We start from the raw sequence: 72,089 nt of genomic DNA on the forward strand, positions 1-72,089 counted from the left end.
TTATTTTTGTGCCAATCTCAAGGTTTTAGGGGCCTGAACTCTGAAATCGTGAAACCTCAGGGACAGCAGAAATATTGACTATAATTAGACAGCATAATCTTTGGGACAAGGGCTGCCTGCTTATATGTTCAGACAGAACTCAGCACCGGGGGCTGATAACCAGATACAGCTTTCTGGTCCTAGCACAGTGCAAACAAATATTTAATATTAATACAACACAGTCATCCCTCTCCTAGGTGCACATCTGCTCCATGCCCACAATCCCTGCCCATATCCCCTGTTCAGACTGAAGCACATACTCCCACAGTTTGGCTCCACCTTGACAGAAGCCCTTACCTTGGCTTTTTATGACTCTGTGTCATGCTGAACTCTTCGGGCCACAGACTGTCTGTGCTTTAGTGAGCCTGAGCAATGTACAGATGCCTTGACAGGTGTCTTTACACACACAGCCTGCTGTGGGCTTACATAGGAAGCTACAAGATAAAATGAATCATGTTAATTCTTCTGCAAGGGAAAGGGCAAAAAATCCAAATCTTGCCACCTGCCTGAATTTATCTTTTGTTATTTGCTATAGATGAATATTACCCTTGTGAAGATAGTTCAGGTAAAACCCTGCACATGCTGAAATCACAGTTAACCAGTTGATATGTGGCTTTAGAAGTGTCTTCAATGTCCCTTCCAAACCAAACCCATTCTATGATGTCACAGCCCTTGTCCCATGTTTCTGTAGTAATGAATTATTATACTGCTTCAGTGTAAGGAGCTGGATCCTTTTTCCCAGGATTCTATAAAAGCACCAGAAGATACAGAGTTTGATGGATATCACTTTTATGACAGATCTTGTGGAGCAGTGTTTCCTACTACAATCCTGTTAGATGCCCCGTATCAAACACTTCCTCCAAGAAATGCATATGGGCATTCCTAGGAGCCATGTACTTTGTTTCAGGACTACTTATTTAGAGAACAAAGTACACAACCACCCTTATGATCCTGGAGAAGAACCTAATGGGTTGCTGAGCTGAGGTAACTTTCCTCTAAGTGCTCTTCACTTACATGTGAGAGTGTCCGGGAAGTAAGTACCAAAACTGTACTCAAAAACTACTCCCTCCCTAAACAGAGATATTTCACAGCATTTGCCAAATGGAGGAAGTAATATTTTTAAGTGACTTCAGCCTGTGTGTAGTGGACAGATTGAGCAAAATTTTATCCCTTTTCGTGAGTCAGTAAAAACAAAAGTTAAAGGCAAAACATTTATTACAGTTCTCTATCAACATACAATCTTGTTGCAATTTGATCTAATAACAGTCTTTCAACCTCTTATTTTTATGATATACTCTTTACAAACATTAAAAGGTGCAAAGCTATCAATTCAGGTGGTTTAGTATTACAGTACTGCAGAACTGATCCCAATAATTCAAATCCATGTATTTTGTGCCAGACTGAGTGGGCATAAAGAACATTATGAACTGAATTGAAGCTTTGATGAACTCAGCACCTTTATCTCTTCTAGAACTCCCATGTTTTTCACTTATACTGAGAACCAACACAGCAGTCCCTCAGTAAAGTTTTGGAAAAGGAGTAAAACCTGGTCCATTAGAGAGCAAATGCAGGCAAGGCCATAGGTAGAAGTTTTTCACACCATTGCATTGTCAGTAATAGTGCATATTTTTGCCAAGCAACATCTAAGAAAAATCTTATGTGTTGCACTTTATAATTGCTCTCTTTATAGTGACCAGGGGAGGTTGAGTATTGGGTTTTGCTGTGAATGATTTCTTCAGCAGTAATAAAAGGTGGTACTAAAATGTCAGTGCAGTCATTTAAATAGTTGTTTTCTAGTAAATGGATGATTTGTGGAGTTCACAGTCCTCAGCTGTTAATAATAACTTAGCTTCTTCTGTTGATGAACAAGTTAAAATGGCATTTTGACAATAATTCTCCATTATCAACCAACATTTGCCTTCTGTTCAGTTTGTGTAATTATCACAATCTCTTAATCTAGTCTGGGACCTCTGCAAAGTTTACAGCAAAAGACCAAGCTTCTCAAAGACTAAGAAATACTGTTTCTTTTCCTCTTCAGGAGGAAATGCTCTTGCAGTCCAGCTGCTCTGGCAGTGCACTTTCCTTGGGAATCATTTAACACTCGCATCCCAGATGGCTGATCCCCAGTACCAGGGGCCACATCCTGCGCTATCAGGTGCACAGGTCCAGCAATGGAGAGTCTGTATGAACCTCAGTCTGAGCTGGGCAGCCTCTGGGCCACAATGGTTGATGAACCTGGTGATGCACCCACTGTTTAGACAGGTGGAGAGTGTGTGTGTGCATGTGTAGCACAAGCCATACTATGGTAACTACAGGTATCTCACCCTAATGCCAGGAAAGTAGGATGTGCTCCCACTTCCGTGAGATGCCAACCAGCTTAAAGGAAGGGAAGCTGAACGAGAGAGTCTGACCCATGATGTGGACACTTTGGAATAGGTTCAAAGAAGAATCAGGGAGGTGCGGAAAGACTGGAAAACCCAGAAAACCTGATGGGCTGTGAGATAAGTCCTGACTCCTCATAGACATGTTTATGTGAGCAGAAGAAGCAGTGAGAAGCACTTGGTGATGCTTACCCTGACCCACTGAAGACCTGGAGAGATCAGTCTCCAGCTGCTGCGTGGTGACATGGCATATCTGGGGAGCTTGGGCTTTAGTGACTACCAACACCTCCAAAGTACTCTGATAGCTCTGCTTATGACTAGATGATCAACATCATGTTCTTAATGCCAGCACATGCCCTGAGGCAACAGACCAAGTGCTGGGGTTTGTGTGCCAAAATGAGGAAAGTTAATTCAACACCCTTGATAACAACAATAGTACTTTGTGCTTTTGATCTTCAAAGCACTTTACAAACATTAGCTAATTAATTAATCCTTACAATGCTCCTCTGCTATTATCCCCATTTAGCAGATGGGGAAATTGAGTCAGAGGAGTTAAATGACTTGCCCAGGGCTATGTAGAAGTTGGCATCCAGGCTGTGATGGGGAATTCCTGGCTCCTCCTTTCAAATCTCCAAAACAGCTGTGGCTGCTGCTGCAGACCTGAGACTGCCTTAACTACAGACGCTGGAGCGAGCAGCTGGGCAGGGGCACTGGCTCTGGGGTGCACTTTGCCCATCAGGTATGGACAGGTCGAAGTGCCACATACAGACTGGTACTGTGGTGCCAGCCTCGAAGAATGTTGGGATTTGTGCATAATTTATTGTGCTCCCCCTGTCTACAGAGCTTCTGGAAAGGAGCTGACTGACGTCTGGCCAGCCTGGCCCTGAGCTTGCATCTGTCTGTGCAAATACCCACACTCACCCCTCACAGGAGGGTCTCCCAAAGATACTCCATGCTAGACAGGGAAATGTTAATCCTGCTTCATAGTCAGAAAACAGGGAGACGGAGACAGAGGTGAGGAGAGCTGAATATAAACTTTAAATCTTTATTTTATGAAGTCCCCATACAAGAAATGAACTGAAAGGTGTCAAATCATCAAGGGTGTGGACAGTGTGCTGAGGGAAAGCTCTTAATTTTTCCTCACCCAGGTATTTCTGTATCTGATAGAGTAAGATTGTAATTTTTTTTCTACTGCTTAAGGATAGGGTTGCTCAAGATCTATTACAAAACCAGGATAATTACTTAATATCAAAGGAACCATCATGCTATTTTGGCTCCAGGTAATCTAGAAAACTAGTCAATACTACTAGATAACAGTTAAGCATTAGTCAAATAAGCACATTTTCCAATGGATACAGCTGCACACAAATATGTTGTAGAATAAAATAAAGTGAGAAAATGAATAAAGAGAATCTTTCACTTCTAGATTGTGAGAAATGTTTGCAAGCAGAGGTATGCCAAAGATACTGTGTTAGAAAGGTGCTAACTCTCCAAAGCATAGAAAGGATATCTAAGCTAAAAAACTGGAGTAAAACCAAAGTATTCTCCAAACTCTGAGGCAAATTACCACAGAATCAGAATGGATGAATTTGAAAGGCATCTCTGGAGCTTATCTAGTTCAACTCCCTACTCAGTGCAGGGTTATCTAGTGCAGGTTCTTCAGGGCTGTATCCAGCCAGGTTTTGAGTATCTCTAGGTGTAGAGAGTCCACAATCTCTCTGGGCAGCCCATTCTACTGTTTGACCACATCCACAGTAGAAAAAGATTATTATTTCAATGAAATTTCTGGTTCGTACCCATTGCCTCTTGTCCTGTGCCTTGTCACGCCTATGAAAAGCCTGGCTCCACCTTTACTCCCCTTCAGCTGTTTATACACATTGATAAGATCCCTCTGGGACTTCCCCTCCCCAAGCTGAACAACCAGAGCTCTCACGGTCTCCTGCTGCTGACACATACTCCAAAACTTTCATCATCTTTGTGTTCTTGCACTGAGCACACTCCAGCAAGTCCATGTCTCTGTTGTACTGGGGAAGTCCTGCGCTGGATCCAACACTCCAGGTGCACCTCACCAGTATTGTGTGAAGGGAAAGGATGACCTCCCTCAGCTGGCTGGTGATGCTTTTCCGAGTATAGCCCAGGACGCTCTTAGTCTTCTTTGCTGCAAAAGTATATTGCTGGCTCATCCTCAACTTGTTCACCAGAAACCTCAGGCCCTTTTCTGCAATTCTGCTTTTGAGTGATTACCACTGGCCTGCGCTGGGATATGGGTTTGTTTCTCTCCAGGGGTTGGACTTGGCACTTGCCTTTGTTGATTGTCATGTTCATCCTGTCAGGATATTTCTCCAGCCCCCCCAAGTCCCTCTGAATGGCAGCACAATTGTCTGGTGCATGGGCCACTGCTCCCACTTTTGTATAATCTGAAAACTTGATGAGTGTGTACTCTGGCCCATTGTCCACGTCATTAATGGAGATGTGAAACCATACTGGTGCCAGAACCAGCTCTTGGGGTACACAGTCAGCAGCTGGTTTCCAGCTGAACTCCATGCCACTCATCATAACCCTTCAAGTCCAGCAGTTCAGTCAGTCGGTTTTCAACCCACTGAACCAGTCTTTTCAGCATAGAGGGATATCAGGTTGTTTTAGTGTGATTTCCCATTCAAAAATCCATGCTCACTACTCCCTGCTTTATGGTTTCCAGAATTATGATTTCCAGAAGCACTTCTTTTATTGAGTTGGATGTTCTATTGCCCACAAGCCATGAGTTCAAAATGTGCCAGCTCTGGAAAAAAAGGAGAAAAGTGGATTACTTAAATGAAAGTAAGTAGATACATTTCTTGAGATCAAGCTCTTTGCTGCCATATTTAAATTGAAAACTGTATAGTCTGCACAATCCTTGATCTATAACTTGACCTGAATGCTGAGAATGTGTTTCCCATGGAGAGGAGGGAGATTTCCCAAATAATGTAGAATCAGTGTCCCAAGAACCTATGCTTGCACAGCACATGAGATGCTTTGAGCAGGCTGTATCTTAACTAGGCTCTTTGCTTTCTCATGGGAGCCATCATCAGTTGGCACAGGATGGAAATGCCTGCAGGATAACATCACTTTTGTGAAAGACACTGTAAAGCCAGACCATAGCCCAGGTGACATTACCATCTCCTCACTTGCAGGGCTGATCAGTGATTATCAACCATGCATGAGAACATCCAGAGATGTGAATAACTCCAGGCATTTCCATGTGGCTAGAAGGACACATTTCCCATAATCCAAAAAGGAGAGAGTGAGGTTCCTCTTGAGGGTGCACAGCAAGGAGACAGGAGGCAATGACCACAGATTGCAATAGGGAAAATTCTGGCCAGATAGTAGGTGGAAAATATGCACAGTAAGGGCAGTGAGTATTCAATTCAAATGCCAGAAGAGGGTTCAGGGAAGTTGTGGGATCTCCAGCTTTGGAGGTTTTCACAACTCAACTGGACATGGTCCCGAGCAGCCTGATCCAACTGGACTCGTAGGAGGAGGTTGGATTAGATAACTCACAAAGATTCTTTCAAACCTCAGCAGTTCTGTGAGTCTATGAAATCCAAGTTTGCATTAGAACTCCACCCAACACTGGGATAGGAATGCAGCACAAACAGGAATGTAGGACACAGTGCTCATCTGATAATATTTCCCAGACCAAAGGGAAAGGGATTTATACACCATCACTACACAAAAGATGGTCAGGCCAAATCCAGAATAAACTTGGGGCTATTCCTTATATTACCATAACAACAATTTATCTGGTTCAGTAATAAAATTACTTCCACCAAATAGTCACTTCTGGCATCACAGAAATGGAAGACTTGCTTGATATTAAATAATTACAACAAATCTAAATATAGTAGGAGGCAAATAAAGTACAAGAGAAGTTAAGAGCTTTGCAAGAGAGATGAAGTATGCCCATTATGAGAGGCTTTCTGAATAGGATCTGTAATGGTATATTCATGTTAAAAGGAGTTCAGTATGTTTTTAGTGGGAAAAAATAGCTCTTGGTGCAGATAAAAATAGATTGTCCTGGGATTTTCCTTTGTTAGAAATTAAAGTATCTCACAAAATTATTAATAGCTGTGTGTCTTCATGGTGCTAGTGAATTTTTCTAGGGAGAAATAATGTGGCAGAAGGTTCTGATATTTCTCCTTCAGTATTCTGACAGGAAAACAATGGCTTCTTCACTATTTATAGTTTTAGAAAGAAAGAGTAATGCTCAGTTGCTTCACCTCAGAGGTGTCTGATGGCACTTTCCACAATCAGCACTGACAGTTCAAGGCTGAAAGGTATGGTGTACATTCTAGTTACTCAAGGGTTAAAGAAGGTCCCATAAATAAATTATGGATGCATTTTTAGAGCACTTTGCTAAGAACAAGAATGGCAGAAAATATCACAAGGCTGTCAAATCAGATTAAAGCCCATGTGCTCCGAGTAATCTGTGGGGAAAACTAACAAACTGTATGTTTGTCATGTATTAAAGATATTTTCTTAAAAAGCTGATTGGCTGAATGAACATAGAAATCCACCCTTGCTTTTTCCTGTCTTTCATGGTTTGTTTCTTATGCTTAGTTTTAAGTATAACTTACAAAATAGTTGCAGCCAGCAATATATTCCAGGTGAGCAAAAACTCCATGAAGAATAAGGCTGTGGAATTGAGCATACATGCTAATGTCTGTTTGTGGACAAAAATTCATACTATGTATATAAATTTTCTCAGCAAGGTTTTCTAAATCCAGTGACTTGGGTGCCTTGAAAACTTAAACTTACAACTTCTGCTGTTTTATAGCACATAGGCAGAAGGTTTATTCTTGTTCTTCTCATACAAGATTTAGAGGAATTTGCATAAATCCCTCAGAAGGACAAGAACTACTGCTACAGAAGTTTGCAAGCTGTTAATCCATTATCCTAAAGATCTAGAATTCAAATCATGTGACAGAACAGAATCTTATCAAGTGCCAAGAGGGGTGCAAAGGTCCTGGTAGAAAGGGTAAGCACAAGCTCTGAATTTCCAGAACTGTCCCAACTGGCTTTTATCCTGGATGCATGTTCTGCGTGTCACTAGCCTGCCTGTTGGATTAATACCCTGGGACATCCCCTCGCATCCTCAATGTCTTATTTTCCATGGGAAGAAAGCCAGTGGACCAAAAGGATCAATGGTGCCACTCGGCCAGGCTTTTGTTTGGGAAATGGGGTTCTTAGGAGTATCACAGACTGCCTAAGCCCAGCTGTGTCCACACAAACTGTAGGCATAGCAACTTGTTTATCAGTTCAAACACCCAGAGAACAATTAATTTTTTCCTGTATCAGTTTTAAGGATTGGGCCATAAAATCATCTTTCAGTCCGATGCTATTGGACTCAGCTGGATTCAGAGGCAAGTCAAAGTAAACAAAAGACTTCAATTTAATAGAAGAAAAAATCAGCAGAAAAAGGACGAAAGGAATAACTGAAACTCTCTCATTGAACAACACCTTATGATATGGCCCTTGTAAGATGTGTAATATGTTAAACACCCGAGGCAGAACCTAAGGGGGTAATTAATTAGAGCAAGATGACTATGATGCTGTTAGATCAAGAGTAAGAAAAGGATGTTCAAGTCAGCCTTGAATTATCTCTGTCTTGGACCACATTGGAGACATATGTGATATTTGGACCAGATCTCGAAGATTTTTCATGCCCTTATCTTCCTAGGCATGTCTGGATCAGCTTGTGTCTCCAGCTGACTGATGGAAGTCCAGGATACTGCTTATTATGAGGGAAAGTCCAAGCTGAAGTGTACCAGTAAGTACAGTAAACCCAGGAAATTTTGTAATCGAGCTGGTATGATTCTGAGTTTTTATCTGGAAGAGGAGATTTGAATCCCAGTGTTGTCTCACAGGATGGTTTCTTTTTGTGTGTGGTTTTTTTAATTTTTTTTAAAAATTTTTATTTTCTTTATTATACATATCATTAATACAAACTGAGCATTCAGTATTGCCTTTCATTGTTCACTGTGGGGTGGCCCAGGTCCGTAACCCAGTATCTCCTAGTGTGAGTGTAGTTTGCATATCAGAAACTATACAGTTTATAAAACTTAAGGCATTCCCTACAGCTGTACCTTTGCTGTAAATTTTTTTTGTGTGTGTGTTCTATACATCCTATAAATTCTGTGCTGTGACTTTGTGCAAAGAAACTCTATTTTATAAAACACTGTCAAGGTAGGGACTTCTGAAAAGCCAAGACTAGTCTATCAGAGATACACACATAGATAGCACTGGGTTTTTTAAAGCCCCCACAAAAGATGAATTAACATTTCTATCTGAATTCCATTCACTTCAATGGGATAAGGAATTCTCCCAGTAGTGTTTATGCATATAAACATTTGTAGGTTTGGGCCTTGTTTATGACCCAAAGAACTCTGAACACATTGGACTTGGAGTCACCCACCGTGGAAAATACCACTCATTACCCATGGGATTCTTGTTTCACTGCAATTGAATTCAAAGCTCAGTAAAACCCATGGGGCAAAATTATTTTAGAAAATCTTATCTACAAAAGTTTCTACCACATTTATAATCAGATGCCTAAAATGTCAAAAGTAAGAGAACTAATGCAGACAGGGGAAAGAGTTGAAAGATTTTAAATAAATAAAATAGTCATCAGCAAATGACAACCTGAAAATAGTCAGCACTATCAAACACAAACATTAATTAACTCTTTTTATAACAGAAGGGAAGAAACAGAGTAAGTAACAGATTTGATCACTTTGGTTGACAGTTCCCAGGTTATTTAAGACAAATTCATATGACTGAAATGAATTCTTGAAGTAATTTCAAGGACAAGCATTTTAGAAATAAGTAATCATTCTCAATCTCATAATAATTACTTGACTCCAGGAAAAAAGGAAAACTACATTGACATAGTCAGCAATATATTACTTTTAATTAACATGGATGGGATAAATTCATTATGCCCTCTATGTTGAATGCTTTGTTGAAAGGAATACTGTGAATATTGTAAGGGCAAAAGTTGCAAGTGTAAAAGAGCTGTCACTTTATCAAACACAGCGTATGTTTTCAGAAAAGGAAATTGCCTAGAAGAGGAATGCAGGTGCTAGTGCTGATGGAAAGGGCATGAATCCCAAGGATATTCAGTTTAAAGCCGCAAGGTTCAGATCTGCCTTACCATTCATGTTTAAGATGGAAAACTCCCCAAACCAGGCTTCCCTGTGAGGTAAGTGCAGCATTGCTTCAACTCCCATCCTGCATGGGGATGCATGGATAACATATTTTGCTTAAAGTGCTTCCAGGAGGGCATGTTGTGCACAAGAAGTAGCATCTGCATGTTTCAGGAGAAATGGCATGGCAGGAGATCTCTGCATTCCCTGTTTGGTTGCATAACTCTGCTGGTATCACTGTGCCACCCTAACTAGGCCACTGAAACTCTGAGGGTATGTTTGCGCACCGTATTATGCAATTTCATGCAGTGACACCCAAACTCAGACTAAATGATTCTATCTATTCAAGGCAATCAGGCTGTGTGAGCACATTGTTCTGCCTCATGTGTTTTAATCTTTTACAAGCTTATTGAAAGCCAACTGGGCATTTCTACATGGTACTACACTGAGCAATACTGTCATTAACCTGGCGTTCTCCAGGCATGTTTTGCTACCTAGTGCTGTTTCTAGAAATCATTGTGATAAACAATACAGAAAAATGCTTATATACTTGCTTCTCATAGTGGCAGTTGTTAATAGCATCACTTCTGGGAGAAATGTATCAGTTTTGCTGCATGAAGTGAATTGCTGGATTTCTTTTCCCAAAGTTCAGACTTGTTCAGATCTTGAATCTTTGGCACATCAGACTGAGGAGTTGCAGGTTTCTATGGAAATGTCACTCTTCATTCCTGTTCTCAATTGTGTCTAAATATTTTATCAATTAAAACTGTTGAAACTTTTTTCAGTAGAAAATATTCTTCATATAAAATGTCACTTCCACCCCCAAAAAATATTCTCAAGGAAAAATGAATTAATGAAAACCTTACTACTGCTGAAAAGGAAAGATTTTCCCTGGAAAAAAAATCAAAAAATTATCACAAGAAACTATGTTTTTCAAAGAGTTAAAGCTAAGCTCTTTGCTGTTAAAAAATTATACAGAGGGTTATATATAAGCAGAGAACTTCTAAGAGTAAGGAAAGATGTAACATCTGCCCTTAAGAGTTTATAATTTAATTTCTGATGGTAATGACAGAGAGTTAGGGTGCCTGGGGAACAGAAAAAGAGGAATACACAGATAAACCTGCATGCTGAATCCAGGCCATGATGTGGTTTGTCTGTTGGCTTTGCGGGCACAGATATGATCACTTCTTAACCACCTAAAGCCAGTTAAAAGGTTATCCGTGCCACAAAGATTGATGCTGTTAAGATGGGTCAGAAAAAAATTAGCTCAGGACTTAAATCAGCCTGGTGGTTTGGATGGCTGCAGCCTACACTGGGGAGGACACCACCAAAACCCCTGAGAGTCCTTGTCAGCTCTCCCTAGGGAGCAGAGAAATTCCCTCCCCACCCCAAATCTGGTGATTGGTTCAAGAGAAGCACAGGAGCAAGGGGAACTGGTGTGATCCTGAGGTGCAATTCAGTATACTTTCTGTTCTCCTGGAAGGAAGGCAATGTATTGGATAGCTTAAACCTATATGAGGGAGTTTTATTTTTAACTCAGGGATGATCACAGTGTCTCCTAGAAATTCCTCCCTCAAAAAATGTAGAAGATGGAAGATGACTGGTGGCATAGTACTGCAAAGACAGCACAGACACTAAACAACATATTTTCATAGGTGGCAAATACACAGTGTCAACAGAGTTAGCAAAGGTTACTTTCATACTAATCAATTAAGTGTGCCTCACATAAACCTGTAGCTTGGAGCTCCTCTGCCATGAAGGAGCCCATTTCACACTGTTAATTTCCCTTAGTCTCCAGAGCGGGGTGATCACGTGCAAAACCCTTATTGGGACCAGTTTCTGGTCCATAAGTCATACCCAGAAACCATTTGGAAAACGTGCATTAGCTTAAGACAAAACCATACCTGTGAACTGAGCAGAGGTTGGGCAAGGTGACCAAAGGAGTTCCTTTCAGCCTTAATTTTTCTGTGATTTGATGACTATTGTCAGTATGGATCATCAGGTTTCAGTGCTTGAAGTATTCCTTGGTGCAGCCACGTAGTTGTGTCCGCAGAGTCCCTCATGGGGAAAGTCAGAGGCTGTGCTGCCTTGGCCCATCACGGCCTGGAATCACGGTACCATGGAGGCAGGCACAGCCATGGACTTCTGTTCATTTTCTGTCTCAGTGGTCTGGAAAAATGAAAGGCCAGTAACCTGGGAGAACTCCTGACAATGCAAAATCAAAGAACAAGAGAACACAAAATGACCTGGAGTGACTGAAAGAATAAGGCCAGGCAGATGCAATTGTGGAGACTGAGAGAAAAAGATGGGGAGATGAAGTTATGGAGATGAAGGCAGAGGTGTGGAGAAGGAAGACTCGATTAAGGATCTTTTAACACTGTGAGTGTAACTTGGTGAGCACTGGTTGCAGATACAACTCCAAGCACTTCTTGTGCTTCTTGGGAACTCAGAATTAAGCTTTGCCCTAAACAGTTTTTTAGTTGCTTTCCAGTACAGAAGATAATCTTTTCTCAAATTTTCAATGCAAAATTAAAAAGGACTCATGCAAACAGAAATATATCTGATAATTCTTTCTAAGCATTTAGACAATACTTATTTTCCTGAATTCTAGCCATAAGTAATACATATTCTACCTGACATAACTTTTTAAACCGCTGTTTTCAAAGGTTAATCTTCTAAAAACATACATGTATATAACCTGCCTCATACCTGCCCTCTCTGAGTTCTGCTGTCTGTATAAGTGAATGCCTTAATGGAGCAGGGAGATAATTGCAAAGTACCACAGACACTTAGTTTCCATCTGCTAAATACTGGAGCATTTTTAAAGAAGGTGGTAGTGAACCAAACATGCTTTATACTGGCTTGATGCCCAGTGGCTCAAATTTAAAAGAAATGTCCTGAGAGAAAGATTTTAATATTTGAAGTGATTTTTTTTTACTCTTCTATCTTCCCCACCCAGATCTCACTGTCAGGTACTTGGCACTCAGAGTTATTTTAGAAGAAGGCTCAAACTGTAGCCGGGCGACTGTTTTGACCATAGCCCAAATACATTATTCTCTTGAAGACATTGAAAGAGTCATACATGCCATTTCAGGAATCTTGGCTTTCATCACTTACTGACTTTTGGATCCATTGTAAGTTTTTTCTTTTTAAGATGCTGTCACATTCAGCTGTTTCCACTGAACTAATTTTGTCAAAAACATAGGACTGTAGAAAAAGGGCAGAGTCAAGTCCCTTTTTCCTATTGAGACGCTGATAGAAGTTTAAGCACTGTGAATGACTGCTAAAATGTGAGGTGACAAAGATCTACAGAAAAGACCGTTTCTTTCAATTTTTTCAATACCGTTTTTTTCCCCAAGAAAGGAAACCTAAACAAATGTGAATAAAGCCAAACACCCTTTAGCGGCATTTACAAGAAATAAAAATAAATCTTGAACTATGGCTTGATCTGAGCAATATCCAGTTGTGTGCCCAAGCTGGGGCAATGTAGATAAATTTTACACCACTACCCACCCAGTCCTCTCTCTATATTCAACATCCAGAGGCACGGGTTTTTTTATGTCTCTGCTACAGAGACATCAAAGGTCAAACAACTTCACTGATTCATTGAAACTCAAAAATTAATTTCCACTTGTCCCCTCTGAAATTCACCCCATTACGTATGGATAGAAATGGTTTATTATTCTGCAATATAAATGACGAGGATGGGCAGAGTGGTGCCTCATATTTGGAATAAACAACAGGAAGAAGTAATAAATAGTACATTAAAACAAGTCACCTTCCAATGGAAAGCCTACAGTTGACTCCAGGCCTTAGGCTAACAGCTCTTTATATTACAGTGAAGACCATACACTAAACTTGTCCAAGACCCCTGTGAAAATGGAATAGATTCCTAATTTTTTGTCCTGAGAATTTGCATCCCCATATTTTATCTTAACAGCGAAGCATCTTTGCTGTTCTAGAGTGTTCTTGTAAGAGGCACAAAAAGGTTCTTAAAGGAAATAATTTCTTTTACTCAAATTACAGTAGGCATTCACCCAACGTTTATATGTTCATGTGGAACAATTTTGGAAGGGAATAGTAACTGGGACTTGGTTTTGGAAAAAGAAAAATTAAAAATTCAGACACCTACATATTTATACAGATTTCTGCATCTGTGTGTTATCATGTAGAAGTTTTCACAGGCTTCAGAACTGTCAAGTATTAATGATGTAACATCAAGGTAAATTTTAAAATTTTTTGAAACACTGCAGAGTTTATATAATTGTTGGTGTTCCCATCTGAGCAAACACAACTTTCTGTATTTCTCTGGTTGCATAAACAGTAGATGCAATATTAGCTGCAGTGCAAGATCTCTTCCCACGTAAGACCTGGAAAGTTAAAGGGGGACCAGGTGGGGTGAAAATGTAATTCTTGCCATATCTACAGAGGTGAAAATCATGTGTTCCAATCAATCCGATGTCTAAAAAGTGTACTGTGGACAAATAGTCTCTATGAAATTGATTAAACCAACTGATTCTACATAGATTAATTAATCACCATCACAAAGCTGCCATTTTGAATTAATTACAGAACTGTTAGTTGGAGGTGACAGACTCTGTAAGCTTAGTCTTCTACAATGACTGAAAATTCCAGTTTATTACACATTTTCTGAGTTTATTTTTCTTGTGTCTTAGTGAATTATCAACATAAAGTAAATATCAGACATAATAAATGTGATTAAGCATTTCCTCATGCTTAATGGCTGCCTGCATTTGCTTCAAGGTGTAAAGTGTAATAAAATCCTAAGCATGTCACATTACCAACAAATAATCTGAATAAGAAGTGACCTGAATTATAGTAAAAAATGCTGACTGAATACCAAGGTTGCAATCCAATGACAATGACTTGCAAGGAAGACTGGTAGAGTTGTGATGTCCAAATACTAGACCAGGCACATTTACCTATTGCATTCATTCAGAGATAATCCAATTAGGAAAAGTACTAAACCTTCAGAATTCTTTTAGTAGTTATAGTGGGGAAATTAAAAAAGATCATGAGATACAATTCAACCTGGTAAAAAAAAAATCCTCTGCAGAGATCTTAAAAGTTTGGGTTCTGTCTAAAGCATCTCTTATGATTTTTTAACTCTCCTTCCCTCCCATAAAATTGGAGTTGATGGAAATGATGGAATTTATTCTCTTTTGTGCTATAGCAGTTCTTGTGTGCATTGGAGACTGTGGACTATCAAAACTGTGGTTGTAACCCTGAGATTATTAAATGCCCAACTCTCTGTTGAAGTACAGCACTGGAACAGCTTTGATTGGTGCCACCACTTTGTATCTCTCACTGGCCTACTGCCTAGGAAGCCAGGAACAGCTGGACCTTCATCTTCTGTGTCCTCATCCATTCTCCTCTTTGCTTGTATTGCCTACTTTTCCCTTAGGTGTAATACACTTTCTGTTCCTTAAGAAAGGAAAGTCTCCGAAGGGCAATTCTAAGCTCATTACATAGTGAAAGGGAGAAGCACTTCCAAAAGACAATTCACCTACGCTGGAAACATTTCTGAGAGTGGAATATGCTATCTATCTTTGCTGACTAGAGGACATGAATATTTTAGACCTGGCCCTGACTGGTGGGCAGGTAAACATGAGATTACTCAGACTTGTACGTGTATCCTTAGCGCATTGCGAGACCAATGTTTTGGTCTTCAAAAACTGTCTTTTCCTTGCACCTTTTTCTGGGATAAACAAATTTTCCGTTCGCACATCCTCTCTCTCTTTCAAAGGTGATTATTTTTTTTCCTACAATGTGATCAAGAGCAGTAGATCAGCCTCACACAAGTTACTGAAAATAATGAAGGACTTTTCTATAACCTCAGCACACTGATATCCTCGTGTTTTACCATCTTATACTACCAAAATATTTTGGGGTTGATTCCATAGTTTATGAATTCATTTGTGCAGGGACCATATTCATACTGAGCTTTATACAATGCCGATCATAAAGTCAGCACATAATAAGTTAATAATAACAATAGAATGACATATTGAGAGTCTAAAGGTTTATACTTTCAAGTTTTATTTTCTTTTTCAGGAACTGTGAAAAACACCTTCCATACTATATTTTTGTCTGAAGTCTTAATCCATAATTATGGAGAACCAAGGTACCAATGCCAGAGTAACAAGATTAATGCCTTTTTGACAGAATTTAATAATATGGTTTTATAATATTTAATTTTGTTCACAAAATATCTCTCAGTAGGAAACTTCTTTTTACTTACCTAAACATTATTGCTTTAAAACAATTTAATTCATATTTCGTGGCACAAAGAGTTTATTATGAAGACTTGTTGGGAACAGGTTTTTATAGGCTCATGTAGGGATTAGCTTCAACTTAATTTGGATATTCAACCAATTTTGACAAGTATAGTCCACTGTGGGCTAATAATACAGTCTTTAATTCATTTATCCTCTCTTAAATGCTCCAAGGCCTTTAAAACCATGTTACATATGTAGCCTGGATAACAAAACTCATGTTGGTTTTGGTTTTGATGTCTAGAGAAACTATTCAACGACCAGTGCAGCTGATAATGTTTTTGCCTAAGTGAAATGAGGGTGAGGGCTGTTATGTAAGCAGAAAATATTGTCCTCAGCAGCAAAAATTCAATCTGCAGTACCAAGCTTTCTAGACAACACATGGGGTAGCAGAAAGCCCTGCCTCTCTGCTGTGAACCAACAGCAAATGCCTCCTGTTGCAAAACCAATTTCCAAGCAGCAAATCTCTCTATTCATGCCAAGCTGTTCCTCAAACAACAAGATGTAGATAGTTTACCACTGCCATGCAGAGACAAGCCTATTACACAACTGCAGCCTGGATTCTACCCAGATCCCAAGTTCTGGAGGCACCAGCACAGGCTGTGGTGCCTGTGGGAGGTGAGTGGGGCCCATTTTTGTGATCCTCCAGAGAGGAAGATCCTGGGGAAAAAGTCCAAAGTGCCTGGCTGTTAGGAAGATGTGTAGAGAGCATTGAGTAACTGAGATCTACACCTCTATTCAATCTAAATATTTATGTGTAGTTGACAAGTGACATCTTAAACAGTGACCTGAGGGCTGTGGGCTTGGAGGACCAAGGGATTTCTAGCCCCACTGTTAGTTATCTATATACATCAGTGACAGATGCAAATAATAAAATGCAAACTAAACCCTCAAATGTAAATGGAAACCTTCTCCAAACATCCGAGGTTTAATCCCAGGGTTTTTTTCCTTTACCTCTAAATAGATACTACAATGTTCCTTGGTGCAGGAAGAAATAGTGAAGGTAGGCAATAACCTGAAAGAGACACCATCATTTCCACCAGATTGGAAAGAACAAAAACATTAAACTTGCAAACCTCAACACTGCTTATCTGGAAAAATGCCATAGGTTTTTCAGAGCTACAACTTTTTCCTCCTTGCAGCTGAGTGCCTCCATGGTATCCATGGTATCATGACATGGTATTACTGCATGGCAATGTTCCACCTGTACAGGAGTTTGTGTGGGGAAAAGGATGGCTCTGGTCATGAGGAAACAGCATCAGGCAACACCTGAGAAGACTTCACAGGTCAGGGAAAGTTTTGGCTGTACATCCAATACGTGCCCCTAAGACTGATTGTGTCTTTGTGAGAGAATAAAAACATGGATCCAGTCCTGTTCACATCAATTTAAAATCCATCCACCTGCAGAATACAAGACCATCTCCACTGTGAGATTCAATTGCAAAACTGAGATCCAAGGATGTGAAATGAACACATCACAGTAAAAATATGTGATTCTTTTTTTCAGTTTAGGGGTGTATGTAGCTGTGTGAATATATACATACAGTCATAAAAAGAAAGGTGGAATATGCGTAAAAGCGAGTCAGGACTTTTTCCTTCAGTATTACAAGTGATGTGGAAAATATTCCTTGCAGCTACTGTGGGATAAATTGCAGCATGATCAGAGATATGGATCAGATGAGCACAGAAAGCTGGTGAGAGTTTAAGTAAACTCTGGCCACCTTTTCCTCTGACTTTATCTCCACAGATTTGTTACCTTCTTCTAAATCATAACAGTGTAATTGAAGGAAAAGAATTGTTCTTGTTGGAATGTGTATAAACACATTTGTCCAGAAAACTCATGCCAGTAAACTTGAGCAGGATCTTTTCTACCTACACTGAGAAGAAGAAAAAAAAGTCTCATAGGATCATAGAACCATTTAGGTTGGATAAGACCTTTAAGAACATCGATTCCAATTGTAAAGTCTATACAACTTCTTAAATTTTACATGGGAAAAGTAAATCAGAATGATTATTTCTCTTTACTGGTAAAACAGAAATTAACAGACACACAGAAGAATCAGCAATTAGAACAGTCAAAGCAAATAAAACAAAGGAAGTTTTTTTCACTCACCAAGTTGTTACACTGTGGAACACGCTGCTGCAGGATTTTCTGTATGCAAAATGTATAAAGCAGATAAAACAAAGGCCATCAGCCTTCAAACATCAGGAAACAGCTAAATCCTCTGTCTCAGGAAGGCTCTAACCTGCAGACTGGCACAGCCAGAAGTACACAGCTCAGGAATAGGCACTGCTCTTCTCATCTGCTTTCTGCTGGCACCTACAACCATCTAATGATACCAAGCACATCTCTGGGCAGAACAGACATTTTCTTTAACTCAGCAGAATGATTTTTATATTCTTCTTCAGTACAATTTGATTTTCACACTCTTTACTGTAATGTAATTTTTCTTCTAGCAGAAAAGCTTCCATTTGGCATTACTGGAGTCTGTCAGGGAGGGATTGTCTACCCACAAGGGAAAAACAGCCTTGCTATACCTGAATTGACCCTTCATAAGTTTTTATTATGTCGTGGGTGCTCTTAGTGACACTGAGAGTTTTTGATGAACACCTGCTGCTCCATACTAATAGACCATAAAAATAGGTCTGTGGAATTAAGCTATTTACAAAAATGAAGTAGGAAAGACAATGCAGCTGGATACATAGTGCAGGAGAAGAAGAACATGTCATTTTAGCTGTCTAGAGAACTAGACCATGTGTGTATGTCTACATCTTAATATCAGTGACACTAATGTTTTTATTAAAAACATACTCATGCATTTCCCAAATCCAGTACATATTTTTACTTACAGTCACTTGTCTTTAAGCTCTTCATCGTATTTTAACATCTTTGCTTCTTGGCTTACTACTGAGTAGCATGAAGGTCAATGCTTAATGCAGGCTTGCAGTAAACTACACTTCTCCAACTTCTCTTTCAATATCTCTTAATCAAAAGTCTTCTAGGAAAACTGGCATTCCCACTAATGACAAGTTTCATATGGTAGATAGTCTCTGTCTCGCTAAGTCCCATTCACTGCTAGAATTCAGAAAATGGCTCAATTAGTAGAGAATTTGAGAGATGTTGCTGCAGGAGATTTGTGAGGAGAGATGCCAGCAGATAAATGTGAGTCATTTTTCAGCTCAGGAGGCTTCAGCTCTGATTGTACAAACTGATTCCACTTAATTCATTTCATTCTTTCCATGTAGGTGAGGAAGACAGCAGGTGAATAGTAAGATACAAAAACTGGAGCAAAAATGGGTGTTATTAAAGTGAATCAAAGTACAACTGGATTGGCAAGTACACAGGTAGATTATCTATGATTCACAAGCCTGTATTATTTTTAAAATGTCATTAGACAGGCAATGAGTATATGGAGTGCTCGTAAACCCTTGAAGTTTCCTCAATTTTATAACTTTCACTATAAGTTCCTGAATTGATACAGCTCTGTGAATGATGTGTTCACTCTTCTCTGAGTAGGGGGTTGGAGCAGAGACCTCTCCAGCTCCTGCCTCCAGCCTGAATGATCCTATGATTAATGTCTCCTGTTTAAAAAATATACATTGTCTCTCTTGGGAATGAAAAAAATAAGTAATAGAAAAGAACTTTGTATATGGCTCCCAAAATAATCATTGCATGTGGACACTAGAATTGAAAATTCCCAAATAGATCAGAATCTTGAAAATATTGATAAAAAATGCATTTAATTGAGGTGATAAAATTAATTCACCGTCATCTGACATTCTTGGTGAAGAATGAACTTTAGACTTACTTTTCATCAAGTCAACATAGGGCCAACAACAACGACCAAGCAGTACCTGATCATCCAGTATTTTGAATGGGGATAATAAAAGATACCTGCTGGTGAAGACTAACATGTTCCAGGTGAGCAACATAAAACCCATTTTAGAGAGGGACTGTGAAAACCTATGGCTCATTTCTTAATAGTTCAAGGTGTGAACTGCCCTAGTTGTCCTTGTGAAGCTATTCCCTTTCAGCAGAGTGTGTCCCACAGAAATTCCCCAAGGGAGGGAGATGGATGTGCAGTCAAAATTTTGGTCATAGCTCAGAAGAAATTCAAAATTCAGATGTAGATGACATGGCTTACAGAGTAAAAATGGCAATGTGCAGCCCAAACTGAACTCACACTCCTGAGCTGTGAGGTTTGGTCTCTGGGTGAGCACTAGAAAACGAATATGGCTGATCTTCCAACAGCACCTGGTTCAGAAATGACACAACAAACTCTGGAGTTTTGTCCAGGTTTATATTGCTTTGGTACAGAGAGTGCTGCACCTTCTTAGACCCATTATGGGCTACAAGTCCTGACAGTCTTTTTTCATGAATTATCTGAATTGTCATCTTTCTTCAGATTTCTGATTTTTTGCTGGTTTTTTTGTAGGCTGATTTTCATTGAATGCTTCTAAATTCCACAGACCTTAGAGTCACAGGAAAAAAAAACCCCAGACTTTAAAATCTGTAGTATGAGTTTTATAGGAAGAAGAATGAGAAAATATAGATGGCTTCTACATTCTCCGGAACTGACAGGAATTCCTGATGGAAATCAAATTATATTCTTCCATTGACTTCAACAGGAAAAAGGTATTTCCCCTTGAGATTGTAAGGAATTACTTTTGGGAAAAAAATATGCCAGTAGGATATTAAAGAGTGATTGAAGCTAAAACTTTCTGCAGAAAAGGAGTGGAGTCACCAAATTTCTTAAGTTAACAAAAAATTGATGTTTTGTTTGTTTCCAGCTGTCTAAACATTTCAGTTTAACATCACTATATAAGAATTGGATGTCTTCTGGCTAGAAATTATGTTTTGTTTTAAAATGTAAAGATAGGCACATAATGCGGTTAATATGATGCAAGCTGGAGTCTGAATTTGCAGTAATTTAACTCATCTGTGGTAACTGCCTGTGGGGAGACTTGTACATGGTTATAAATGTGTGGTAATTTGAGGTTGCCTATCCCTCCTCTGAATTCCCCCTCTTGAAAGTAAATGATCTTATATTTACTGATAGGTAAGAGGGTACACAGTTATTACTAAGTAGCCAAACACTTGTGGCAGCTTGTTTGCACATCTTTAAGATCAGCTAATTACCCTAGGAAGAAAAAAAGAAGTGAAATTATCAGAATTATCACCTGAAATTATCAAAAGAAAATAATTTTATTTATTGAAATTTAGTAATTTATAGATTTCTAGTCATGTAAATACCCACGATTTTTTGCCATTCTTTCTGATTCGCTAGGCATTATTCACAGGCATTATTCAAATTTTCAATACTTCTAATCTAGAAAACCAATTTCCATTCCAGAGTAAATTTTTATCTCTACTCTTTTTCATAGCTGACTCTAGTGAGAGTTTTTTTTTTTATTTAGACTGTAAAAACTTTTAGATGGTTAATTGTGAACCCAAAGACATACTTTATCTTCTATTTATTTTCCTGATATGAGACCATTCACCCTTCTGCAGAACAGATGGAGTGCTACTATATCATAATAAAGAGTATCAGACTCTATGTTTGATATGTCATCGTTGGTGACAAATTAGGTTCAGTTGTCTGTTGACCAGCCCTCATCAAAAAGAAGTGTTTAGGAGTTCAAGCAGGAAAATGCGCCAGTACAAAGTAGAACATCCCTCCTGGAATGTAGTAAGATCTGTGTTCAAAACAAGCAGGTAGTGAACTTGGTATCTCCTCTCCTTGGATGTTATGACACCAAATTTTTATTTGGATTCAAAGGGACACCAGAAAATGACAGTGCTGCCTTGCAAGCCTGGGGCTGGTATGTCTCTAACCCCTTCCTCTGCTTTCCAGTGGATCTAACCCTAATAACAGAGAGAAATGAAGAACAGAAAAAGAAAATTTGAAAATTCATATCAACGGAAAATTTCAGCATTTAATTTTTACAATAAAGCACCAAATTTCATACCTTTTATTTTTACAACAGTTGTTCAAAAATTCTTTAGCGTGGCTCTGTACTCTCCCTTCAGCAACAAAAGTTGTTGACTAACTTTACCGGAAATCTCCTTTAATTAAAAGTGGCCACAGAGTTAGCCTTTCATACAAACATTAAATTAGAGGTGTCCACAGGGTTGCATACAAATCAGAACCCACAGTTGCCAGCCAAACCACACACTGTAGATGTGGCTTTGCAGGGAGAACCCAAGAATTTTCATTCCAAAACCACAGGTACCTACTACTATCTTGTTTAGCTCTAGCAGTAATAAAGCTGACAGCTTGCGTGGAAACCAGCAGCTCTGTGTCCACACTGTGGAGGACATCTAATACCCCATTCATGGGCTGGCCTTAGTGAACAGCCAAGCATGCCACAACAAGGCAAAGTGTCCTTTATGGAACTTAAAATTGCCGATAATTTGTGTAATTCATATGGTTTTTCTTTCTTCTTCTCTAGAAACAGCTCACATACATGTTTCCCAGCTTTCTGTTCTACTTATTCAGAATGACAGACAGGGAGAGAAAGTTCAGGATGAGGTATCCCCTGTTGACTTCATTTGTTTCTTAATTTATTTTTTTTTTAACAAAAATTATAAAGGAACATGTGAGTCTGGAGAACAGGCAAAAGTACATCTGCCCCAGCTCTGCTGTGATAAGTTCATTTCTTATGAGCAAACTTTCCACAAACGTGCGTGAAGTACCTCCAAATCTGGGGAAGAACCGCTCCACCTCCTGCACACCCACCAGGCTTATCAGATCAGTCACACTGCGGGAACCTGCCTTGAAGTTCTTGGCCTCATAAGGATCCTGAACACACACTGGTATCAGATTCTTTCCCAGTGTTTCCAAAACATCAGGAGAGAACTGATTCCTTATTCCTTTTCAAGTTGTTCCTAAAGTGGTGCAAAGCTGGGTTTGAATGCCTTGCTCCCACTCGACAGAGCAGGTTAAGCAGACATCTCCCCTGCTCTACACACACAGTGCTAAGGATGAGCAGTGATGTCTCCTGAACATCAGAGATCACAGGCAGCAGAAACAAAACAGCATGTCTTGTGGGGAAATAAACATTTTGTAATTGCTAATGCTTCCTTTTGGGTAAGTGAAAAGCCTGAACACATTAAATAAAAAAAAAAAAGAAAAAAAAAGGAGAGATATAATTTCTAGTTTAAATACAGCTGCAGTAATTCTTATACACCACACAGCTGTTCAGAGGCCTGGCAGCTGTCCATATCCTATGTGTCCTATCATGCATTTTCCAGTATTGTCCTCTTGACACATAAAGTCTGTCTTTAACTGTTGGGAAAAGATAGTAGTCCTTGAGTTAAACACATCTATGTCTCATCACTGCAGGCTTTCGCACTCGCTGAGCCTCTTCACTTTCCTCCCTGTGACCGTGATCTTGTTAGAGAGGAGAATCGTGTGGTTTTTTCTTTTCTTTCTTTGACATAATCCTCCATACTGATGGTAGACCCCAAATTGTACACTTGTTTGTTAGAAACAAACCAAAATCATAGCTAACACACATTTATATTGTCCAAATAACTGGGATGACAAATGTTTCTACCAAAACACCAACAGATGTGCCAGTTCCACTGCCAGTGCAGAGTGGGAAGGGAGGCTGATAAGTTTTCCTGCCAGCATGTGGTGTCATTCCGAATTAATTTCTTAGAGAATAGGATTTCTGTTTTTATAGTGAAAATGAGAATGAAGAACGTCTTATCCAGTATCCTGAGCATTTTTTTAAATAAGTTTCTCAATTTTTCCTGCCGGCTTTCATTCCAACCAAAAATAGATGTTGTTGTAATGCTGTTCCTCAGCAGCAATATGTATTATAACGTTTAGGTAAAGGTATCATACAGTTCTGGGAAAGGTTTCCTCCACTCTGGCTTCTGACAGGTTCCAAAATACATGACACAAAATCCTCACAAGGTGCTGGTGCAACAGGGGCAACGTTACAACTGAGGAAACGGAGGGCTGGAGGCACAAAGCTCTGCATAGGACATGCTCATGCCTAGTAGCATTCCATAGCTTTATAGAGCCACTTCAGAGAAAGACAAAACAATAGGTGAGGTGCATCATGGCTCTGCATAACATTCCCATGCCCCCTTGGCCAGAATTTGACACTCCTGGTTCAACTGATGTCCTGTTGCCCACACCTTTATATGGCTCTTGGTGCCAGCTCATGTCCAGCCAGCTCAGAGTGTAAGCAGAGAAGTGCAGTGCTTTCACCTGTCTTTGTAGGTGCTGCTTTATCTCCTCCGTTATTACGAAATATAAAAATTACCGTAAAAGAACATTAAGGTTAAGCAATAGACAAGCCGAGCTTTGCCTCCTTCATGCATGGCACTCAATCTATTTTTCCATTGTGCTGTTGTCTTTTTTTTCTTTTTTTTTTTTTTAAACCATTGATTAACTTCTGTATCACTTGCTAACCCCACCTTACCTCCTCCCATATTTGTATATTCTAGCATATCAAAGCAAGATGTTTTTACATGATAAGTTCTCTTCTCTCTGTGCAACTTGGGTAAATAGTTTTCCCAGAAATGTTTCACTCACTACTGTGTTACATACGTCACCTGTAGTTTGTAGTTGAAGTAGAGTTTTACTAGGTAACTATTGTACAAAAGACATTCTCTGGTTCTGTTTACCCTTAATCTGGGAAACAGTAAGAACAACCACAAGTTACTATTCCTGTGTACCTAAAGATACAAAAATAATATTAGTTCAGAGACAATATGTTATCGTATTTTATAATACATGTGCCCTTTTTAGCTATTCACTCCTGGGCACAGGGAAGTCCATTTTTAACCTTAATTCTGACTCTAGTACCTTTTGGCATATGAAAGTATGTAACACTGAAGTCTGTTTACAGAGTTATTCATTTCCTGGATTTATTTTTTTTTAAGTAAAAGAAAAGAGGAGGCCCTCTGGAGCTCAGCAGGTGAGCAGCTCATTGCATGTACCAGCTCTTCAGCCTCTCTCAGATGAATATATTACATGTTGAACAGCAAAAAAACATTTTAGACAGACTCTCTGCTTGGATTTTCAAATGCTAACAAGATGGTAAATGGGAGGAATTTCTTTTCAGAAGAAAGCTTCACACCTCTCTTAGCCAAAAACTAATTTCAAACACTCTAAATTTGAGACTTGTAAGCCCTGCTTTTCCTCAGGTCTCCCCAAGAAGGAGTTTTTTTAAAAAGGTAATTATGACAATTTCTACAAGAGTAATAGAGATGAGATTAACCCGATGGCATCTTTCAACTCCAGCTTTTTCACAGTTGCAAATTTGCAGTTGTTTTGGTGTCACAGGGAAGATGTTTTCTATTTCCTTTCTTCATAACTGGTAGGCCTTTTTGGTCAAGCTTTCAAGTAAGTCCGCACCAAAGACTGTCACTGTCTCAAAACATGCTGCAACAGTGGTTTTGCAGTCTCACCTAGATGTCATTACCCCAGAATTGCCCTCTTGAATTTTTCCTGGAAGACACCATCATATCCTTTGCTCCAGATTTTACTTCATATTACTTCTTAGGCCCCTGCAACCTACTCCTCTGTTTTCTGGTGCTTACAGCATTGACTTACTCATAGGTGCTCAGCATGTCTCCCTTTAGCTATACATATTCTGTTCTTTTAATCTTTTATCATAAATCAATCATTCCAGTGCTTAATCATATGTGTTATTTCCCATGAAACATTCTCCTGCTCCTCTCCTTTCCTCCAGTCAGTGTTATATGCCCAGAACTGAACTCATTTTTCTAACTGCATGACCAAAGAGACATCCAAAGCAGGACAGTCATGAGTATATATAATGGGAGTCAGCCTAACTAGTAAGGTTGGTGCATCATCACTCTCTTTGGTAGCTGCCAATCTGCTGATTATTTTGTGTAACTTTAAAAACAGAGATTCAAGAAAATAGCCTGAATGGAGACAAGGGTGGCAAATACCAATGTTTCATTTCAGACATGGCCAGATCCATGGGACCCAAAACCTCACAGACAGTGTGGGAATTCAGATCCAAATGGGGGCTCCACGGCTCACAAGATTCACTTTTATTTGAGAGATTCAGCTTTGTAGCTCTCCTAAAGAAGTCAGCCTCTTCCCAACTTCCCAACTTAAGCGACTTCCCAACTCTACTAAAATTACCTGACTGATCAGGACTGAAATCATCCATAGGCATATAAGCCACAAGGCTTTCCCTTTGAATCATAAATTAATTACTAGAAAAGGACACATAGTAAAAGAAAAAGATTGAGAGAGAAGAAAGAAGAGTCTATGGGTAAAAAAGACACTGGAAAATCTGCAATTTTTTGTCTTTTATATTGACCTGAAGGGGTGAGGGAAGGAAATGAAGGACCAGTTCTGCTGCTAGACTTCTTCCTGGCCCTGAAGAAAAAAGACTTTTTTCCTATTTTTATTTGGGAAGACTAAAAGACCAATTCATGAGTGCCATGAGAACTGTACAAACTTGGCCCCTGAAGTCACAAAGAAATGACTGTAAGCCCATCAGCTCTCATGGAAAGGTTGGTCAGGCTCTGGAGACAGAACAGTGCTCCTAAGTGTACTACTGTTGCTGGAGGAGGTAAGGGCACAATGCAAAGAGAGCCCTTACAAACACAGGTGAATGTGAAAAGGAGACCAGGTAGACACAGGTGAATATGAGCACAGACAGAGTCTGACAGGGGAGCTACTCCTAGTGGCTTATGTAAGCAAAACAATTTCATCACCTTCAAAGGCAAATGGGAGCCCGGATACTCTGTTTATAGTTTGGGGGATTTTTTTAAATCGTAAGTCTTTCATTATATAACGCCTAAAGCCCTCAGTCACAGCAATCAAGCCCTGCAATATCCGGTGTCACATAAAGAAGTACCTTTTGTATTGTAACAAATATCATCAAAGGGCCTACATCTGAGTCATATTAGTCAGAAGAATGTACTGATTATATTTCTGATGAGTACATTTCCTTATCAAAAATTCTATGTTTCTCACTTTCATAGTGATCTTGTCTTCTTTTTCAAACGGTCAGTCTGAAAAAAAGCATCCCTAAATACAAAAGAACTCAAGTGTGTGCTTTTATTTTTAGCCCACTTCATGTCCTTGGGACCAGGTGGTCTTCCCCACGTGCTACAGTGGTGCTGGTTCTGAGATGCCTCCTTCCAGTATCAGTGACACTTGTGATGACCCTCAAGGTTTCTTTATTCGGTGGGTCGTCACAACAGTCTACAAATGTTTGGCAGAACCAACTTTTTGGCATAGTCTTTTTGCACATACATGCTAAATATTTCTATAAGTACGCTGCTGGTCAACATGTTTTTATGACTGTGTACCATGAGCCAAACCCCCACAAGATATAAGGTCTTAGTCTTAAAATATAAGATGGGTGCTAATTAAGCTACAGTTAATTGTATCTTCATTTGCTTGCACACACAGTGATGAGATCCAGTCTGTTAGTGTCTGATCAGTTAGTGGTGAGGGACAAAGTCTTACCTAATTTTGGCCATATGAATCTGGACAAATACAACCCCCTGCAGGTACCTAATACAGACTGAGTGTTTCAGGCAGCCTTCTTAAATCAGACTTTTCAGGCAGAAGAAATTTTGCACTATACTGAAAGTTCTGCACTGTCACCAGGGGCTTTTTCATCATAAATATTGAGCCATAACAAAACAGATGCCACTTTATGCTTCTGCACATGGTGATGTTTTAATGCAATACTAAGAGCCCAGTCTGCAAGGATGGCAAATCCTGAAATGTTGTCTTGCTCATTTCAATCACTGAAAGACCTTCAACCTGCACACTTTGTCTACAGTCAGATCTTACAAGGTTTGACGTGGTGCTGTGCCCTTGTGGTCTATTTAACTGGTATTTCTTCACTTATTTTATTTCAGAGGTACTGCACTTCATCAGATCCATCAGATGCATCATCTCCAACCTGGCAACATGTGGCCACCATGAGTGACTGAGACTGAAGTGAAAAGGTGAGAAAGCTCTAACATTAAAAAACAAAGCATAAATCCTCAGCAGCTTGTTTGACTCCTATAAATACTGAGGAAAAAAATTAAAACTAGCTTCGTGAGAGGAGAAAAAAAGCTGAATAAAGAACAATCTCTGCCAATGTCTGTCACTTGACAGATGGTGCACTAGGGAATATAACACCTACCTGTGACTTACACAGGGCAATCTCAGGTCTGTGAGGGAGCCTTGGATGGATATTTTTCTGTCTGGTGCACTGAGATTTAGAGAGTATATTTGGGTTTTGAAGTCACTAGTATGCTCTGAGAATAACCTCTACAAGGATTATGTACTTTGGGAACAATCTGGAAGACTTTCAGCCAGTTTTCAAGATCTCTTGTATATGGAAAGGGAACTTTGATTTCATGATTAAGATAGATTTATAGCAGCAGTAGCACTTATTTAAATATTATGATAATGGGTGAAAAAAACTACTTTACATTGCATTGAACTGAAACAACATCTCTTAATGCTGTTGAATTCAGAGGTGATTTCTGTCTTCCAGTATTTGTGGGTATTCAGGAGGTTTTTTTAGACATGACATACATTTCAAGAATGAGAAGCAAGTACATCTCATCTTTTAATGAGCCCTGTAAGTGTGATATTATTTTTAGGGTAATTTCATTCATAGAAAGAAATTATATTACTTCTCTTTCAAAACCTGTCTGAACTTTTTGTCTGCCCATCGTGTTTTTCCACAGGTGAGGACTTAAGCCTTTACTAAAGACGGGATTTTGGCATTGCAGTGTTCAGCAATAGCTATGCTACTGTCATTGAACTGGCAAAAGATATGAGATCAAGCTCTAAGTAGTCATTATCAAATGAAACTAGTTTGTAAATAGAATATTCAGTCATCCTCAGAACAGACTTTAAGATAAGTGCCTGGTTCTTAGGTGTTGTGGTAGATTTCTATTCACAGTAATGACTGATTTTGTACACAAAGCTGTAAGGTTTCAGAGAAAATACTGACCCATCTTTTCTGAGAGGAATAAGAATCACTTAGACACAGGAATATTCATAGGGGAGTTGTAAAACTGTGAAAGGAACTTTGTCCTGGCATTATCTGAGAGTTTGAATTTTTTAAGTTTTGACCCAAAATACATTACTTCAGGTGTGTTGTGTTTATGGCCATTAATTGTTTTTTTCTATAAGCAATTCTATTTAAGTAAACAAAGAAAACACATATTCAAGGAAGATGTGGCACAGATCTTCTTGACTATGTCTTCTCTCAGCCACTCAGATGCCATTTTCTAAGCCCTCAGTTTTACTGTCAGACTATGTGTAAGAATTAGGAAAAATCCATGTATTTTTTTAGAAATGATGTGCAATTAATATGTTAATCGAGAATCTGTGGTGGACTTAATTCTCAGCAAAGCTGATGAAAACCAGGTTCAGTCTGATACCCAGGTAGATGAAAACTTCTCAGCTGATCGTAAAGGTAAATATTTTATGCAGAGTAGACTCAGTATCATGTTTGGGTATTCAAAGGCACAATTTCCTTCTGCGAAGACAATCTTTTTTTTAAGCCTATTAAAATTTTGTATCAAAGCTGCTTTCAAATCAAAGGTAGATTTTAAACTCAATTTTTGATGCTGAATTATTTTTTCAGAAAGCATTAAGTTAAAGTCTTCTATGCAAACACTGTAGGCACATGTCTCTGAGCTAAACAGATGCACTGTTAGAAACATGTTCTTGCACAACGTGGTCCATCTCAGCTTTGTAAATAGAGCTGGTATCTCTGAAAATGTCCATTTCATTCCATGACCATGAGAGCTTTGTGGTGTATGGCTAAGTGGCGTACATCTCCACCAGTGGGACAATCTGCATGTAACTTATTTAATGAAAAATAACTTTCTACTAAAGTGGAAAGTTTCAGAAGTTTTTACTTTTCTGCTAGTAATTAACTTCTCAAAGCCTGAGTTTTATGGGCAAAAGTGCAGAGAAAGTGAAGGAGAATAGACAAATGACTTTGAATAATTGGATTTTCATCATAAATGAAAATGTTTTTATCTTCAGGGAATATCCAGTTAAAATAAAACAGAAATAAATATTCATAATGTTTCCCTATGTAGATGTAGTATCACAGTTTTCATTACTCCATTTTTAGATGTAAAACAAAAAACCCCTTTTGCTTTTTTTGAAACATATTCAGCCTGCTAACACTGCCAGGAAAGAAAAGTTAATAAGCCAATTTGTCTCCTTTTCAAGCAGACATCCTTGTATTTTATCTCAAGTTGCTTTTCAAGCTACAGAGGAAGCACCTGTAAACATGTGTTGCAAACTACCTCATTATCCTCATTCAAACTCTTTGCAAGCACCATTAGTCAAGGCACTGTTTTCAAGCTGAGTCTAAGGCATAATCTGCTTCTGGTGGTGAGTCCTTGGTTTTGTGTATGTTGTTTATAGTCTTCTGTACATGGAGGTACCTGTTGTCCACTGCACAAAGGCTGCAGGTCAGGTAGTCACATGGTCCAGGACAGGACTACAAAAGACAACATGAGAAGGAACATTTGGTCTTCCAGTAGATCCATTTCTGAGCTTAATATATCTTTTTTTTCCCAGTACGTGACTCACTCATCTAAGTTGACTATTTTTTTGTAGCTTCTGCCCAGCTGGGTGGTCTTTGTATGGACAATGGAATTGAAGTCTGAATAAGTGAAGCACCAACAGACATCCAGACTGGTAACAACATATTTCTTTCCAAAGCACCCGATTTTGTCATATTTCATGAAGAAAATTCTTGAGTTCCATTTTTGAGGGTTTTAGGAGGAATGGTACCTAGACCACAGGAACTATCAGGTGGCTTTGTTTCTTTTGATTTTCTTTAATTTCAGTGAGAAAAGCGTTCTTTGGTTCATGTTAAACTTGGTTTGCTCCATGAATCTATTTGTTATTTCACCTTTATTTTCCAAAATTATTTTAAAAATCCTGTAGGTTTGGATTGTGTGGGTTATTCAGATAGATATACTCATTTTAATGCAACATGTGGAACTGAAGGGCTTCCAGGATGCCCCAAAGAGAACACAAAGGTATCCTGAGTTCAGGACCTGCAATGCAGCCTAACTTTTGCCACTGCAACACTTAAAAATGTTCTTTTTTACCACATGCTGAGTAAGGCATATTGCAAATCTATACCTTTACTTAGGCTTTTACAATTCTGCTTATCATCATGTTCAGCCACCTCTGTTCTCCTTTAGCAATGACAAGGGAAAATGACAGTCAAATATGTCTCAAAATAAAGCAGAAATTAAAAATAATGGCTCACCACATCTCTCCTTGACCACGTTGTTATTCCAGGTGGCAAAGTGACTTTAGGCAGAGAGTAAGTAATTTTATTTATATCAGTTGAAGGTCTGTAGGTTTACATTGAAAGGGAGTTTGAAGGGGAATGACAGAGAAGTTCTGATGGGGAATGGAATATGTAGAACAGAGTATATCAAATATACTGAAATCCCAGTAACTTCAGTGGGCAAGCAGACACAAGGGAAACAGTAAGCCTTAAATTCATGGCTATATGCAGCAAAAACAGACTGACAGTTCATTGAGGTCTCTAAGCTCTCACTGCGGATGACCAGTGATAGAAATATACTTCCCTGGCTGATAAAGCTGTGACAATGAGTGAAGAGGGAAGTTGCAGGTTTTATGGAGCAAGGATGTTGTAGGAACAGCTGGACAAGTTCCTCATCCCACTGGCTGGTGACTCTCTCTCCACCTCAAAGAGGCAGAGTTATTCTGCATCAGTCAGATCCAATTCTGTAGACTTTCAATCAGGTGAAAAAAAACCACTTTTGCAAGATGACAGTTTAACAGGCAGCTCCCCTTCTTGCTTTCTATTTACTGGAACAAGATAGGCTATAAATATGGGACTTGGTGCAGGGGCCAAGATATGGGTCCGTCTTGGCTCTCTGGATATAAATACAGGTGAGTCACTGGATGTGCCTGTACACACCTTGAAAGAAAAATACCTGAAGTGATCACTGACTGCCAGGAACCTGTGCCAAATTGTTTGCAATGTCCTTTGCTCCTCTTTGGCTCATCTTCATTCATGACTGCTGAGCCAAGTCAAAGTCTGCCCTTTGGCTCATTTCATTGGCTGGCTCATCACTACAATGTACACATCTTTTAATGAACTACTGTTTACACCCATGTACATACATACACACACTCACACACACACAAATTTCCCACAGACTTTAGCATTGCTCGTCACAGGTTTAGTGGCTCTTCTTTCAAAAGGTGTGTAGTGAATATTATTTATGCTCACAACAGCATGCATAGAACTTCTTGTGCTGCTGAGGATTTTACTTTAGTGTCTGCTTACTTGCTGCATGGAAGCTTTCTTGGTATTATTTTAATTTGCTTAGATAAAAGAGGAGTCAGGCAAAGAATTTCTGTAGGTTAGTTAAATAAATGCTTCCTTTTAGAACGAAATTTCATGTGTATAAATATGATCTAACGGTCCAGTTCTGATCTACGTGATGATGTGAAAGCATTTAGTAATTCCTATTAATTCAGTGGTCTTGTTATAGATCCCCACTGGCATATCCAAGAAAATAATTTGGTTTGCAAACCAAAAGAATCCTAAACTGTCTCTTTTTCTCTTTGCTGATGGTGTGCATGGTGCACAGTACTTTTTCCCTGTAGTGGGATGAAAGATATTTTCAAAGATATTCTCGCAATAATAAAGTGAGGGTGTTGTACAGCCCGGGTTTAACTTGGGAAACGCTCCACTTTTCAAAAAAAATTTTCCTCCTCCTCTGTGCAAGAGCTTTGCCAAAGGGTGTACATGTTACTGTTGCTGCCAAAATTACTGTTATAGCCAAGGGATGTACACGTTTCTGTGTAAATGCGTTGCCAAAGGGTGTGCGAGTTACAGTTCAAAGTTACAGTTGAAGGGGCATTCCTTGCTTTAACGTATGTGATCTGCTTATCCAGTCAATTAAACGCGGTTTATTTTCAGATGGCTGAGGGGATTGCTCATATGATGCCGGGCCTATTGCTATGGAAGCCCTTAAAAACAAGTTCCCTTTTAACTTTTTACTGTTATGCAAGGTATTACTGGTACTCATGGTATTCCCCATTCCTTGTACAATACGTGCTTCTACAAAGAATAGCTTACCTCCAATTAAAGATGGTAAAAGCGCTCCATTTTTTTTTCTCTAAGGGTGCCAAATAAATTACGAGTCTGCCCCAGGCCATGCATGGCTGTTCAGCAGGCTACTGTGTGCAGCTGTAGTCACATTTGGCGTGATTCTGAATTAATGGCAGTCACCTGAGAAACAGATCTGGTTGGCAGACTGAATTCTTCAGCATAAAATATCAGTAGAGAGTGGGGTCAAAGACACAGCAAACAAAATGAAAGAAAGGATAAAGAGCAGCTCAAAACAGTAACACAAGAAAACAGAAATGGTTGAAAATTTACAACGAATCCTCCATATTTTCTGTCAAGCACCAGTGGAAATCTGATAGCTCTGGTCTGCCAGGTATGTGCTCTCTCTCCTGCAATAATTTCTTATATTAATGTGTTACTGTTGTATCAGAGCTCCTCACCAGGGTCAGTAGGTTGCTTCTTCTATTGTGTGTGATCTAGGTGTCTCCATGCTAGAAATCTGGACATGGTTCATCTGGTCTGTTTTGCTCTAGGAGCAGTTGCACTAAAACCTCCACCAGCACAGGTAACTAGATCTCCTTTGGCCATATAAATAGCCCAGGGTTGCTTCTTCATCAGGAAGAAGCCTTACATTCATCTTTGTCTTCAGACATTTAAAGAACGAACATTTGCCTTTAGACATCTACAGCAGTGCTAGGTGTTCAACGTGTCAGAACCAAAGAAAGATGTCTAAACTTTGTGAAACAGAAAAAAGTTGCCCTCTTGAGGTGCTTGTTTTCCTTCATAGACTAGAGAATTTGCCAGGGTTAAATCAGACTAGATCACGTCTAATTTTTGCATATTGAAAGTTAGATGAGATAAATCTCTTTGTCTCACAACTGATTCACAGCAGAAACAAGGCAGTTCAAAGAAAGACAAACAAGATGAGTAGGAGCAAGGAACGCTTCTGTTTGACATGAGTATGATGAGAAATTAATTTAGAGGGAAAGCAGGTAAAGAATAACATGATAGGGCTGTTCACTAGTAGACTGGAAGAGATGAAATGAATACAGCTACCTACTCCATTCCAGCTAGGAGGAAAGGAGCATCAAATGGGATAGAACAAGCCTGAATATGGAAAAGGAGATTCCTTTCCTCCATACTGCAGAATCATCCCATAGACATGACATAGCAAGAACTCAACAGTTTCAAAGGACTTGGAAAAAGATGTCAGGTATATCAAGACAAGAAGGATACCAGCAGTTGCTTTAGTGAGAAAATGCAATTATTTTCTCACATAGGGTTAAAGGGTTACACTGTTCTTTTATGATACATACAGATTGCTGAAAATTGAACTGCTGACCTTGTCATTAGTCATTATACGAGAAACTTTAAAAAAAAAAAGTGTACATTTGCCTCAAGCCTGTGTTTGATTTCTGGATGCATAGCCATATTTACCTAAAGCTTGTAAACAAGCCAAAACTTGCATGCAAAAACTGATATTTTTCTTCACAAATTTGTTTAGAATTTGCTCCTTATGTTGCATGTAAGAAGTAACATTGCTTTTATTTGTTGAAATGAAATCACTTCTAACTTTCTCTTTTATGTCTTCCACTTTTACAAGTTGTTTCTTCTGGCAATATCAGTCAACTTTCTTTGCTTCATTCTTTGTTCCCACATTGCCAATATTTCTGTGCTGCTGACTTCTGCACATATCCTCAGGAGGTTTTCTGATGATACTGTGAACAGGAGACCCTGGATGTTTACCAACTCCTTACTTATTTATTATACCTGGCTCACTTCCTAGGACACAGTGAAAACAGTGTCTGTTCTTGTTGATTGCTAAACAAACCTTGTAAGGAAGCAGTCCTCCAGTATGTCTAGGAACATTGCTTCTTCCTTTGGGACCCCATCATTGTCATCAAGGGCAACACCTGGAAAGTAGTGCCTCTTTGAGCTTTAGTACAAACCTTGCTACCTGCACATTGATCCATGTTTTTCAGCAATATGCAAAGGGATATCTGTTCTGATTTCTTGCTGTTGTCATTAGTATTTATTGAGTTATATCTCAAATTTTGTGACCCGTGTTGCCAAATGAGACACACAATTCATTGAAACATTCTCTCCCACATTTAATCCAAATCTTTTAATTTCAACACACAGCTTTGACAAACTCATCAGGGCATGGAAAACTGTAAGGTGAGAATGAAGGTTTCTGCTCCTCAAAGAGTCTCTGATTCTGCTGCAGGCAAATACAGTTGCTGCTTTTCTGTTTGTAGTATGTCCAGCATTATATAGGGCTGAAATTTTCAGCACTACCTTAGAGATTTGGATACTCACGTTCCCTTAAAACACCATCCTAAACAATTCCATAAGAATTCCAGGAATGCCCATACGGATATGACTCTCTTGCCTCATCTCTGACTGACCTGCCATAGAAGTGCTTATGAAACATTAAAACTTGCATTATTCCAAATGCATTATGTCAGATCTCCATGATGGTGCTGTCTTTAATATCCATCACAGCGAATCTCCAGGAACAAGAATTTGCACCTTCTTTTACATTTGCCAGGAAATTTGTCTTTTTCCATCTTTTTTCTTCTGATCTGCCACAATTTTGATGTAGTGATGTTTCTACCAGAACTCCTACTGTGTAACCACTATTTTAGAACTGAATAATGACTGACAGAGGACAGTCAACGCTTTAGTTTTGAAGGGCTTTTTAAGCAACTGAAAACCCTGGCTGTCAACTAGCTACACAGCAGTTTATATATGTCTCCTTTGCACCACAGGTCTCTGGAGTTTGTTTGCCAGTGTGAATGTGAAACTGTCCAATCACTGCAAGTCTTTCAGTGGAAAACACTGTTGGCAAAGCAGAGGAAAGCAAAGAAAAGAGGCAACAGAGAGGAAAGATATAAAATAAAGGAATTCAGCCTCTGAGATGCTGATGTTATTTTTGAATTACTAAATATGGTTAAGTGCCATTTCTTTCTGAAGGGGCTTGACTTCTCTCACTGCTTGAGTGCAGAGTGCGATCAAAGTGATGACCAGAGTCTCAGTTCCAGGCTCTGACTTCTTGGAGTATCCCAAAGGGTCTCCTCCTTAGCCCCAATTTCTGGACCCCCCAGTAAAACATGGCAAGCGCTTCTGAGTGCTTTCCTGAGCAGGAGGTGACTTTCACTGCGCTTCTGTACCCACCTCACAGCTAAGAGATGTTACATCTCTCCTTGTCCTGTGGGAGTCCAGGACACAGACAGAGGACCTGCTGAGCCTCCTTCAGCGATTTCACACAAACCCATTTGTTCCCCACTCCATGTGCCTCTAGAAGCCCAGACTCTATTTCTCAATTTTATCACCTGACAAATTTCCAAGGCTTTTCACGTCACTCAGTCTAACAGGAAAAGGAGATTGTTTACACCCAAATTCCTGGGACCTAGACTGTGACACATGTCCTGCTGTTTGATTCCCGACATGACTGGGGAATCACGTGTAGCAGTACAGCAAGTTTGCTCTTGCACTGACCTGCAACTGCACAGAGAGCTGACTCCATGGCACAGGAGGTTACACACAGCTTTAATAACTATAACTCTGTTGTTTTATCTGCCACATTGAGTGCATATAATGGCAAACAGGGAGAGTAGATAAGCATCCAGGTGTGACGCAGAGGGTAAAGTCAGCCCAAGTGTGGAACAGATCATCCTGCTTGCCTCAGCTCTATCAGCCTAACAGAGCACCCACATTTTCTGTCTTCCTTGACAAGGAGCGAGACCATCTCCTTGTCCAAATCCAACCTGCTTTGCAAGTAGAGGTGTCGTAGGCCAACTCAAAATGCCCTTAAATAGTATGCTTAGTAAGTAGGGACTGGCATTTGCTGGATGGGACAGGGCAGGGACACAGCCAATCCTAGGTGAGCCAGCCACTGTATATGCTGGAAGTCAGTAAGCATCAGCATCCTCAATTGAGATTGTGTCCATTTACTGATTAACATCGACTACTTGATGAATTGTATGCTTGTCTTGCAATTAGAGCATCTGCTACTGGCCACAAGGACATAATTCTCATCATCCTCCTTTAATTCGAACAAACATAGTTGTTCTGCTGATTTTTTTTATGTTCTGAATACCCGCCCTCAACATCTCAGCCTTGGCCATATTGACCAACATAACTGATCTACTCTGGCCTCCAATCGGGAGGCCTGGAGACAGACCATCTATAACGCTGCTGATGCTTTTGAGAAAGCTCGCAGGATCACTCTTGATGAGAAAAGACAACGCAGAAAGAATCGTGCCTTGCAGAATGTACCATCTAAGGAGTCTTTCTGCTGTGCCTTTTGCAACCAGACATGCCTATCTCATATTGGCCTTTTTAGCCACCAACACGGTTGCAAGAAAAGTGGGTAGAGCCCTTCCCAAATCTTCGTTTGTGAAGCCTAGCCGTGAATACCCACCCTACTTGTACAACAAAGCTTAGCCTGCCAGAGAGCTCAAAAGTTGGAGACCATTTCAAAACTGTTGAAAAGTCTTGCGTTTTCAACAACCTGATCACCCAACCTGATCTAACTTGTGTAAATCAATGGCCCAAGACTCAACATCCCTGGGCCTTTCCAGGCTTGTACTGGGATTTTCACAGCCCCGGATCTATCAGTGTTCAAGGAAGGACTATATAAAAGCAAGCTTTTGGCCTCCCTCTTTATCTTTTGAGGAAGTTAACCACAATAGAAGTTACCTATTTATACAATACTTTGGGTTGGTCTGGAGGAAAACAAAAATCAATCACACAGCTGTTTTGGGTTGTTTTTCTCCCTCTTGCTCTGATGCACAAATTAAGCCACTGATTAATCAAACAATTCATTGACAAGAACCCTGATTTATGTCGAGTTAAGTTACAGTATGCAAATATTTGCATAGTGTTGGATGTAGATTTAAACACAGACTCCATAAGTATTTTTTTAAACCATGAACATTTCTTGAGGATAATCCAAGTGCAAAACTCAAGTTCTTCCTCCTTCCTGGTGATTTGAACGGACAGACTGTGTCAAGAGTCAAACCATTTATGTTAAAACCTTAATCTGATAAATAACTCTCAGGATGATTTAGAAAAGCACAAAGGGCAGTAATGTACCTTGTTCCCACTAACAATTCATCAGAGTTGGGCACTGTGCTCCAGTTTACATTTTTAAAGACCTCCCTTCTTTGTCCTGAAATCTGTGTTGACAGCAGGCTCCAATTCAGGACATTCTTCCAAGAGAAGCCAACAGGCAGTCTCAGACCTTCCTGTGGATGTGTGAAGAAAGAGACTGATGGGCTGTAAGCAAAGAAAAAATAAATTTCTCAAGGTAAAATTGTCAACAGCTTGTCCATGACTCAGACTCTGAAACCTCTTTTAAAAAGTAACTGCACAGTGATATATATACATAGATATATATGTATATGTGTACATATATAGAGAGATAGATATTTATAAATGTTATTCTGGTACCAAAAAGACCTTCTCAGGTTGTATTCCTTTGTCAAAAAAGGACATGAAGACTGCTATTATTTAAGTTAGCCCTTTGGAGAGGTAAATCCAGATCTCCATCCTTTAGCATGTTGTCTCATTCTGACAAAGTGCTCTGTGCTCCCTATAAGGTGATGTTTATGTGGGGTTTTTAATGCAGTTTAATTAATTCTAATAAAATCTCTTATTTTAAGATTATTTAACCCATGGATTGAAAAGACAGATTAAATAAATACGTGAGGCTTTGCTAGAGTTTTCCAGCTGTTTTGAGGAGTTGAATCTAAATCCTGTTTTGCTAAAGCAGTGCTGGGCCCTAGCTGCAGTTCAACCATCTCTGCATCACTTTCTTTATCCATTGGATGGGAAGGAGAGCAATTTTAAGTGCCTTTACAGAGGTAAGCCACACTGTTTGCAACACAGCATAGTCTGTCTGACTTATATGTGGGAGCACAATTCTTACCTTCTGCTAAATCCTGCAGCCCTCCAGGGCTCCACTGGGCTCATCTCTATGCTGGTTAATTCTCCACAGACTGGCTCTCTGGGCTGGTGCTCCCGTGCAAACAAAGCTGTCGTGACACAAGAGCAATGCCTGTAAGGTTGCCCACAAACAAAGCCATGCTTACCGAGTTTATCTGCATGAATTGGTAGAGCCTGCCCGTTCCTGCCCAGTTCTTTTGGCTCAGACACCTTAATACTGACTATATCCCTTGCTATATGCTGAGTAATCTGTTGTGAGAAATGCCTCCAAAGAGGCCCCATTATGCACGCTCTCCTACCAGGCAACCTTAAAATCCTGCCTAACAGCATGCTGATTAAAGCCCCAGAAGTTTTTAAATGGTTATTTATGCTTCTCAACCATTATCTAGTGATTGTTGAAGCGCCTTGCCGAAAGCCTTCTTTGTGGTGAGTAGTGAAATAATGCAAATTGATGGGACCTGGTGCTGGTTTTTAAAGGAAAACAGGCTTCGTTGGATGACAGGACCAATGTAGTCTGTGTGAGCTGTTGAAAAGATTTGTCAAAGGGCACGTCAGACACCTCATGGTGACAATCCACACAGGAGGGTGTCAGAGACCAAAAACCTTCCTGACCTCTCTGGCTGGGCTACCTGGGCAGTGTTGCCATAAATATGGAAACAGAGAGGGGAAATGATTAGTGGAGAGAAGACATGGAGAAATCCCAGAAATACCTAAAGCTTTGGCTTCACACAGCTGCACGTGCACTGAGTTATGGATCATCATATCACACAGATTATGCATTTTGCCACCATCCCAAGGTCACAGCAGGGATCACTGCAGCTTGCTTGGACCTCTGGCATATTCTGTGGCTAGGGCTGAGATAAGGACAGGGTGAGGTTCAGGAATGGTTTAAGATTTTTTAGATAATTTAGGATTTAGGAGCTTGGCAACAGAATATACCAGAACCTATCAATCCTAGATTTACCATTTTGAACGTGATTTTGGCCAGCTGTGGTTGAAGCCATTGCTCTCTGCATGTTGCTTCAGTATCTGTTATTTAACATGAACCAATAGGCAAAATCAAGCTTGCAGACCATCAGCTTCATGGAGCAACCACCTGATAAAAAGAGAGAACAAATGTAAAGAGAAAAAGCTGACAAAGACTCCAAACTTCTAATGCTGTTTTAATTAAGGCTGATACTAGGATCAAGGTAGTCAGTGCCAGTGAAAACTAATTTTCAGGCATATTTCTATTACCTCCATGACTTTGAAGTAACCCCTAAACATGAATGAAAATATGCATGAAAGCAAAAGGTAGCTCTTTCACTGTCTCTGCTCCTCTTGGAATTGAAGGTGTTCAATGTGTACTAAAAGATTAGGAGTTTATTGGTTTCCTTCTTTGTTTGCTTTTAATTGGGCATTGTTCCTGTGACAAAGCTTGGGCTTAAAGTTACTGCATTGCAGTATGATGTGCTCAGTTGTGAGACTCAAATCCCAAATGACAGACCAACTGAGATTCCTCCCAACTAGATTTCATCTTAACTAAGTATGGCAAAGGGCATCTTTTTATTTTGGAGACAGATCTAGAAGTGAAATGTTAGAAAAATGTTTTGAATTGGGCATTTAAGCATCTTGGTGTTTAAAGCTGGAATTCAGTCCCACTCCACTGGAGTTTTTCAGAGTTATCTTGTCCAAAACATTCAATGTGAGATCCTGACAGTTCATTGTGGTATATAAAATTGAATTGAGCCTGAGTCTAGCTGTCTTAGTTCATTCACACCTGCTCCCCCTTCTTACAAGAACCCTACCTTTACTTGGTATCTACATGCAAACTGGAGAGTGTCTGCGTTCCTGTAGTGAGGTTGCAGTTTTGTGTGGAAGTCACTCAGTTTAGAAATTTAAGCAGCTAGTTAATTTTCTAAGCTCTGTAGACCCAGCACAATGTTTAAAGAATGCCTAATGTGTGCAAATTCAATTTTGCCCAGACCAAAGAAATGTAGTTGACACATCTGCCCACTTTTTTGTTGCTCTTAATCATGTTTGGCTTTTCTGGTTTGCAAGAGAGGAATCAACAGCTCCAGAGATGAGTATTATGGAGTGTGCCAGTATAGAGGTGTCATAGATGTCCGTGGAGTCACAGAATAGACTGCTGAATGTCCTCATATTAGGAAGCAGCACATCATGATGACAGTCCAACCATCAATAGACATCATACTCCTATAAAAAGAAATGAAAAATAAATGAAAAATACAGAATCACCAACAGCTGTAGCCCTTTACATTTTTTTAAGAAGTCCAAATACAACCACTCCTTGTGAATTTCCATACCAAAATTAATGTCCTTGCCCAGGAGCTTGGGAGATAGTCTGTGGATACATACTAGTGACTAAGTAGTTAATGCTCACAACTACCACTTCCAAAATAAAACTCCAGCTGCACCATGTAGAATATTTTGGGGCCATCATGTAGCCAGGTATAGAAGAACGATGGGGCCACACCATGAGTGAAAGGCAATCTAACTAATATTGAGGAAGATGTCGATTATGGACTTTATGCACAAGGTCATTTTTGTGGTTGGGCTTTCTGGCACAGAGAAACAGCTCTGGCAGGAGGAACTCACTGAGAACTCCTCTCTGTCTGTCCTGGGTATTTAGACTACACACATGTAGATCCAGGAAAATGACCTTGTTCACTTAAGCCATGATTCCTCTTTTGGCCCCTGATTGATGAGGACAACAGTGAGGACATGAAGACAACAGTGATATTGCTGATGTCCAGGTGGCTCCATCTGACTCCTCAGGGACCCGGGGTGATTTCTGTGGAATGTGATGTTCATTGTACAGTTTGGCATTTCTGATCTCCCTTGAATATGCAACACCACTGGAGCCCTCCCCTGTTTGCAGGGGACTTTGATTTGCTCTCTGGACACACGAATCACCTCTTCCTAGCTGTACACGTTGTGCTTTATCGTGTGAAAAAAGTGCTCCATCCAAACAATGTGAATTAAAGGTAAAGCAGGTCTAGAGAATTCCTTCTTTGTAATAAGTTATCCATTAAATACCACTTAAACTTTTCTTGTTTTAAAGCATATGTCAACACAATCTCAAATACTTTTTATAAAGTACTAGTAGTAAGTCATTAAAAATGACAAAAATGTCTTTAATCTATAAAAAATATTTTAATCAACTGAGATATCTTTTTCAACATAACTAAATAAACACAACCCAGACTGGGCTATCTAATCTTCAGCTCACAATGGGATGACTTTACAGCAGAATGTCAGAATCACCAGCTAAATTCATTAGGTGCTTACTGCTCTCAGGAACCTTCAGGTATGTTCTCCTCACTACTGTGGAATATCCTAGTTCTTTTTAAATATTTACAGTTGTCGAATATTTATATGGCTGTATTTCCACAGGGGTAAATGCTTGCACTGTCTGAAAGGTGGCGTGATTGAGAAATAGGAAATAACTTTTTGGTAGCCATTGATCCAAGGCAAGATAATAATTCAATACCATTTGTGAGCAGCCATTCAGAATTTTTATCCCCTTCATTTGACTAAAATGACCAGGGATCCCGGAAAAGGCAGAGAAGTTTGGAAAACAGGAGAGAAAAGAGGAAGAGCTGTTAAAAATCTATGACAATGCTGCAAATAATATTTGAGTGTCTGTAATGACATCGTTCTTTGGGACAGTTTGGTCGTGGCGCAGTTAACATCTGCTGCATTTGACTTCTGATTTTAGTTAATTTAAACACAGTTCTAATTTGAGATCTAAATGTTACAGTCTGGGACTGCAACAAAGCCACAGTTCTGGTCTGATCGGTGCCCAGAGCTATGGTAGCTCGCCATGAGTTCAAGTATAGTGGAAATTAGGTGAACAGCCCCCTCCAATTTATCTTCCTTTTTTTTCCTGTTTGCTGTGTCTGATCATGAAGCGGGACAAAACTAACCTGGTAGAAGATGTAAGGTCACGTGGCACATGGTCAGTATGTCACTGGGAGGTGATGACGCTTGCTGGGGGTCCCACATGGTAGAGAGGCCATGAGCTGCAGACGTGTTGCTCCCTGTGCCATGAGGGTGTCTCTGTCCTTTCACTTGAGAGCTGAGATCTTGTAAAGACCATGAACACCAGCTGGAGTCCTTGAGCACAACAGAGTTTCACAAGGTGTGGGCCATGCTCATCTGTGAAAGGCACAAGGGTTTCCACCAGGATGGATTTAACACCTTCATATGTTAAGATCACCACAAACCTCTTCACTTCCCACCTCGAGCACAGGCCTTCTTTGACTTGCTTTCACTACTACCTATTTGAGCTATTTTAGGGACAGTTTGGGATAACCACAGATACACAGCATTAATGTTTTAAATATAATATTTATCCTTGTAGTATATTGCATAGTTGAGAAGCTACATTGAAAGGTGACCATCTGTTCTTAAAGTACTCTAATTGAAGCTGATCTGTATTTTATACAGTGAGGCCACAATAAAGAGCAAGACGCAGCATAAAAGTTTATGATAATTATGAGCATGGTTCAAAATGTGTGCTTGATCTCTACTCATATTTCATATTTTATTGTATGACAATTATCAGATACTTCTTTTCTGTGATTCTTATTTCCTTTCATGCTTTTTTTAATTGAACAGAAGAGATCTCCACAGAGGGATTTCTGCAGTTTAGACATACTAATAGAGATGGAAATCTCTCCATGGTATTTCCCCCAAGTAAATATTTGCTGAGATTTAATAATCACAATGTCTAATGATGGACAAATTTAACCATCATTCAAAGCAGTTTTGTAAGGTAATTTTCACAGATTTATGTCTTCTCCACAAATTTAAGCTATTTTGTGTTTATAATGGAGTCTCTAATAGATAGAAGGATGACATAACCAAATGGACAATTTCCTAGCAGAGACTTCATGCTTTCCTGTATTTCCAGTGAAATAATTAATAAAATTATGGCTTGCTGCCACAGCCCATAGGGGAGACTAGACCTACAGCACTGAGAGATAGGTAAAGGTTTAGTGGGATTCTGAATTCTTGAGACTGGGAACACTGAGAAAACACAGGATCATCATCAAAGGCTGAAGGCCAGCCTTGAGGATTGCCTAGGAACAAAAAAAAAAAATGGGTATATGTTACTTTTTCCACACCTGAACCAAATTATGGACATCACAGAGAACAGCCCAGCAGAGAAATAACAGCTCTGCACAGGACCAAGAAAATGTGGACCTTGGCCCTGCCTGTCTTTCAGTGCACTCAACACTTTGCCCAACATTGAGCTCAGGGATGGTGGGGAGGAGCAGATGATGGACTGTGCTCTGCCTAAGGATGGTGCTCTGCTGCTGAGTGGGGGCTGCTGGTAAAGCTGATCCTTGGCCAAGGGTGTCACACATAAGGCTCACGACATGCTCCTGACAGCATCTGACTGGTTATCCTGGGATCCATGGAACATCCAACCCAAACTCACTTCACAGGAGAGCAATTGGAAGACTCAGAGAAGCTGTTCTCTCGAACCCAGGGACTTCTCTGAAGCTTTCTCTTCATGTTCAAGCATATGTAGATGATACATTTTTGTGGCTTTGCTTCATGTGATGGTTCAGATCTGTGGCTCAGGGCATTGGGAAATTTGTTCGTCTCTGACCCAGGCTGTCAGGTTGTACTTTCTACTGTCCCTGAGGACCGAGGGGACCTATAGTGGTAACACCTGCCAAGGTACCTTCACCATAGGGAACAACACCCTGACTTTCACCTCCTGAGAATCTGCGGGCATAAAGAGCAAATATCTTTCTTTGGTAGTGAATGTGTGACAAGAAACTAATGTTTGTATTTACTGACAGATGCCTGGTGCTTTATCCTAATTCTTCTTTATTAACTACACTGTGTTGTGTGTGCACATTTCACAGAATCACACAAATGCAGACAGATTTCTTTCTCAGTACAGGCCTTTTTACACCATTATTGCATAAAGGGAGCTGTACTGTAAAGGTGAATCGCAGCTAGCAAGAACACATTGCTTTTTACTTATTTTCTCATGCACTGTGCATGCAAGGGAGACACGAGCCACTCAATATTCATTTTCTTTCTGAAATAAATCTTCACAGTTTATATGCCTCTGTTTTCTGCAGAAAAGGGTAACCAATAGTTGAAAATTTTTGTGATTTTTTTTGCTAAAATGGCTTATTTTTGTATGAGTTTTTAGCCATATAGTAGCCTACCTCTTTTACAAAACAGTATTTCAATAATGCTTGTATTTCTCACCTCTGGGCTGTAGAGACTACGAAAAGTATCTCCCTTTTTAACAAATCTTTCAAAACTACTCAGCCCGTTAATTTCATTATAAATTGGACTTGTACAAATCCTTACAAGTATGGTTGCCCTTTGACAGTTCTTCCTGCTTTAGTCTTAGAACAGCAATGGGAACAGAACTCTTGATCACAGCAGGAATGCGTTTATGATCATGCATTGCTCAAGTCTGTTTTTATTTCTCGTTTTATGTAAAATGCTGCAGTAATCCCTTTAGAATTCCCCTCAGCTTAAATCTCAGAGACTGTTCAAGACTGCCTCTTAATGTCTCAAGAGCACTTCAGCTCACATAAGCCTCATATTCAACAGGTAAAGCCCACTTTGTTCTATAGAGATGGCTGAAGTAATGTAAAATTAAAGATTTAATCTTCTGTGGTAACTCAGACTGTCCTCAGTGCAACACAAAGACGTTAAAAGTCTGTTAACTTTTGAGCAAGTAGAAAATTCTTTGATTGGCAGTGGTCTGCTGTATTGATCCCAAAAACTATGCCACAGCAAATTTTATTACAATTGGGTGAGAAGACTTACTGCACACTTTTGGAACGCAAGGGGCTTCATTTCACTATTAGCAGGTTTTCTCCTTTATAAATTTTAATTGACAGGATTTAAAGGCAATTGAAGCCGAGACCAAACATTTTGGACAAATTAAGGAAGGATTTTTTGGGGGGTTTGTTGTTTTGGGGTTTTTTTTAAAGCTAAATTTAGACAGAAGCAGTCAAAGGAGGGACTGGGCACTTGAGCGTTCAAATAACTGGTAATTACATGAAATGGAATATAGTCTGCACACTTTTATTCTCATTAGGAACCTCACACGGGGGCTTAACCAATCTGTAACTTTAATGTGTTTTCTCCCAGTTAGTGGACAGATGCTTGCACAATGGATTCCACCAATTAATATAGTCTAGACTGATATTCAGTGAATATGGGTGAATATGGGCACAGCCAAACTTAGCATAATTTCTTTTAGCCACAGATCAATCAGGTACTTCCAAAATCCCCTACCTTGCCCTCAGCAAACCAGCAGAAGCAGTTTAAAGTTGTTTGGCTTGGTATCCCTCGAGTCTACTAACAAGTTTGCCAAGAGGAACAAATGCAGCTCACAGATGACTCCAGGAGCAAAGCAGCCAGGCATTTTGATGTTGATGCTCTGGAAGTAATTCTGGTATTTCAGTGGTGTTTTTCTACCTTGAACTGAGACCAGAAGTTGAAATATCAGTTTCTCTGTATACCTAAATGTTCTGGAAAATTGCAGTTTGCCAGACACTTAAATGAAACATTTTGTTTGTGAATAATCAGTACTAACCTGTTTCCGACGCTATGGCTCCAAATCCTCATCAGAGGTATGGAGGGCCAGGTGGGTACCAAACACAGGGTGAGCTGAATAGCATTTTAGCCTGCACTGACTAAACTTTACATTTGAACTTTACTGACAACAGTGGAAGCTTAGGTAGATTCCTCATGTGAACAACCACACATAAACCAATAATTAGGCACTATAATATGTGAGCTGAATTTTACCCAAAGTGGATAAACTCTTTTAGCTCTCTAATTTGCTCATGAAGACCACAGCCTTTGCAGTTGTCCGATTCCTTTTAAAATGTAGCACTGCAGCATTTTTGACCCGACGTTTCTGCAGTACTTAAAATTTAACATCCAGGAACTGTATCTCTTTGGAGCAAAGTTCTGAGATTTGTAAAATATACATAAAATATAGATTAAAAGATATATCTACATGGATTATAGATACAAAGAACTGAGGCTTATGGGTCATTCATTTTTCCTCTGTTTTAATAGCTCCCTATCTAGAAAATTAAGTATTTCCCTTCTCTACCTTCCTTACTATTCTTTCTATTGTTCTTACATCATGAACTGCATCCAAACTGGCTCATTCATTATAAGAAAGATGAAATTACTGGCAACATTCAGAAATTATTTTCAGTGGAGCAGTTGGGTGGCAATGGGAAGCACTCCCACTCTAAAGGTGACTGGATGTAATGCAGTGGGCCTCATTCTCCCTTTTATTGTTCCTTTTTCAGTAAAGCTCTATCTTGTCAATGAGACAAAGACCATAAGAAATCTCTGTCTTGTTCAGTTTGGAAGATGTTCTAAATCTGCAGCCAGTGGACACCTTGAGTACGAGAGACAGAGAGAAAGCGTTGCTTCAGCTGCTCTTTCTTCCCCAAAATTCCCCTGTAGCCCGACAGTAAGGCAGAAAACTTTTGGAGATGCTGTCATCCAAAACTGTTCTGAGCTTAGGAGAATCCTGACTACAGACCCTGCATAACAAGATTGTACTTTACATTGAAAGTAGAAGAAAAGTAAGACTACGTTTACTTTTCTTCTCTTTCAGAAATCAAGGGTATTTTTTTCAATTTTCAAGTACCCTCAAGTGAAAAAAAAGTATTTATTTGGGCAAATATATCTTTTGCCAAATCCCTTAACATCCCAAAGTAAAAACCTCAACATCTCGTCTAGGTTGGCTCAGCACCACCCAGAATCAGACACTTAGCTGTCTCAGAGCTGCAGTTTTAAATGGCTTGCTGAAAATGTACAGCCTCCTAGGCAATTTCATTTTGTAAATGCAGGCTCTGTGAGGAGTGCCAGGATAAAGACAGGACTATAATTACTTAAAGAAAAGGCAGAGGTTGCTCCTCCAGCATCTATCTCCCTACCTTAGCGCTTTACACCTTTGCCCATCATCACAGCAGCTGAGTGCCTGCTCTGTGAAAGACCCTTACAGTCTGGGAAGCCTGGAAAGAAAAGGTAACACATCTGCAGAATGTCCCTTAGCCCAGCTGTCATCTGATTACTCTGTCACGGGGTTGTTCAGTCTAAAGTAAGTGGTTCAGAAATATCTTTTTGAACGTACAAAAACACTGGCAACGTTACTCTACTTAAGTCCAGTCACTGAGAAATACTGGGTCTGAGGCTCCCACTAGCTTGCTATGGCTTTAAAGTAGGGTCTCAACTAAGTTTTTGTAACTTTTCAGGCTTTCAGTTGCTTATCCTCAAAGTAAGAGCAATTCTGTAGTTTGCCTAACACCTAATACAACATCCAGAAAAAGCTCTGGGGCCAGGAACCAAACCTGAGGTCTCTCTCTGGATAGTTCTCAATCACGGCACTAGAGTTGTCATGTTCTCACCTCTCCCGATGAAATACACTTGAATTTTTTACTCTTTTCACTAGTAATAGGTCAAAAAGGAGAGGCAGAGAGTGGCCCAGTATGACCAGCTGGTGTGTTCAAAGCCAGTGTGCTCTGTGGGATCAGATGTGTTTGGTCCCCTTAGACTGAGGGAGACTGGACCTGGCTGAGCTCCCCACTGCTCAAAGACATCTAGGACTGCATTTTGGGGACACTTTGCTTCACTTTTCTATAAAGACCCAATCCCCCATTATCTGGTGAACCTTTAGGCACTAAGATGATGTCACCAATACCTGCAGCCTGAATTCAGCTCTAGGTGCCTGAAGCTTTTTTTCACTGTGGCCGATGAAATCAACATTTAAGTGCTGAAGTGCTTGTTTTGCTGTTACTGCTTTTGACATTCTCACCTCATGCAAATCAATGTGTGTTTTACCACTGACTTCAATACAGCTGGAATTCTTCCTTAATGTCTTGGAGCTAATAGCCTGTTACTTGCTACAAGCTATGATTAGGCAGTTTTTGATTTATCAGAGGAGATGAAATGTTCTTGATGTACCAGTTAAAATTTGTAATCAATCCAATGCAAAAATCCTCTTCTTCCTAATAGAATATTCTGTTTCTCTCCTCTCTCTGGGAAATTCCATTATATTCTGTCATGTGTCAAAATATATCCACTGAGTATTGATATCAAGCAATTATGTGAGACAAAATCATTTGTGTATGGTAAGAAAGGAGGGATAAATGACTGCATTCTGAACTGCCTCTCTTGGTAGCATTGTGGCAAAGGCTTCAAACCTCATATGGAAATGAGAAATGCATGTAAATTACTTTGTCTAAATGGATTTTCACTAGAAGTGGAATCTAAGCAGTTCAAAAATCACTAATGTTCACTAGCAAGAGCCAAATGGCTGAGTCAACATCACTTTTAGTCTTTAGTGCTTCTTTTCTATAATGCTGAACCACTGAAATAGTCTGAAATGAAATAGTCTGATCAAACTTGGCATTGCGTTGTGCCAGATTAGTTAAGCCACAGACTGACTCATCCTTGGAGTATGACAAATGCTAAATGAGCTACTGATCCTTTGCCTTGCTGGATACAGCTCACTGTGAGACTAGGACACCGACAATAGGAGATATTAATAGTGGGTGGCTCTGTCCTTCTGTTTAATTATTCTTATTTATTCTCCATAGGTTCTCTTCACCCTACATGCTGATTTTTTTAGCTATGATGGAAAGGAGAGAAGTCCAACACTCGTAACTAAAAAACCTAGAGTCATCAAGTTTCTAAAAGTCAATTTGAGCAGGACTCAAAGTGTAGGTCTGAAATCCTTCATCTGTACATGCTACTACCTCCAGGATATGAAGAAGGAGGTGTACAACAAGCTCTAAGGAGGATTACACATTGAAGAGATAAGGACTGTGCTCTGCTGTACATCTAAGAGCATCTCTGTGCTCAGAGAATGCCTAACAGAGCTGTGCCTGTCAGGCAGCCAGGCTGGGGGAGCTGCTCCTGTGAAGGCAGATTCCTCACAAAGATACCCTGAAATCCAAAATACAGATGCTGATTGAAAGCCAAGACTTTCAGTGCTCAGTGAGGGCTTTTTTAATGTTAGCATCTGAAGTCTGACTGTGTGGAAGGTATCCTGATGTTCATTTGTTCAGGTAAAGCACAAAGAGGCAAAAAATATGGTGACAAGGCTCCCAACAGTCTTTCTCACTGCCTCTATCAGGATGCCCAAGTCATCTCTGTAAGCCTTTGCCTACAAATCCATTAAAGGACTTGAAGATTTATGGTCTCATGCTCTGTACTTGCTTTGCTCTGAGGATTTGCTTTGGGTTCAATCAGCAAAATATGCTAAATGGAAAGTTGTTCATCTTCTAGGTATATCTCCAGGCAGTTTAGTTTGCATTATTGGCCACTGTGGATATTCTTATCATGTTTTTTGTGTGCAGAACTGTCATAACTAACACAGACAGGCCCGTCCCATCCTTGTTTCGTTCAAGCTCCATGGCATCCAACATTTTTGAATTTTTACAGAACACCTTTATAGTATTAATTGGATGACAGTGCATTTAGGTAGAAAAAAAAAAGTATTTCAGACCTGGCTTGGTTTAGCTTTTTGTTCGTTGTCAAAGACTGAAACCATTCTGCCTGAATCTTTCTCAGTGGTGCTCATCTGGTACTCTGCTACATGAAATGTGTTGAGGAGATTTTTACCATTTTTAAAAAATAAAATAGAAAAACATTTAGCAGAAAGGGATGATCAGGAATACCCACTCAATTATGAAATGGAGGGCTGAGTCTGCAGGCCAAAGACAAAACAACTGTTCAAAAGCCAAGCAGGTGGTTGCACTGAGCTATGGCTGTCCACACTGTCCTGGCACTAGATACAGATGGAAGGAAACAACTGCAGCTGAAAAGAAGTATCTGCAACAACTTCTCAGCTCATTAAACCCTTTTCATATCAGTAATATCATCTACTGTTGCTGTCTGTCTCCCAGCTGACACTGAAAGCTCAGGTACAAGTCTTCCTCCTGCTTTCTGAACTGTTATGTGGGACAGTTTAAGCTGTCTCTTAACTTGATTTTGCATATAGAACCAAACATTTGAGATGCTCAGGATTGGGGATGCACTGGCCCAGGTTGCCCAGAGAAGCTGTGGATGCTCCATCCCTAGAAGTGTTCACGGCCAGGTAGGATGGGACTTTGAGCAACCAGTGGAAGGTGTCCTGGACCATGGCAGGGGGCTTGGAATGACATGACCTTTAAGGTCTCTTCCAACCCAAACCATTCTATAATTCTGGGATTTGAGAAACCTGAGCCTTCCTACTGGGATATCTGCATGACTGTGTTCCCTGGGTCTTGAGCTGTGAGTCATTGTTTGCTGCTCCTGCCCATGTTGCACCAGACCACGTTCCCATTGCTGAGGCTGGGGCTGCTCCCCTCCGACCTGCTTTCCCCTGTAGTTTGACTGCACACCTGGGGATTTCATTAAGTTAACTAAAAATAAACATTGAAACTTAGCAGATTATCTGTTACTTATTCAAATTCCATTTGGTACAGCGAAAGTACAGAGGAGTACAAAAGCTTATGATATACCTCTCTTTTACATCCTGGACATTGTAGCAAATTGGGTTCAGTCCATGACAAGTTTTCCCGGAGTAATAGTGCAAGGGCTGAAGTGCACTTGCAGACTTTAGAGAGAGGTTTGAATAGCACCTCCTGGTCAGCAGTAGCAATCCTTCACTACCTCAACCTTTGCCAAATTAATTCAATAAATGCTTTAGTATTAAAATATTGGTAAGCTGGAAAAATTAGATCTGGAAAATGAGGTATTGTCTTAGTTCAGAAAGGCATGCAAGCCTTTAATGAAGGCAGGCATGATGTCAAATGACTAATCACAAGTTTAGAAACTGCTAAATGCTATGGAAAACTACCATGGTATCTGGAGAGTATAAGACAGACCCACAAAGTAAGAAACAGCTATTGCTACTGCTGGCTCATGAAGCCATGAAATATGTTTGACATTCACTTTCCAGGTCTGTTAGTCTCACAGATACCACATCTTCCTTCAGCTAGAAATGAAACCCACTTTATCCAATAAATTGACCAGGCAAGGCTATTCATTTGACCTTAATTACCCAAGTGTTCACCCAATATTACGCAGACAGACAACATCAGTTGACACATTGGTCCTGCTAATAGTGATACTTAGCACTCCCTACCATTTTTCATCTTCAAAGCACTTTCCAAATTTTACTTAATTAATATCTTTGAAGATGCCAAACTGTTTGCTGATATTTCACTGATAGTTTCTGCTCTTTCCAAAGCAGAGGAAAAGATGCTATTTCCTAATTAGATTTTAGTAAAGACACTACTGACTTCCCCTTCTTCTCATCTGGTTTTCAGTATCCTTCTGTTTCCAGCAATCTGACCTCTTGCCAGTCGGCACCTGGGGAATTATTGCCTTACTTGCCTTTTAAATGGCAGATAACAAATTGTTGTCAAAGTAAAACCTCTCAATTTTTTTCAGACAGATCTAAACATTGCACTCTTAGCTCGCAGAACTTCAATCCCTTTAGTCGGCAACAAAATAGGAATCAATTAGTTCAAAAAAATTAAGCTCAGTGTTATAGTTTTTCTATCTTTTGAAAATGTTTCATCGGTAGAGTTTCCTGACTTTTTGCTTGTTAGAGTCTTTCAAACATTTATCAGATGCTTGAATTGCAGGCCACTGTTTCAGCGGAAGCTTTGTCAGGTTGTTGAAATATGGATTCTGGACCTTTCATGTTTTCGTGGAGCATCTAAAGCCACATACAGTATATGACATGTCATTAGCACTGCTGCATCTGTCACCATCAGATGGGAATTGGCAATTGGCAAAGTGCACTCCAAAGTCACGAAAAAGCGATTCCACTGAGGTCATGAAGCTCATAACTTTTATACACAACAGCGTATTTGAAAAAACAGAAGTATCTGCAAAAGATGGCTATATCTTATAAAATTAAATGAGAAAAGCAGATTTTCAGTAGATGGGAGGACAGGTTTTACAGAGTAGACAGACAGCAGGTTGTTAGGAGAATGCTTCAGTACTGTCTGGGCCACTCAAAAATTGCACCTTACACTACATTAAAAAACTCTCACTTGTTGAATTTTAAACGACCTAGACATTAAGGAAGATTAATTTCCTTCTAGTCCTTTTCTTTTCATTTTGTTCCAACCTCTCAACTATTTCTTCTAATTCTGCCCTAGCTATAATCATCCTTCAGATATATATCTCTCAGACATAGTGCTGTCCATCATTTGTCACAGCTTAAATACAGACATACACACTCACACTGCACACACATGTGTCTGGCTGCAGTTCTTTCATCCACAGCTCAGCAAAGAATTGAGCCTGCTTGCATTCTGTTCAACAAAGCACTTAAACATAAAAGTAACGATCAGGATGAAGTGAAGCCCATTGCAATTAGAAATGCATTGTTTAATGAAAGGTTGAGATGGACATTACTTACTGATACCTTATAAACTATAGGAAGAAACCTCCTTCCACTAACTTTCTGAGATCAAAAAACCCCACCTATTTCAGACAGACAGTGGGCACTTCTGCCAGCAGAAAATCCATCTGGCCTAACTCTAATAGGATTCTAAAAACAGTAACAGTGAGAAACACCCAGAACAGAAATACTTGCTAAAGATGTGATCAGCAGCCAGCGTGCCCCTTGGAGACTCACTGTTTACTCCTCTGTAAGTTTAGGGTGGGTTTTTCTAAAAGAAGAAAATCTTGACAAAAATATACCCATCCTACAGAAAAGAAAATAAAGGAGAAAAAAAGGGGAAAAAGAAAGCAATTTGGAGTAAAAGAAAAGAGATGAGATCTCAGGGAGGAACAATTTTAAACCGATCTATTACTTCCCCCACCACAAGCCATTCGCAGAACAAAAGGCCTCTGAGAAGCTGTGGACTAAGAGAGCTCATAGAGGAGGTACAGGAGATAATTTGTTTAAAAGAAAGAGTTGCAAAGCAAAGGTCACTTCAAAGACTGCCCAGAAATGTGGAATGCTGGTCTGCTCCTCCCTTTCACACTGCAGTGTTGCCACGTTAGTGTGCTCTATCCTACTTGTGAAATTGTTTCTAACCACAGATTATCTTGGTACCATTTTCCCTGTTCTCTACACAGTTTTCAAGACTAAACTGTTCTCAAAGCTCCAGGACTGAAAGGCGATATATTTAGTTGCAAAATGAACTATCTTGGTTTGTTTGTTTGTTTGTTTTTGACAGCTGTATTTATAATTCATCACAGATCGCTCAGCTGGGTTTTCAAAGCTTTTCTTTAATTGTGCTTATTCTTCTGGAAGTGACCCTGTACATCCTGCACTGGTTGAAACTGGATGACAAAATTAAAGTCAATGAAGAACTTCACTGTCCTGTACCAGCCAATTATAAAGCAAGTACATAAGCTGTGCAGAAAAAAAAAGCTTTGTCATACAATTAAGAAACCAAAACCATGTTGCCCTTCCTGATTCTGAGGTATTTTGGTCCATTGTCATCAGTTTGGACACCTCTTCAAGGATAATATTTTGTTTCTGGGCCATTCATAGTGTTCCATTTCCTTTCAGTTCACTTCCCATTTGGCATAGCACGACGCATCTCGAAGTGGGTCTCCGTTTGCTCCTGTGACTGAGATGGATGCAAATGTTTTGCATGAAAGCAAGGCAGTTTCCCAGGAAGTCTTTAATAGTTTCTTTTTCTGTCCATTATTTCCAAGAATTCAAGTTCACAAATGTATTATAACTATCAGGAACACGTAAGTTTAAGTAAAAATTACACTGAAAGAAGATTGAAGCCTAGTAGTATGTGCAAAGCCATTCTGGTTTTGTAAATCTTATTTCTGCTAAAATGAAGGAGTCTGAAGAAGATGCTACAGACTTTTACTTCTCTAGGACTACAGCAAGTCCAGCCCTCATTGGCCATGCTTTAGAGCATTGGCCTTTGGTAGCATTGTAAACATAGAAAGGAAAAGAAAAAGAATTTTTTGCCAGTCTGTTGCTTACCCCTTCTGCAGACTTATTTTTCTCCAAATATGTGTATGGTAACACTTTCAAAATGAAATCAGCATCTAATCCATCCATGACTAATTTAACTTGTAGGAAATAAAGAACAAAAAGAGTGCTTTTAGATAAATCCTAATTAATTGTACATGCAAATATCTTGGATGGATGTGGTCATGCAATTCAATTAGATGACTAATTATGTCGGAATTATAATACCATATTTAAATAGATAAACACACATAAAAGTGCCTGCCCAGGAGTTTGCATGCTGGAGACTGGGAAGAGAATCATTTATTGGCTCTTTAGTGCCACCTGTTGAAAACTGAAAACTCATGCAAATGAATCCGTGCACCAATTAGGCATCCATTTAGAAGGGGAACGTCCATCGCTTGGCTCATGTGAAAGTCATAACCTTCATAATTTAACAGCTGGGAGGGAAGTATTTCAAACATGGTTGTCACCCTGTGAAGGAAAGCATGACATACCACTGGGGATGCTGGGAAGCATCTTGGGACATGTGGCACATTCATAAGATCACATCCGTTCAAATACTGAACTGGTTTCCCTTCTTGCCCGTAAGACACCACAGGAGATATATCAAAATAGGCATCCTGATTTCAGAAGCCTCCTCTTCCATGAGTAATTCCATAGCAGTGCTTCTCTGCTAATTAAGAGCAAGACCGTGCTGTCTTGGTCATGCAGAGTTTTGCTGGAACCAGACTGATCACTTGTAGTGTTCTGTGCTATGCAACACGAGGAGGGGAATGTACCTGCTGTGTCTGTGGGAAAAAACAGGACTGAATTCCATGTAAGTAGCTCTGGGAGTTCATTGTGCCTTATTGTGACAACATGGTGGCCAAGCTGCTGATCTCAGCTCTGAGGTGAAAAGAACAGATCAAAGTAAAAAGGGTTCTAGAAGTTCAGTTTTCAGAAACAGTATTTCTTGCTTGCTTTACTCTTTTGCTCTACAAAGAGCATCCCTTTTAGACTATATTTGCCCTTTGGTTATAATTTATGATCAAGTTCTATCAAAAATTTAAAATACGGTCAGATCTCTGGCCTGGGCTGTGTTCTTCATCAAATGTCACATGATTTGCCAAAGGTGAAATAAAGTAAAATTTCTTATTAAAGAAATCAAATCTATTTCTTCTGCAAAACCAGTCATTTCATCCCCTTACCTACTATTTGAAAAACTGCTCTACTAATTAAAAAATAACAAGAGGCTTGACAACAGTAAGCAAGGTAGAGGTAAATCATGTGGCTGCTTCACAGACATCACACATGGCATCATGGCTTAGCCAAGTGGCACTTTGGGTGAGAAAGGAACATCCTGGTCCAGTGGGATAAGCCATGATGGAGATTTTAGTGAGTATTGAGGCATACAGGATGGTGCAGGGAAGCTGCACGTCCTGTGCTCCTCAGTCTCTCTCCAGCTCTGGAGGAACCTCAGTCATGGAAAGACCGTGAAGGTTTAAGGCTACCAAGTTTTCATTTCATTGTGGACTTCAGGTAGTTCTAAGGTGAAAAAGCAAAATCACCGTCTCAGTCTTTTTGCCTCCAGCTCTGCTGTGCCTTAGAACACAATGGTTCACACACATTATAGATAATATGTCTTTCAACAATATAGATGTTGAAAGAACAAAACCTGCTACTAGAGCTGGGAACAGAAAAGTGATCCCCTACTTTTTGGAGAGTCTATTATCTTTTTCAGAATCTGGTCCCATATGGAAACAAGCCTCCCCAGATACTAAAAGCCATCGAGGAGAAGCTGGCAGGCCCCAGCCTCACCTGTCTGTGGTAGGACCTGAATTCCTTCCCCTGGGACACCCGTGGGTTGAGTTGACATGGCTGGGCAGATAAAGGCCAGGCTAAAACAGGACCTTCTCCATGGATTGTCTTCTATTTTTCACTTTATCAAATTCCCACTTATGTTCACTGCATTTCTTTGAACAAGCCTGCCACAGAGCTGTAAGCTAAACATATGATTAAATCAAAGTATTGCAATTGTCTACAGCATTTTTGACCTTTCTGGTTGACTTTCACTAGCACTGACAGATTCAGCTGCCCAGATGTTTGCCCAGGTGTCACTTTCACAAAATTGCCAAAATAAGGGGTGTGTCCACCTGTTTGGCTGGGCTTTCTAGCATTTCTATGTAGGTATTTGAAAGAATAATAAGATACAGAAATCATCCCCCCCCTAATGAAAGCAAACCTTTGTCTGAAACATCAACTTTAAGATGATGAGCAACCTTAAGCACAATATTTTTGGCATGAAATACTTCCTGTTTCAATTTTAATCCTTTTTAAACATTATCCTTTTCTAGTTAAACACCTGCTCTAGCCCTACAGAAGCTGATTCTATAGAATTATATTCAATACCTATTATTCTTCCAAGTGGGAAAGAACTTCATAGAGAAAAGTAGAATAGCTATTATGATAGTAGCACTTTATTATGGAGTAGCTTTTGGGAAAAAAAAGGTAAGTCAGTAGCTCTGACAGATAATTACGGATTCCTATTACACAGTAGAATATCATTAAAAAATTACAATATGTAAAATATCTTTCACATTTCAAATAAATGTCATCTACATTTTCCTCAGTTAAATGACTTATCAATTTAATGAGGCAGAGTTCTTTTAGATGTAAAATATTCACTCTTTGGTTTTTTTGCAGCATTTATGTTAAAAATATTGTATGTATTGCTTTCATGAGTTATTTGGAGCTTGAGGAGAAGTGTTTGGAAATGATTTGACACACTTAATCTTGTTTGCCTTTGTCATGCAAAATGAGAAAAGATTTCACAGTAAAACAATACCAATATTCTATTTCTGTACTAACATGGCTTGAAAATACTCATGATTTCAGGACTAAGTGCAAATATACAACACACATAAGAAGTGCTTTGTGATTACTTGTAGTGCATTTACATCCTGACATCAGCCTTTATTCATGAGTAAAGTAATTTGGAAAACTTTTGGTTTTGTATTGATCTAAGCAGTCCAAAGTGAGTAGTTTTGGCCACTTAGAAAAGGCCTGATTTGCAGAAATTGAGGGATCACCTCCTTCAATCTACTACTGCTTTTTAAAGCATGCCACTTTTAAGGAGTTTCAAGTTGGGAAATCAAAATCAATACTCACTTTTGAAATTGGAGGTCAAAGAGTGACAGACCGGAGAGCAACTGACTATATTGTGCTGTCTCAATTTCTGGGCTCCCATAGAGGAAAATCTCAAGTTGCTTTTGTAGCCTTGCAAAATGCAGACATTTATTTGTGCTAAAATGAATCCCCTTGCATGATAAGTCCTATCTATGTGCTCCCTGAAAATTTCTCTTGAAGAAACATAAAATAACCTATTTCAGATCTTCATTCTCTATCTCAAGGGTGCTATCAGCTTTCACTGTATTGAAGAGGATTTTACCAATACATCCAAAATACAGAGGGTTGTGTCAAAAAAGACAGGATATCTCCTCAGTAGTGTCCTTGGCATTTGCATTCATGTTAGCTTGGGGGTTTGTCAGCTGGTGCAATGTCAGCAACAGAAGAATGAGAAAAGAAATGGGATAAAGCAAAGTCTCATGCCAGAAACCCAGGAACTCTGCCAGACTCAGACAAAACTTGTTTCACCAAAGAACTAAATCAAAAAAACTATAATCTTTCTCTCTTTTCTCCAAATGCAGAAGTTATTAAAAGAGCTCACTCTCAGCTTGTCTCTGCTGCAGTAGCCTGGTAGGAGTGGCTGTCAGCTCTAGCAAATGGCAGGAGTATCTCCTGCAAGGGTTTGTGGGAGAGACAAAGAACTGGAGAGTAGTAGGTAAACAGCACTTTGTAAACAGCACTAGTTCTTCATCATTCACTGATTTCATACCTTTCTACTTTTTTATTCCTGAAGGACATATCCAGGGAGTAGCAACTTGAAAGATCACTTTGGATGTAATCTAAAGAGGTTTTTTCTATTGCATGCTGAGGAGGCTGTGATCCCTGCCTGCAATTCAACATGCTGTATGACTACTATCTACTCCTCTTCACAACAGTGGGATTTCATTGCTTTCAGTTAAAGAAAAAGTAATTATTAAATTGCATCTGCATATACTATGCACTAAAGGCACCTCACATGTTTATGGGGTGAAAAGCCTGGGAAAAAGATCGAGCAACTGAATAACAGGAGTTCAGAGTAAACAGGTGAATTTATTCATATTTCGTTTTGCAGGTAGTACATTTACCCAATGCTAACTTGGACCACATCTACAAATGATGGTGATAAAAAAAACATTCTATGTTTCATTTGATACACATCAGAGAACTCCACTACCAAACCAAAAACCACACTCAAACACGTTCCTGGGAGAAAAAGTAGGCTGAAGATATCGTCTCTCTGCTTCCAGACAGGGCCTGTTCCTTGTGGCTGGTGAAGATGATTATCTTAGATTCAAAACTAGTTAGGAATAACCTTTCCAGCTGCCTGAAAGAATATGAGTGTTCTTAAAAATACAGTAGCTATTGCCTATACACAGCTGTTATTTTCAAAGAATTTATTGATCTGACGAAGATAATTTTTTGTGGGTTTTTCTTTTTATTTTTTTTTCTATTAGAACAAGTAACTTTATTAGAACAATGAAGCTTAATGGCCTAGGAATAGCTTTATGTCAGAGTCATAACTATAATTGCAGTTGGATGATGGAACACAGAACGTTCACCTGCAACTGTGTTTTCAAAATTATCCTTTTTTGAATGTAGAGAATAATGGAATTATGCCAAATAAAGACTGTGAGTCTCTTATTTACCACTGGGATCCACTTTTCTACCACAGACTTTTCTTCCTGATTAACTCTTCTCTGAAACTCCCTTGTACCAAATCCTTTTTGTTGTACATGGTAGAGACTGGCTGACATCTTTGTGCTCTGTCTTCAGTCGTGTGGCAAGCTGTGCTAGGACAGCCCAGTGATATAGATGACCCTGCTCAAAAAACATGTTTAAAGTACCTGGTGTATGACTCTACCTTCTTCTGAAGCAGACAATCCACTGACTTGTGTGAACAACAGTGAAATACCAGGATTTCAACAACAACTTGCTTCAAGTATTTGCTCTAGATCACATTACTGACCCTACATTCATCAAAATAAGCAGCTGTTTGTGTTAATACATATGTTTTAGGATTCACATACAAAGGAGATTCCCTTCTAAACAAGATGGACTGGATTCTTGATGATACCCCAGGTGAGGAGCACCGCAGGGATGATGACCTGAGACGGGCAGCAGCAACAGCACAAACCTGATCCTGTGTTCACAGGACTTTTACAGCATCAGGGGTCTTTTGGCTGTTAACAGAGCTAGGCACAATGACTGTGGTTGTCTTCACCATGAACCAGTAAAGATTTAGAATATCTTCCTTCACACCTGTCTTTTCTGTGGTTACACCTTTTTCTTACTCCATGCATTTGAAAGGTGACTGGCAGACACCTCACTTCTACTCTGTGGAGTAGAATGAAGATGACTTTTCATTCCAGACTGATTGATGATACATCTTTTTCACTTGAGGTGTTGCTCGGGGAGGGCCTTTGGCAGATACTCTGCAATTACAGAGCTAGAAAAGGTCTTTGTTAGAGTACTTTTCTGAGGCTACAAAAAAAATCAGAGACAGGGAAGACAACATAGATCCTCAGAGTAGTGCCTTTAGTGCTTAGCCTTGGATCATGATTTTGCCTAGGATGTTTACTTGGCTGCTTACAGACTTGCAGGATGAAGAGCTTGGATTGCTTTGGTCAAAACTCAGTTTGGAAGTGTTGACCATAAAACATTCCCTTCCAAATAAATCAGATCCTCAAAACAGAGTTGATTTCATACAATTAGAACCACTAGACCATTATTGTGTACCGTACACGTGAAATCCATCTTTCAAAAGGTACTTTCTTATTATTCCTTCTGGACCTTAACTCTAGGCTCATCAATAGAACATCAAAACTTCAAGGGAACAGGACAGCAGTAGTAGCCAATTCGCCCAAAAAACATGAGCATATTTGCCTCAAAAGAGTTAATGGTATGACTTGCTGCAGCTTTTTCATGGAAAACTAATCTTGCAAACTTGATGTGTTGTTTTATCTGCAGAGTGGGTGGAGCAGAGAGCACAGCTGAAACGTGAACTCTGACAAAGGCAGACAAGAAAGGGTTTGCAGCCGCTGTCTGTTTGGTGCAAGGTTTTGGTTCATTAGCCTTGAAATGTTTCATTAACAGAATGCTTTTGGTATGCCGTAAACAAACTGTGAGGGCCCTATCATGCAACAGCACTCTGTCAAAAATGAAGGTGGTTTATTCCCTTTTGTAAAATATTTAGAAAGTGAATGACAAAGTTAAGCAATGATCATATTTGTGTGATCTAAGCAAAAAGTAACTACACGGTAACAAGCACATAAAAATACATTTATTCTCTTATAGTTCTCACAGTGCTACAGTTTTGGTTCTGATTCAGAATTACAGTTTTCTCTACCTTTTTTGTTCTTTTCCCAAATGTTTTAAAAATAGGAAAAATTGCTAAATACTTACTCATTCATTTAGGTGGTTCTTAAAATTATTTAAGGTTAAAACTCCTTTCTCCATTTGACCTGAATTAGTTCTTGCCCATCCCTGGTCATGTATGTAAGGGTCAAATATTGCAATTTTTATACTGGCAAAGCTTTCAGTGAAGGCAGACATTTTTTTTCGTGGTACATAAACACAAGCTCCAGCAAACCAGCAAAAGACAGGTGGAGTTTTGCCAGAAAAAATCCCCAACTTTGTAAGGACAGATTATTTTGGATCAAATAAACAGAAAGAAAAAAATATGTAAACAAAAAACAACCAACCAAACAAAACCACCCTGATCTGAATCATAGCCCAGATTTAAAATCTTCTTGAGATTTTCAATTCTCTTGAGATTAGAGAAAATTTTGCTCCTTTTTCCAGGCTTTATGATACTTGCTTACATATTTTGACAACAAATTGTCGTGGTTCAGAGCAATGAAGAAGCCAAAAATGCTCTAATACAATGAAGCCCAGTGTTCTCCTTGAAGTACTTGAGCCCATGAAAATAGGCAATTTTTCTGAGTCTCTTTAGTTGCGTACAGCAATTAAGTTAATAAAAGTTACCATACAAACAAGATCTTCTAAAAGAGACTTCATAATATTTTGGAAATGTGTCCTTCTGTATTGTGAATTTTTTTAATGGTTTGAGTGAAATGACAGATCCTAAATAGGTAAAACCTTAAAAGGGGTTGGAGCAAAGGGCATAAATACAAGAAATTCCTAAATTACCTTAAATGACTCAGCTGGGCATAGATCCTTCGCAGAATTTAAGTTTATAGCTCCTTCTATGCTAAAGTATGAAATAGCATCAGCATTGCTAGGGCAGCTAACACAAGGGAAGTGTAACATAGGTTGAGAGTAGCTGCTGAATTCATATGTATTTTGCATGAATACAAGTCTCCCTGCCCTGGTTCAGCATCCTGCCTCCTGAAATCTCCACTGGTGTGCCCATTTCAGTGAGGCAAACAGCAGCTATTGCCTTCCAGGATCTGTGACTATTTTTCATTGCAGAGATACCTGTGACTCAGATGTACTTTTTTGCACCTGGAAAAGTCTACAGTACCAAGAGTCATAGCAAGTACCATGAGAAAAAGGGAATAATCCTGTGAGTCTTCAGTTCAGTTGAATTTTCAATGATGTCCAGTGAAATGGTGGGTATAGAACTGAGTCCTTTCCCATGAACTTTTTTTTTCAGGAATTAAACTCTATTTTACCCAATCATACCATTTTTGCTAGGGGTGATTTCTCTTTCAGGTAACTTTGGAAGAAGAAACAGGAATGGGACTGGGGAGGGGGGAAAGACGGGGGGATTTTGGCCTTAAGTCTTTGCTATGTAAGTGACCGTATAACACTTTATTTGCATATCTAGCATTTAAAGGGTTACAAATGTAATTATTTAATGTAATTCCAAATAAGCTGTTTGATTTTCTTTCATCATGAGCCAAAATTAGGCTTCGAAAGGAATTCCTTTAAACTTCAATAATATAAAGGCACGTGGCAATGTGAAAGTTACAACTCTAGCTTAAATGAGTCAGACATAAAAGTATTTATGACTGATATTCTCTGAATATACCAGCTTCAGACACTTTAAAGTCTAGTTCTGCTGTACAAGGATAGGTAGAGGAATATCAGCCATCGCACATCTGCAGAACTCCTACTTTCAAGCAAAACAGAATCCATTCCCTAAACCTTTTTTTTCTGTTTTAAGAAGAAAATCCAACATAACAAGCCACACCAGGCCGTCAGCACCTGAAGCAAGTAAAAGCAATTCTTTTATGAACTTCTCACCAGTTATTTGTTTTGTGAGGCTCATGGAGAAAAAGAATAAAAAAGCTAGTGAAAAAACTCTGTGTCCCAGTGAAAAGCATTGCACATGAAAGAGAGAAAGAAATGAACTGAATGTTGTTTTTTCTTGATGAAATAACAGATTTGATCTTAGGCTTTTTACAAACTCCAGCACAGGTGATCATCATTTGTTCTGTCAAAAGCATTTTCAATGACATGACCAGAACAATGCAGCTGTGATTACAAGGATCAGCATGGATTGAAAGATATCAGGGCATTTACCAAAGGGATATTTATAGCAGTGCTAAAGACGTTCGCTTTTTCGAACAGGCTCACAAATTCAAGGAACAGAAGATTTGAGATCCATTTGCTCCATTTGATTTTGCCTTTGCCATGCTAACCTGCACAGCCGTGTCCTCTTGCAAATGAAGGCTGAACACTCCAGTTGAAATGTTATTGTCATAAAGTCAAATCCAAATGCTGAAGAGGAAAATTGAGATAGTTTTCATTGTGAACTTTGATGTGAAGCATCACAGCTCTTGGAGGACAGCCATACCTTTGATCTTGCAGAAATTGTGAGGAATCAACCACCTTGAATCCAAATCGTTCAGCAGGTGATTTATAATGTTATAATACGACTGAAAGGACTTTTCAAAAAGTCATGTAACCAGCAAAGAAAAAAAAGAAATGACAAAGATTTAACAGAAATTTAAGCAATTCTGGTAGCAGGCAATGTAAAGTTCATAGCATGCTCTTTACTTTCTGGCAGAAACTCTGAGACATCCAAGCTTCAAAATTAGCCTGCCTGACTTCTAACAACACTGAAATAGATAAATGCAGTCGTTTGGGTGCCTCAGCCGTGCAGACAGCCACAGGGCTCGGATTGTGTGATGCAAGGAGGAGGCAGAGCCTAAGGGAAGGAGCATCTCCTGATGGCAGGCTGGCTCCCCAAAGCCTGTCTTCAGCAGGAGGGAGTGGAGAACAGCTGCAAGGCAAAGGCTGCCAACTTTAATTCTCTCCATTAGTGGATCATTATCAAACGAGAGGGTTAAGGAGAGCGGGGATTGCGTTTACTGTAAAGGGCTGCCCTGTGCACGCCCAGGCTCCCTTCCCTGGAGGGTCAGGAGGACTTCACTGGCAGCAAACCTTAGGAGCTGCTGCAAAACCCGGGAGCATGGCCACTGTCAGACATGTGGGGAATTCCCTCCAGGACAGACTCTCTGGTTGCTACTAGAGACACTTCCCTGAGCAGCCTGTGGGAGGGCAGAGAGAAGGGTCTGGAGTTTGGCATCTCCCACAGGCAGAGCCTGGTGCTCTGTATCCCCACGTTTCTGTTGACCAGAGCTTCATGTGGCTCCATAGGGGTCTCCTCCCATGCACCCTCACCCAGCATGACTTTAAAATTCACTTCACTTATAGCTTGTCAGGGCCCTTCCAAATAGCTGCATTTTGCTTTTGTTAAATGAAAAGTTCCAGGAGCACATTCTACTGTTTCCCTTGAAAACAAGGTAGTTTTTATATGCTCTCTCTCTCTCACTTAGGATTCTAAATCTTCTGACTCTCAGTGATTGCTCCTATACCTGAAGTGAGCTGAAGCTTTAGATTTGAGATATCCTGTTTTAATGATGCTCAATGACATTAATTTGTCAATAGCATTTCTACATTGATATAAGTACAGAGCTGGGTGAATAACTGTGTTTCAGTTGTGTGGTCAAACTAGAAACATAAATCCACAGACCATGACATTAATATAGAAGAGAGAAAGGACTTTTTTTTTATACTTTTCTTGAGCAATTTTTTTAAATTCTTCCTTCAGAGCATAAGCAGCACCCATAATGAATTTTTATTCAACAGAGCTGAACCACACATTTGAAAATTTTTTGCAGTCAGAATTATTCACTTAGTTTAATCCAAATCCATCAAGTTTCACACAAGCCTAAAATGTATTTTGTGGACACAAGACAAAAATCACCTAGCTCTGTTTAGAACATCAGCTCCTTAAAAGCATATGAGTCATGGATTATATTGTCTTTTCATAGTTTTAACTTGAACTTGAACATCAGATCTTGAATTTCCTCGCAATGAGTATTTGTTTCTTGTACTTTCAGATTTGTAATGTTTCTTGAGACTTTGGATCTACCTTCCCAGAGAACTTTGCTAGTTTAGTTTTCAAAGTTTTAGAATGGTCTGTTTGGATAAAATTACTTTCTGTAGCCTGCAGCAAACAGTTTTTTATGTCATGGCTTTTTTCCTTTTTATTTTTTTGTAGATTTGTATAATACAGGTAAAATTTTAGCAACACAAAATTTCCCAGTGCTTTTTGATTCTCCTACCATAAATCTTCCTCCTGAAATACACGATAGGCATATCTTAAGAGAAATCATATACAAGAACATGACTTGATCAGCATCCCAGTGAGATACAGGATATTTTTCAGCTTGGGAGTTAATGGATGATGATACTATATTTGGCCAGCAAAAATAATGACACACTTTCCCTTGGTCTACAAGAACTACTCCCACATTGATTTTAACTTAATATCTCCCTCATTAGGAACCTGCACAGAAGTTTGGCAGAAATACCCAAGACACTTATTGGATCATTCGCTGGTAATAATAGATATTGCTTTTATTTTTTTTCTTTTTCCTTTTTTTTTTTCTGAGAATGTACAGGCTAATCATAAAAAGGATAGCCTTGAAAGAAAAGCTTTTTACAAAATACAGATTTTTATCAACTCCATCACTGTTGAGGTTTAATATTTTATGGAGCTAAATAAAACTCGGACTTCTCCACTTTCACGTTGTGGGATGCAATAAAAGCTTAAGAGCCTGATTCGCTCCGTTGCCGAACGACATCCATTACGCATCGAATGCCCTTCACTTCACAGTGGACTCTGGCTCTGATACGATCAGACTCCCAAAGCCCAGGTAACTTGATATACAATTTCAAAATGGAAAAGCCCATGCCAATAGCTGGGAGTGGCTCTTCTGGGGACATGCTGTGGTTGAAGAACTGGATCAACATGCTCACCAGCGAAAATGCCACAGAAAACACTCCTTTTTTTTCCTCAAATTGAGCCAAGTATTCAAGTATATTTCTACTTAAAAAAGCATCTGCTTTCATTCCATTGTACTCTAGAGAGTGTAAGTATTGGTTTATGTGCTAATCTCAAGCCTTGGACATGTCAGGCCAACAAGCACTGGCACCCGAGTGCTGTGAGCCCCTCTGAAGGTCTGCAGTGAAGTATCAACAGGCTTGTTCCCCAGCCAGGAGACCAGGAGGACACTCAGCTGATTGCTCCTGTAGCTAAAAAAGCAACCAAACTATTTAATGGTGACACAATTGAGACTAATAACTTGGCTAATAACTCATTGCCTGATTGTTTTTTTTAAGTGCACTCGTGAAAATTAAAGCCCTGGGTCTGGGGCATGAAACCATTATCTATACAACAGCTCACAGAGAGGGTTATCTAATAACATGAGAATTCTATTAGACTCGGTGGAAGCAAGAACTAAAGGAAATAAATCATGCAATAATGGTAAATCAGATCTCTAATTATGGCCCCACACAGGAGGCTGGAGAAGAAATACATCCCTAGGACTACTATGTGGTATTTCTCGTCCTCTCTCTTGTTTCAGAAGCATTCAGTCATATCCTCCTGCCTAAATTCCATCAATCCCACAGTAATTTCAGAACAGAACTGATACACTTGGGAAGAAGATGACTAGCAATCACCAGGATCCTCACGAATTTTTCTTTGCCATTTGCATTGGAAATACCAGCATCAAAAACCTGTGGGGTCAGAGGAACTTCAAGCCCTGTGCAACTCCTTTATAACTGGCCAATTCTGCAATGGGAACAAGCAGTTCTGGTGTCTGTTCCTACACACTGTCTGATTATGTCTGCAGGTCCTTTCTCTGCTGCCCCATGAATTTGAGCAGTGGCCTGGCCTGAGACCCAAAACAGAGCAGCCAGCAGGAGCAAATCCATGTAGAGATACAGCACAGTTTGCCTCCTCTCAGTTCAAATATGTGAAAACCAGTACATGGCAGTGGGACCCCAGAGCACAGCATTTCATTTCTCCACTGCCCTGGCGCAAGACCTCTGGCAAAGCCATTCCTTTCTCTGTTTCAGCTCTGAGGGCTTTGACAGGTCTGGTGTGCAAGTGTGGGTTCACCTGAGAGAGACTCTGGTATTACTTAGCACTCTTCCCAAGGACACGGAGTGCAGCACTACCCCCTGAGCAGCCAAGCCCACCACCCCTTCTTCCTCCCCCATGCCCAGAGGCTGCACCACGTGTCCAGAGGCAGATGTGGAGGTGTGTGATCTCCTTGTCCCAGAGATCTGGAAGCTCTGTGGGTGCCCTGCTGTGGTGTGTGCCTTGCCTCTGCACGCTGCCTGTCATATCCAGCAGTGCTAAAGCAAATACACCATCAGGAGGAAACCAGCATGGAGAATCAACAGCACAGCTTGCGTTCACCTGCAATGATCCAGGCAAACACACCTTATATCAATGTACAGGCAAGGTGTTAAGGGTCAGATTCATCTCACCCAGCTTCAGCATCCAGAAGGTAGGCAACACTACTTTCTCTGTAGTCCCACTTCTAGATGGAAACAATTTAATGTTTTTTAGACCTTTATTTTAGGGTGCTTCATTCACCCTGTGAGGGTGCATGTCCTTTGTAGACTGAGGGAGGTGTCGTGCTTGGGTCTCCCACACTTACTGCATAGCTTGAGGGCACATCCCTCCCCCAGGTTTCTGATCTCAACAGTGTATCCTGGATGATCAGTGAGAGACACATCTACAAGGACTACGAATCATAACTTGATACTATCTAGCTATCATGAACACCACCAACCAGCAGTACAAACTTTCTCCAGCAGTTACACAGTCCCAGAGAATCTTTCAATTATTTTGTTGAAACTGAGGACAGTGTGTACTTGGGAATTGTCCTGACTGGAAAGCCTTCACGCCAACTGGATGTGCTCAAAAACAAACCTGACTCAGTAGAAATGCAGCATAAAAATCATTGCAAACATCTAAATAAAAATAAATAAACCACAGAGTAGCATAAATAATAGTGGTGAAAATCAGACTTTTAGCACATCAAATAGTGCATCATCAGACTTTTAATTTTAGCTCAAAAAAACTATTGATAACCCAGTTTATCAAAAAGCCACGATGCCCTTTGCTTCATCTTAACCACTTTTGCATGCACAACTATTTTCTTAGACACTCACTTTGGTCAAAGTTCTGTTCTAATTTCTTTCCTTTGTAATCAGCATTTCTGGCTGACAGGAAGCCGCTCTGCACCACTGTGGTTTTCCATTTAGAGGTTGGTTCAGAGGTCTGTATGTTTGCAAAGCTATTCTCAGGTGTTTTTTTCCATCTGGGTGAAAGGAGAGCAAGTACTCAGTGAGTGCACCACAGAGAGGAAAGGCCATTCCCACTCCTTGCCCTCATGTGGGAAGGAGAGTTCCTAAATGTTGTCTTAAGCTGTATCTGTATGGCTAAAGAAGTGTTGAAATTCCTGCTAAATAGAACAGGCCTAAGACCAAGTGACAAGACCTGGTGAAATCCATGTTGCACAGCACTTGGTCCTAGATTTCTTCTGGACCATATTACGCTGCCCATGGGGACATTAAGACACAGTCATCATCCTTTGTGTGTGCTTCTGCAGTTCCATATGTTTGAAATGCTGTGAGGGCTGTGTTGCTGCTCATCAGGGTGGTGTTTTCATAGCATGAAGCCTTTGGTAAGAATTGTTTGGATCGTATAATGTCATGTGAGTATGTGTTTAGGGTATACAAATCTTTCTGGGATAGTGTCAGAGTACTGTATAAGGTGGAGGAAGTCAGACAGTTTGCAGTCTCACTGGTACTGCCTCTTGGGAACAGCCATGGGCACACACCATCCCCTCATGGGCACTGGGACATGCCCAGTATGGTGGACATGTGCAATGAAACAGTGTGGATGATGGGGACCAACTTGTCTAGTCTGAACTTGAGCCACAGCCTTGCTTCGTTTGCAAACATAAAAATATCTGGGAAGGTAAAGTTGTCATTAGATACAAGCTAAGGCAATTTTTCACCCACAGAAGAGATGACCAGTGACCCAGCACTGCAAATAACTTGTTCAGAGGGATACTACAGGTCAGAAAGGATTTGCACCCCTATTTCCAGGGGAACAGTTGTGCCTACAAGGAAATAACAGAAAAAAGGTGGATTTTGAAAGATGAAGTTTATTTTATCTGATGTGCATTTTAACGAGAAAATGATATATATAGAACTTTACACTGATTCCTTGAAGCAAGACAAATTTAGCTACATCTTTGCACAGTATATCTGAAAACTGGAAAAAAAATAATACTAACCCTTTAATTGAAACCTTTTCCATTTACACAGGAATGAAACAGAATAAACTCCACATTTCCACACTCACATATTACTGTAGACATAAAAATATTCCTGTGGGATCACACAGTCAGAAATCACCTACTCAAGGGGATATGAATGATGACTTCAATAGAAGATGGACATAAATTTTAATTAGTTGGTTATTTGATCTTGTGTTGTTAGTGATGGAGGATCTCAGAAGGGAATTAAGTATGCTTAAGACTGAAATTGCTTAGAACCAAAACACACTGCAAGGTAAGTTAGATACCACTAAATTAAAAGAAACTTTGCACCTATTAGAGATACAATAAAATAAAAATGGCAATTACAACCAAGCAATCAAAAATGCAATTGAGATCAAACCAACTATGGGGATAACTAAATTTATCCTTGACTTAATCAGACTTGCTAAGTATTTTCAGCAGATTTGAGAAAAATTATTAACATTCTTGGGAACATTTTCTCCTGGAAGATACAATTTAGGAAAAAGAAACTAGGTCCAGCTGGGTTTTTTTTGCTTTAATGTGCTTTTCATTGGATTCCTCCTTCTATTTATATATCCTAAGCAAAGCATCTCTTGCATCATTTATACACTTTGCTTGCTCTCTCCAGTTTCCCAGTCTTTCCCCTGTTATCTCTTAGGTTATGTCAGGAATACCTCTAAAGTCATCATAGCTTCAAAAAAGAAAAAAGAAAAAGAAAAAGAAAGAAAATTATTTATTCTTCTATAGTTTTGCAGTCAATAAAATCATGCATGTGCAGCTTAGTATGAGGTTGGGCATGTAGGACTGCAGCCTGGTTTGGAAAGCGAAGCAGAGCCCGGACAGCCGCCTGCGCTCCGGCCAATCACCCATGCTGGGAACGCTGCTGGCGCGGCGCGTGGCACAGTTCTGACCTCTGCCAAGTGTCTCGTTTTTCCCTGACAAGGTCTGGGCACAGTTCAGGGGTTAGTGTAGATCAAGGACCACTGCCAATAAGCAGCAGGGGATGAAGCTGCTCTTCTAGGGGACGGAGAAAATTAAGCCGCGTGGGTTTGAGCCGTGCCAGGCCGCGCCAGCTGGCCTCCGGGCCAAAGAAAGCTCCTATTTATTTACTGCTGCATGTCCAGCTTCTACACACAAGTGTTCAGCCTGCCTCAGCAGCCTGTAATGAAATCAATCAGTCCTGCCTATTGCTGGCACCCATTTTCCTGGTATTCCTGATTTCCAGTGTTAGAAAATTGCCACGTTCAATTATGAAAAATTCAGCTATCTGAAATTTCTGTGGCATTACGCCTTGGACTTCTTTTTAACGATCAAGTCTGTATTAGATAAATGGATGTTTAATAATAGAAAATTATTTCTTTCTTTCATACGTTTAATGACAAAATTGTTAAAGACTTGGGTGAAAATTTGTACATAATTAATTATCAGATAAAGCTCATGAGAGTTCTGCAGTGTCAAAGAAACAAACTAACAAGCCAGAATCAGCATGGACAAACCACAGTCACCTTAACTAATGAGCAGACATCATTCATAATCACTTTCATTCTCACATATAGTTTCCCATTCCTTTTCAGAAAAAAAAAAGAAATAATTTATCTGACCAACTTGCTACTGACCTTGAATTTTTCATCCTTTTTGCTCCATCTTACAAATCTCTGGCCACTCAACATGCAAGACCATCACAATTTGTTGACACAATCCCATATGACCTTATTCTCTGGCAGGGTGTCTGTCTGAAACTGTTTGAACAATCTAATCCTCCTTAAAATATATTTTCTATTATAAGAACAAAAAGGACCAGTCCTCCTTTCTAATAAATAACTGCAGATCCAGATGCAAACCCATGAACGACATAAAAAAGATTCCTGTTAAATCTGAGCACCTAACACCTTTTCCTTTCATCAAATCTTCAACAGTATAGTATCAATTTACATCCTGATCCTACATGTCTAAAGCTTAAACACATGACAGTTCATACATATATTAACTTCTTCCCTGTTTTCATTATTAGAATACACTAATAATCTGACTGCTCCACTGTCTGAGGAAGGAAGGAAGATCTGACCTCTCTTCACTAGGGGAGAAAGGAACCATTACTTTATTGTATGTTATATTGCTTATGTTGGTATTCTCTTCCTATTCAAAGTAAAACAAGTTTCTAATGACCACGGAATTGGAGTTCTCTGGGCACTTGCTTTAAAACACAGCAGAGAAGTTAGAACACTGATGGCCCTATATGTATTCCTACACACACAATAGGGTATGCACAATAGTAAAAATAATATGAAGGAAATGCAGTAAAGGAGTAGGAAAACAAAATATCATACCAAGCTTTAGATTTAAAAATAGCCATAACTTCACAATTATAATTTGGTGAGCAAGATGTGAGTTGCTGACAAAATAACAGAACAACTCTTAACACCAAA

The 72,089-nt window shown here is 39.6% G+C and overlaps 1 long non-coding RNA gene across 1 annotated transcript; it reads left to right on the forward strand.

The window, feature by feature from the left end:
* The first annotated feature begins 17,108 nt into the window (after nucleotides 1-17,108).
* LOC113969378 lies at nucleotides 17,109-38,240 on the forward strand. The gene is made up of 4 exons (XR_003534839.1): nucleotides 17,109-17,183; nucleotides 19,144-19,242; nucleotides 27,776-27,865; nucleotides 38,205-38,240. It is a non-coding gene; the product is annotated as an uncharacterized LOC113969378 (long non-coding RNA).
* The last annotated feature ends 33,849 nt before the right edge of the window (nucleotides 38,241-72,089 follow it).

The sequence above is a fragment of the Neopelma chrysocephalum genome, unplaced genomic scaffold (genome assembly GCF_003984885.1).
Source record: "Neopelma chrysocephalum unplaced genomic scaffold, ASM398488v2 Primary Assembly neopelma1_72, whole genome shotgun sequence".
Taxonomy (NCBI): domain Eukaryota; kingdom Metazoa; phylum Chordata; class Aves; order Passeriformes; family Pipridae; genus Neopelma; species Neopelma chrysocephalum.